This window comes from Oryx dammah, unplaced genomic scaffold (assembly GCF_014754425.2).
Source record: "Oryx dammah isolate SB20612 unplaced genomic scaffold, SCBI_Odam_1.1 HiC_scaffold_3, whole genome shotgun sequence".
Classification (NCBI taxonomy): Eukaryota; Metazoa; Chordata; class Mammalia; order Artiodactyla; family Bovidae; genus Oryx; species Oryx dammah.
Window position 1 is genome coordinate 8517129 of NW_024070187.1, and position 72089 is coordinate 8589217.

The window sequence follows — 72089 nt, forward strand, 5'->3', positions numbered from 1 at the left end:
CCTTGGGGACAGGCAGCACAGAATGACACCTACACAGGTCGTTCATGCCACAGCCCCATGTGCCCTAGCCTGAACCAAGAGTCCATCAGTGCAGATCAGGGCTGGATGCTGGACCGTGGGGGTGGGAACACAGACCCAGGGAGGTGACCACTGTTGGCTGTGAGGAGACAGCCTGAGGGGATGGAGATGATGAGCTCCACAAGTGGAAATGCTTGTGGAAGAAGCCTGGACCACCACAGAAGCAAAGTGCCATTACTGAGTGATGTGCAAAGGTTGGGGCTGCCACTGAAGCTTCTTTCCTCAGGCACAGGCTCCTGCCTTCATGGACACTAGGGAGGGCTCCTCCTGGAGCTGTCTCATGTGCCCCTGCCATCACCAACCCCACCCCAGTCTGGGTGACACTTGTCCTGCTCACCACCTGATGGGTTTGTGCTTTCCAACCATACCCAAGAACCATCCCACCTGGGCACCCCAATCACAGCCTTGGGCTCTTCCTGCCTGATGGGCTGGTGTGCTCTGGCAACCTCTAGAGCAGACTCATTGGGAGGAATACACACAGAGGTGGGGCTACAACAACAGCTGAGCACCAAGGGCCCTGTGACTGATGAAGAAGAGCTGAAAAATCTCATAGCTGCACAAACCATGGAGTTATAGCTCTGCTGAGCACTTCCCAAATTCAGTGCCTGGGAAACATCTGAAAGGGTAACAAGTGATCCTGCAGCTGGGATGGGTCTGGCTTTAGTAGCTGTAGGCTTTGTGGACATGTGCACATGAGGGCTGGGCCAGGTCAGAGTCTGAACTGTCTCTATAGCTCCCACAGAGGGTCCAGGTGAATAAAACTACAGTTCCGGGGCCTGAGCTCAGTGGACGAGTGTTGGTGGCCCAGTGAAAATGACACCTGAAAAGTCAGCATGGCCAACTGCCAGCATACCCAGGGTTGAGGTGGGATTGAGAGCAGTGCCAACAACTGTACTTTGTGAGTCCACACAAACAGCAGAAGGGGACAAACAGAGTATATCCACAGGTGACAGCTCCAGAGAAGGGACACTCAGTTGTTTCTCCCCCAGTGGAAGTGCTTCAATCCTGCCTACCTCAAACCACAGATCAGAAACACAACTAAGAAATAGATCTGGAGGCCTCTACTCCAACTAGCGAGTAGACCCTGCCCCTGACAAGGTGACGACAATCACAGAGCAAAGGGGAGGCCCCGCCCAATATCTAGGGGAGGCCCCGCCCAATATCTAGGGCAGGCTCTTTAAACCCTCGATTAAGGCGATAATGGTACAGCCTCTGGAACAACGTCAGCTACCAGAGGGCAGACACCAGAAGCAAGAAACAATTATCCTGCAGCCTGCAGAAAGATCAACAAGAGAAAATCAACAAATAACATACAAAGTAATCTTTATGAAGTGGCCAGCTGATTTTTCAGCAGAAACTACAGGCCAGAAAGGAATGGCATGATATATTTATGTATTTAAAATGATGAAACTGAAAAACCTACAACCAAGAACAAGACTCATCAAGGCTCTCATTCAAATTTAATAGAAAAATCAAAACTTTACAAATAAGTAAACCTAAGAGAATTCAGCACCACTAAACTAGCTTTACAAAAAATGATAAAGAAGTTCTTAGGCAGCAAACACAAGAGAAGATAGCAGAAGAGAAACAAATCCACAATAACTAAGAAAATGGCAATAAGAACATACGTATGGATAATATAAATATTTAAATGTAAATAGATTAAATGCTCCAACCAAAAGATATGGACTGGGTGAATGGAGACAAAAACAAGACCTGTATATTATATGCTGTCACAAGAGCCCTACTTCAGATCCAGGTACACATACAGATTGAAAGTGAAAGGATGGGAAAAGATACCCCATGCAAACAGAAACTAAAATAAAGTTGGAGTAGCAATATTCATAACAGACAATATAGACTTTAAAATGAGGACTCTTATAAGAGAAAAGGAAGGACACTACATAATGATCAAGGGGTCAGTCCAAGAAAAAGATAAAACAGCAGTAAATACATATTCATGCAACATAGGAACACCCCAATATGTAGGGCAAATGCTAACAGCCATAAAAGAAGAAATTGATAGTAACAGAATAAAAGTAGGGAGTTAACACCCCTCTTACACAAATGGACAGATCATCCAGACAGAGAATAAAGAAACACAAGCCTTAAATGACACTTTAGACCTGATAGATTGATATTTATTGGAAATTCCATCCAAAGCATCAGAATACACTTTTTTCTCAAGTGCACATGGGACATTCTCCAGAATAGAGCACATCTTGGGTCACAAATCAAGCCAAAGTAAATTTAAGAAAATTGAAATCATATGCAGCATCTTTTTCAACCACAACACTATGAAATTAGAAATCAGTTATTACGGGAAAAATTGTAAGAAATAAATACATGGATGCTAAACAATATGTTACTAAATAAATAGTGAATCACTGAAGAAATCAAGGAAGAAAGCAAAAAAATACCTAGAGACAAAGGACAACAAAAACACAATGTTCCAAGACCTATTGTGTTCTTAGTTACTCAATCATTTCCAACTCTTGTGACCCCATAGACTAGCCTACTGGTCTACCAAGCCTGTCCATGGGATTCTCCAGACAAGAATACTAGAGTGGATTTGCCATTTCCTTCTCCAGGGGATCTTCCTGAGCCAGGAATTGAACCCAGGTCTCCTGCATTGCAGGTAGATTCTTTACCAACTGAGCTATAAGGGAAGCCCAAAAACCATGGGATGTAGCAAAAGCATTCAAAGAAGGAAGTTTATGGCAATACAATCTTATCTTAAGAAACAAGAAAAATTCCAAATAAATAACCTAATGTTACACCTAAAGCAACTAGAGAAAGAAGAAACAAAACCCAAAAGTTATTAGAGGGAAAGAAATCATAAAGATCAGAGCAGAAACAAATAGAGACAAAGAAAATAATAGCAAAGATCAATGAAACTAAAAGCTGGTTCTTTGTGAGGATAATGATAAACTTTTAGCCAGACTCATCAGGAAAAAAGGGAGAGGGCTCAAAGCAATAAAATGAGAAATGAAAAAGGAGAAGTCAGAAGAAACACTTCTGAAATACAAAGGATCATAAAAGACTACTACAAACAACTATACACCAACAAAATGGACAGCATCAAGGAAATAAGAAAATAGAGTAAGTTAGAAAAATATGATCTTCCAACTCTGAATCAGAAAGAAATATAAAATATGAACACACAAATTACAAATTCTAAAATTAAAACTGTGATTAAAAATCTTGAAAAGCAGAGACATTACTTTGCCAACAAAGGTCCGTCTAGTCAAGGCTATGGTTTTTCCAGTGGTCATGTATGGATGTGAGAGTTGGACTGTGAAGAAAGCTGAGTGCCGAAGAATTGATGCTTTTGAACTGTGATGTTGGAGAAGACTCTTGAGAGTCCCTTGGACTGCAAGGAGATCCAACCAGTCCACCCTAAAGGAGATAAGTCCTGAATATTCATTGGAAGGACTGATGTTAAAGCTGAAGTTCCAATACTTTGGCCACCTGATGCGAAGAACTGACTCATTGGAAAAGACCCTGATAATGGGAAAGATTGAAGGCAGGAGGAGAATGTGACGACAGATGATGAGATGATTGGATGCCATCACCAACTCGATGGACATGAGTGTGAGCAAGCTCCAGGAGTTGGTGATGAACAAGGAAGCCTGGCATGCTGCAGTCCAAGGGGTCACACAGAGTTGGACACAACTGAGTGACTTATCATTGTTCAAAAATTATTTTCAAAGCATTTTAATCATGGGTATATAATTTTCTATAAAATTATGCATGTAAGAAAATAGAGTTAGGCATCACTCAAACCTATGCAAATGTGTAATCAGCAGCACAAAAATGACTATCTAAATACATATACAAATTTAGTAAAATTCATAATAGTGTAATCAAACTCTGTATTCAGCTGCACACCAGAATTGAACTTTCTTTTGTCCCCCATACATAAAACTTCTGAAAGGCAAAAGAAACGTCTCTACTAACTCAAGATACAGGTTGCACAATATAAATTTGTGGCCCTCAAATATTCTACTCTTTTAAAAGGTTTGATCACAATCTTTTAATTTCCTCTGCTCATAATATTCAAGCCTGGTCTTCTTCCACACAGTTCACTGGGATGGCCCAAGTATCTACAAAAACTTCATACCCTGAGTAAGATCAGTATTTACTTCTGATGCTTCTCCAGTATAGACTTCATATAAAGTATTTCCACTGCCCTCTGTGAATCTCAATGAGGGTGCAATTAATGCAGCACCAAGACCGAACTTACATCTTGAGGAAAAAAGTTAAGCCCTCTTGTATTACTTAGCAAGAAGCAGGTCTCACTCAGCAATGAAATACTCCCTTCATGGTGACACTGCATGGTGAGATGCTTGTCTACCTCTGAGGAACTTTCTCATTGTTCCACTGGGCAATGTAGCTCTTTTTACATTTTTAATTACAATGTTATGCTGGTTTCTGCTGCACAACAACATAAATCAGCTGTATATATACATACATCCCCTCCTTCTTGAACCTCCCTCTCACTCCACCCCCATCCCACTCCTCTAGATTGTCACAGAGCAGTGGGTTGAGCTCCCTGTGCTATACAGTAGCTAATCTATTTTCCATATGGTAATGTATATGTTTCGATGCTTCTTGACAGCTCAATTATCAACCGTGTCAGGCTTACAATGCCTAAGAAAAGGGAAAATTTTTCGTAACTTCCCCCACCATGGAATACAGAACAGCCTGTTTTAAAGTTTCTTCAAATAACACCAAGTTACAATATTTGGGGGAGAAAATTCTTGCTACTTTGAAATGGCAGTTTTGGGCTAAGCCACAATTTTATCAGCTATTTCTTGAGGGCATAATCTATATGGTATACCTATTTGATTCCACAAAAAGTTAAGCTGGTTTGAAATACCATGAGTAGGCATTTTCAAAATTGTTTATTCTATTAAGACTATTTTTAGACTAGCTTTTCTTCAAAGGGAAATTGAGAGGGAGGTCCACAGATTTCCCATATAGACCCTAACCCCCACATACAGAGGCGCCTTTGTTATCAGCATCCCACAGCACAGTGATATGTCTGTCTGTCTCTGTCTTTGGACTAGTTTTTAGTTAGGTTACTTGTTTTCTGATTGTTAAGAGTGCTTTATGTATTTTGGATAATAAACATCAAGTCCTGACTTTCTGCCTTCCAGGTTCATTTTGGATAGAAAGTATTGAAACACCTGACGAGGATAGTGGATTAATCTATTTCTCCCTGAAGCTCTACTAGTTTTTCCATCACATATACTGTTGTTAGGTGTACCCATGTTAAGGATTGTGATGTCTTGTTGGAAAACTGGCCTGCTTATCATTATGCAGCTGAAAACTTTCTTTATTGGAAGTTGGGACTGTCTGAAATTAATATAGCTACTTCTCTGTTGTAAAATTACACTTAGCATGGTGTATCTCAAACCCATTTAATTATAGTCTGTGTGGGTGTCTGTGGGTATCTGGGTCTCTATGGCTCTGGATAGGTGTGGTTGTCTCAGGCAATATCTCTGGGGGTTTGTTGGGGATGTGTCTGAGTGTCTCTGGGGGTGTGTCATTTCTGTATCTGTACATGTCTTTGTGTGTATCTCTATTTCTCTGCTTGGTTATTCTGGGTGTCTCTCAGTTTGTACATTTCTGAGTCTCTGGGGGTATGTGCATCTCAGCATCCCTGGGAGTATGTTCCTATGTGTGTCTGTGCGTGTGTGAATGTATAAAATGAGTTTCTTGTAAGCAGCATGTACTTGGGACTCATTCTGACAATCCCTGTCTCTTAATTGGTGCATTTAGACCATTGATGTTCAAAGTCTTTATTGGTACCCCTAGAATATTATTTCACATATCCATTACTGCTTTCTGTTTTATTCCTTTTTTTTCCACTCTTTTTTACCTTTAGTGATTATAAAGGAATATTATATATGATCTCATTTTCCCCTTAAGTATATTGGATATACATTCCCAGTTCAGTCACTCAGTCATGTCTGAATCTTTGTGACCACATGGACTGTCCCACACCAGGCTTCCTTGTCTATCACCAACTCCTGAAACTTGCTCAAACTCATGCCCATCAAGTTGGTGATTCCATCCAACCATCTCATCTTCTGTCATCCCCTTATCCTCCTGCCTTCAATCTTTCCCAGCACCAGGGTCATTTCCAATGAGTCAGTTCTTTGCATCAGGTGGTCAAAGTATTGGAGCTTCAGTATCAGTCCTTCCAATGAATAGTCAGGACTGATTTCCTTTAGGATTGACTGATTTGGCATCCTTGCTGTCCAAGGGACTCTTACAAGTCTTCTCCTACACCACAGTTCAAAAGCATCAATACACACACACACACACATATGTGCACACGTGTGCCTATATGTGTTTGTTTATATACTGTGTGTATAGAGATATTATTTACTTTTCAATAGTTGCCCTCGAATCTGGAAATACACATTTATAGCTAATCCTAGTCTACCTTCAAATAGCACTATACTACTACAGGAGTAGAGAAGAATACTTTAAAATACCACCACCAAAAAACACCCTAATTCCTCCCTGCTACCCCTTTTGGCACTGCTGTCATTCAGTTCACTTTTATTCATGCCCAAGCACATATATACACACGTAAGTTGTATAATAAGCACACAATCAAATACATTGCTATTATTTTGAACTTATCTGCTTGATCAACAAGAAAGATAAATGTATATTACTTTCATTATCCCTTCTTTGAAGCTACTTTCTTATAATAGAGTTCCAAGTTTCTGACGTGTATTATTCCTCTTATCTTTAAAGATAAGAGGAATAAAGATTTCTTTAAAGAGCTACTTTAAACATTTAAACAAAGCCAATCTACTGACAACAAATTACCTAAATTTTTGTTTGTCTGAAAGAGTCTTCTTCCCCTCATTTTTGAAAGATAATTTCCAGGAATTTTCCTGGAATTTTCCCAATTCCAGGCTGTTGGGTCTTTCTCTGAGCATTTAAAATAGTTAATTCCACTCTCTTGCTTGCCTTGTTTCCAAACATAAGTCAGATTGTAATTCTCATCTTTGTTTCTATACAAAGTACCCTCCCCCCACCAAACACTGGCTTTTTAGCACCCAGTATTTCGTCTTTATTTTTGATTTTCGATGGTTAAAAAGTGATATGCCTAAGTGTAGATTTGTTGCCATTTATATTGCTTGGTTTTCTCTGATCCCCTTGTTCAGTTCAGTTCAGTCACTCAGTCGTGTCCGACTCTTTGTGACCCCTGAACCTGTAGTTAAGTTATCGTTGTTGTTTAGTCACTAAGTCCTGTCCAACTCTATCATGACCCTATGAACTGTAGCCCATCTGTCTCCTCTGTCCACAGAATTTTCCAGGAAACAATACTGGAGTATGTTGCCATTTCCTTCTCCAGGGGATCTCTCCAACCCAGGGGTTGAACCAGAGTCTCCTGCATTAACAGGCTGATTCTTTACCACTGAGCCACTTGAGAAGCCTGCTTTTCAGTAGAAGAGGTCTCTATTGATGCATCTTCAAATTCAGAGATTCTTTCATCAGTTACATCCAGTGAATTATAAAAAATGAAGCAATTCCTTTTGCTGTTACAGTGTTTTGCTTCTAATTATTATTATTATTATTTAGGATTTCCATGTCTGTTTACAATCCCCTTTTGCTCTTGCATGCTATCTACTTATCCATTAGAGCCCTTCTCTCATAGAGCTAATTAATCATAGTACTTTAAATGCCCAATATTATAATTTCAGCATCTTTGCCATGTCTGGTTCTAGTGCTCTGTCTCTGCAGATTTTTTTTTTTTTGGGGGGGGGAGGCAGTGTTTTATTTTTTTCTTTGCCTTTCATTATGCCTTATAATTATTTCTTGATATCCATACATGATCTACCAGGTAAAAGGAACTGTGCAAACACCCCTTTAGTAATGGGGTGCTGAGGAGTTGGGAGAGGGGAAGCATATTATAGTTCTTTGATTAGGTCTCAGTCTGTTGGGGAGACTATGTCTCTGGTCTGAAAGCTCCACAAAGGTTAATTTTTTCCTCCTCCTATAGGTGGGACATACTGGGTAGGGCAGGCTGGAGTTAGAAATATCCCTTCCCCCAATTCAATTAGACTCTGAGAAAACTGAAAAGGTTAGGCTCTGGTTAGTTTCTCCTGAGGTCAGGCCTCCTTAAGGAGAATGGTGTGTTTTGATGTACTTCAAAAAGTTTGCCCTTTCTCATCCCTGCTGGAAGCATGAGAGGTTATTTTCTGTTATTTTCCTGAGAGTATGGACGAGCTCATGGAGGTAACCTGTGCCAGGGTAGGAACTCCTGAACTATAACTGACACACTGCTGGTGGCTCAATGTAGGCAAACCAATGTAAAACCTTAAGGGAACCCAGGCACGGGGACCTAAACAAGTTTCTGCTGTTCATTCCCAAGAGTGCCACCATGTTCTCACGGTAACTGTTACATTAAAATCACGTCACACTTCCAGCAGGAAGAGGCAGAAAGGAGCCCTTCTGAAATCCAAGAGAACAACACTCTGTTTTCTTCAACAAGTCTACATTCAGGAGAATCAAAATATCTAGAAGAAAGCTAACGTATTTAAGCTATGTTTGAACTGCATTCATCTCACATGCTAGCAAAGCAATGCTCAAAATTCTCCAAGCCAGGCTTCAGCAATACGTGAGCCGTGAAATTCCAGATGTTCAAGCTGGTTTTAGAAAAGGCAGAGGAACCAGAGATCAAATTGCCAACATCTGTTGGATCATGTAAAAAGCAAGAGAGTTCCAGAAAAACATCTATTTCTGCTTTATTGACTATGCCAAAGCCTTTGACTGTGTGGATCACAATAGACTGTGGAAAATTCTGAAAGAGATAGGAATACCAGACCACCTGACCTGCCTCTTGAGAAACCTGTATGCAGGTCAGGAAGCAACAGTTAGAACTGGACATGGAACAACAGACTGGTTCCAAATAGGAAAAGGAGTATGTCAAGGCTGTATATTGTCACCCAGCTTATTTAACTTATATGCAGAGTACATCATGAGTAACGCTGGGCTGGAGGAAGCACCAGCTGGAATCAAGATTGCCAGGAGAAATATCAATAACCTCAGATATGCAGATGACACCACCCTTATGGCAGAAAGTGAAGAACTAAACAGCCTCTTGATGAAAGTGAAAGAGGAGAGTGAAAAAGTTGGCTTAAAGCTCACCATGCAGGAAACTAAGATCATGGCATCCAGTTCCATCACTTCATGGGAAATAGATGGGGAAACAGTGGCAACAGTGGCAGACTTTATTTCTGGGCTCCAAAATCACTGCAGATGGTGATTGCAGCCATGAAATTAAAAGACGCTTACTCCTTGGAAGGAAAGTTATGATCAGCGTAGATAGCATATTGAAAAGCAAAGATGTTACTTTGTCAACAAAGGTCCATCTAGTCAAGGCTATGTTTTTTCCTGTGGTCATGTATAGATGTGACAGTTGGACTATAAAGAAAGCTGAAAGCCAAAGATTGATGCTTTTGAACTGTGGTGATGGAGAAGACTCTTGAGAGTCCCTTGGACTTCAAGGAGATCCAACCAGCCCATCCTAAATGAGATCAGTCCTGGGTGTTCATTGGAAGGACTGATGCTGAAGCTAAAACTCCAATACTTTGGCCACCTGATGTGAAGAGCTGACTCATTGGGAAAGACCCTGATGCTGGGAAAGGTTGAGGGCAGGAAGAGAAGGGGACAGAGAATGAGATTGCTGGATGGCATCACCGACTCGATGGACATGAATTTGAGTAAACTCCAGGAGTTGGTGATGGATAGGGAGGCCTGGCATGCTGCGGTTCATGGGGTTGCACAGAGTCGAACACGACTGAGCAACTGAACTAAACTGTATTGTGATATTTTTTCCTAAATGTATTGCCAGTTGATTTTAGTTATAATGTTATACAATGGTTTCTGAAGCTGTTGCTTTTTAAAATCCAAATCGGATAGGATACATGTGCCAATGCTCCTGGGACAGCAACTGATACACTAACTCTGTTCATTTATTCTGAATTAACAGGCACATGGTCTTGATAATTGAACAAGTACCTTTAATCTCATATACCAAAGTGAGTAATGGCTTAGATATAGAGCCTTGTAGTGTCACAGAGATTACACAATTGCAGGTGAAAACAGTGAAGGACTGTGTTTGATTAGGTCAAACTTCAATATTCTCAACAATTGGCTAAATTTATATACAAAATTTGTAAAAATTTGATCCTAAATATTCAGATTAAATAGAGGTGGTAGGTTTATAATGGGCTTCCCTGATGACTCCACAGTAAAGAATGTGCCTGCTATGTAGGAGACACAGGTTCAATCCCTGAGTTTGGAAGATCCCCTGGAGAAGGAATTGGCAACCCGCTCTAGTATTCTTGTCTGAAAATCCCATGGATGGAGGTTGAAAAGGGTTGGATATGACTGAGCATGAACGTACAGTGAGTTCATAAAAATTAAGAAAGTGAGTTGAAAAGGAGGAAGAAAGAATAGGGAATCTATTTCTGAACTTCAAGACAAATAAGATGTAGAGAAATATGAATGTTACTATTATAAGTAAAGGAGAAGTGAGTCATTTAATTATAAAAGAATTTTAATAAATCTAAATGTTTCATGATAATAGGAATTAGGTTTAAAGTTTCACATTTTTTTCCCTCAGAGTAAATGAATTTTACATTTTCATGTTCTTTACAAATGTTCATTAACAAGTAACAAAATTAAAAGTTAACTTAAATGGCTGTCTGTAGTTCCCTGGTTGATTGAAAGGACCTCATTGCCCAAAGAAATATAATTATCTATCCATCTGAATAACTTAATTAGAGCACAGAATTCTGGGTTACTCAAATCAAGTATAATAATGTCTAAAAGATGGTGTGCTCTGGTATCAAGTAGCTGAAATAATGGTAACAAATCAGTGACCAAAATAATTACAGAAGAATAAAACCAGCTGAACAGAGGTTCACACAACAAGGAAGAAGGCTCTCTGTTCTAAACGTATTTAGTCTTATACGAAAGCAATGTCTGGAAAGAAAGCTTTACCTGAATGTTTTAAAAGTCTGTATATCTTCTACCTTTTAATATGGTTTGGTGAAATAAGGAGTCCAGTAGGCATGAATCAGGAAACAGTCTCCAGTGACTTTTGTCTTATTTTATGTCAACAATGGATATGTCTTTACATGAATTTGTGAGAAAACTAGCTGTGAATAAGTTCATCTATTCAGACATTTTAAGTGAAAAAGTACTTATAATCACCATGTTAGGTAGTTAGAATAGGAAAAAGGAGTCCAGAATGGCAGTGGCTAAAAGGAAAGGAAGGAAAAAGCCCATGAAAATAGAACAAAGGAAGATCCGAGGACCGGAGTGAGGACCTCAGGTAGAACAAACAACACTCCTGGCTAGCCCAATTTACATAAGGCAGGCCCAGGGGGAGGAGAAAAAAAAAAAAAGAAAGAAAGAAAAAGAGGAGCCAAAATTGGGCAGGGGGCCTCTCTTCTCTTCACGTCTTTTAGGTCAGCATGCTTTCATGTCTCAAAGATGTATTTTCCTTTACTTTCTAAATAAAACTGAGCTGAAAGACTGGTCTGTTCAAGGACTGTAACACTGGTCCATCTGAGAGCTATAACACTGGTCCGTCCAAGGGCTGCAATGCTGGTCCATCACTTCAAATTTTTGTTGAAATGAGACAGAACTGAGGAAATTACAAACTCCCCCAACATCTCTGGTGCCGTGACTTTTAACATGGCTGAAACAACCTCAGGTTGGCCCCCCACAAGAAGGAGGCCAAGCAGAGCAGGAGCCCAACTCAGTGAAAGCTCCCACAGTGAAAGCAGAATGAGAAGAAGCCAGTGGAGCGGAAGTGACAAGAAGCCCAGTGTACTGGAAAATGCAATTCAGTGAGAGACACAGCCATAGGTAAGAGGTGGATTTGTTAGGATTCAGAGAGCAGCACACTCCACATGGTGTGGGCCATCACAGAGGGCAAGTACTTTGGCTGTGGAATGTGGTGTGGCTAGTTTTTTCCAGCTAGGTGAACTCATATGCTAATAAGTGGGAGGATCACCCCAACCATCCAGGAACCACACACTCCTCCTTCCTTTGACAGTGTCTTGGAATTGTCCTGCCACCTCTGGGTGTGTCATTTAGCTTGCAGATTGGGGATCACGGTTTAGTTGAATTTGACTTGTCATCTTGGACACATTTTATTTTAATCAGTTTATGTTATGCCCTTGGGGTATGTCATTCTTTCAAAAGTTGTGCCCTGCCCGCTTCCCTACTGTTTATGCTTTCCTGAACCCCATACGGACCCACAATTTTGCCTCTATAATCTTCTGCAGGGACAACCAGAAAATAACTGGCCCTTAGAAAGGAAATACTGTATAATATCCAATCCCTCTAGATATTAAGGCCTTCATCTTCCATGTTTCCTACAACATGTGCAACAACAGTATATCTCAGTGGACCCACTGGAGCAGGTGACAGGCATAAAATGCCTGCTAGAAGTCCATATGTTGGCATCCCTTCAAACGCAGTTGGGCTTCCAGGGATAATGTTTGCCACTTTGGGATTTAGTCCTGCAGGCCGTTTGGGCCCAAACGCTTACCACCCTTCTCCTAAAGTTACAAACATACCCTAGGATCAAATCTCCACCTCACTTTTATGGAACATCTGTTGCCTCTTATCAATTTGTTCTTAAGCCACTCACTAACTCCTACAACCAGGACCCTGCCCCCTTGCAGGGAACATCGATCCACCCCAATTATTATTAAAATAATCTTAATGCCCCTAGCATTATTCCTTTGTCACTACTTCTGATATTACCTAAAGTGGGTCTATGACAATGAAATGTCTACCATTGGAGACAAACTAACCAGCTCTTATAGAGGACTAGGGGAGGAAATCATTGATTTACAGTCCCTTAGAGCAGTAAGAGGATAAGGCTTATGGCTGCTTCTCCAGGTTCCCAGTCTCAGGGCACAGGCTTGGATTGCTTTACATCATAATATCTATTCCCATCTGCAGTGAACAACCTGGCAATGAGTTAAAATTACAAGCCCTTAATCCTACCCAGCACTGGTCACACTAGAGAACTTGGAGATACCCAACTCCAGTCCAGGGGTCCCAGAAGGTCGACATGCCTTGACCTGCCTGGGGATTCAATCTCCAGGAGGCTTTCACACCTCAGCCTGCCTGGGAATCTGCACCCTGACCCGGGGATACCTGGCTTTCAGGCTGCAACAGTACTGGGTAGGATAAGCTTCAAAAAAACTCATCCCTAAGGAAGTCCACCCATGGAAATTGAAGGAGGCCTATTAGTTTTTTCTTTTTTCTTTTCCTCCCTGTCATCACTGTCTTTCAGATGGGAAATAACCAATCCACTTGCCGACAGAAACCCTTGAGATGCATCCTTGATAACGTGAAGCTCTTCGATCCTCTAACTCTAAGGAAACATTGCTTAAAATTATTTTGTGCCACTGCCTTGCCATGGTATCCTCTTGGGGCAAGGAACACTGGCCTAAGGATAGGAGTTTAAAATTACAGCTAGAATTATTCTGCAAAAGACAAAGGAAATGGACAGAGATCCCCTACGTCCAAATTTTCTTCCAACTAAGAGATATGAAGGAACTCTGTCTTAAGTATGGGATTATTGTATGCCCTAAAAGTGGGAGTACTAGGCAAATGGTGTTAGGTACAGACAACAAGAGAAGGAACCTCCCCATGGAGGCTCACCTCCCATGGCTCCTGAGTTGCCTGATGCTCCTTCTTTGTATCCAAACATGCCCCCATATCTGGGAGCACCTCCTCCACAAAAGTCCCTTAGTTGAAACTGGAGGAGAATTCAGACCAACCTGCGTCCATAAGCCCCTCTCCCTCTTAGAATTAAGACAGATCAAACAAGACCTGTGAAGCTATACAGATGACCCAGGCAAATATATACACACACTCCAACACATTACCTTGACCTTTGACTTGATGTTGAAGGACATCATGGTCATATTTAGTCAAACTTGATCTGACCCTGAGCATGCTAGAACCTTTAAGGAAGCCCAAAAGTATGCTACAGGGCTTCACATGTCAAGTGATAAGTGGGGAAACTGCAGTCCCCTCCTACAATCCTAATTGGAATTATGACCCTGAGCACATCTAGGAAAGGGATTGTTTTCTGATCTGTGTGAAGGCAGGACTGAAAGCAGCCCAGCAAAAAGTAATCAGCTATGCCCAGGTCTCAGCAATAACTCAGGAGCCCAACGAGAACACCATTGCCTTTCTGGAGAGGCTAAAAGAGGCCCTCTAAAAGTTTGCCACTTTGGACTTAGACTCTTAGGAGGGACAGGTGATTTTAAGGGACAAATTCTTCTTCCAATGTTCATTAGACATCAGAATAAAGTTACAACAGCTACAGCAGCAGGACACTGCTGCCTCTTTAGATGAGATGGTCCAGACAGCCACCAATACCTTTTATAACAGAAAAGAGGAGAAGGAGGCCAAGGCCCAGAAGAGGGAGGAAAAGAAACAGATAAGGCATCCCAGATGCTGGCCCCCCTCCAGGGAAGCCCTATGGCAAACCTCAAGTCCTTGAAGGATTAGGCAGGAGGCAAATGCCTTTTCTCTAGACAGCAGGTGCATTGGGCCAGAGTGTCCAAACTGTGACAAGTCTCCTCAAATGGCTTGCTACAAATGCCATCAATTGGCACATTGGGTGGCACTTAGCCTTTGGGACCCAATAGCTTCAAGGTCAAGAGCCATGACTTTCCTCATCATGGTTCAACAGGACTGAAGCTGCCCACTCCAGCCAGCCCACCTGTCACAGATAACCATCATGGAGCTGGAGCCAAGGGTGCAACTGGATGTGGCATGTAAGTCCAAGAATTTCTTGGTTGACACAGGGGCTACCTACTCTGTCCTGACCTACTCAAGAGCCTTCTAATCCCAAATCTGTACCATTTTGAGTGCTACAGGATAAATAATTACTTAAAGATTTACCCGAGCATTGCTTTGTTTCTGGGATGGACCAATATTTTCCCATCAGTTTCTGGTGGTCCCTGAGTGTCCTATTACCTTATTGGGATGAGATATATTTACTAAACTAGGGACCACCCTTGTGATGGGGAGCTTTTCAGCCCCTAGAACCCTACAGCTTCTGGTTACTACTGAAGAATCCAATACACTTTCTCCAATAGAGAGAGACCGAAAACTAGGGGAGGACAAAATTAACCCCTAGGTGTGTGAGCAGGGGACTCCTAGATGAGCCCACCAAGCTGAACCAGTCATCACTGTCCTCCGAGATCCCACTCGATTTCCTAACCAGAGACAATATCCCCTCAGAAGAGAAGCTAAGGAAGGACTATAGCCTCTAATAAATAAATTCCTTGCCTGTGGGCTATTGGTCTCCACCAATTAGTCATGTAACACCCCGATCCTCCCTGTAAAGAAAAAGAACGGAACCTGGTGAATGGTTCACGATCTCCAGATCATAAATGAAGCTGTAGTTCTCCTCCATCCCACAGTACCCAATCCCTATGTAATCTTGGGAGAAATTCTGCCCAGTGCCAAGTGGTTTACAATCTTTGATCTCAAAGATGCATTCTTTTGCATACCACTGGATAAAGAATCCCAATACCTTTTTGCTTCAAGTGGGAGGCTCCAGGAGAAAGACACCAACTGATGACTTAGACAATATTACCTCAGGGGTTCAGAGATAGCCCTGACCAGTTTGGGCAGGCTCTTAGCCAGGATCTCCTAGGTCTGGACCTGGGACCTAATGGGAAAATATTACAATATGTAGATGACCTACTAATCTGCTCTCCAGATGAGAAAAATGTCCAACAGTATGCAATTCAGGTTTTCAACCTTTTGGCAGAGAGGGGATATAAAGTCTCCTGTGCTAAAGCACAGATGGTCAAGACAAAGGTCACCTACCAGGGGGTTCAGATTACACATGGGTCCAGGAGGCTGTCCTCTGAATGGGTACAGAAATCCTCCAGTTGCCCTCCCCCACGACTCAAAAACAGTTGTGAACTTTCCTGGGGCTGAGTATTGTAGAATCTGGATACCCAAATATATCTAATTGCCCAGCCCTTATATGAAAGCTTGAAGGGACAGGATGATTCAATTCCATTGATGTGGGGAATTCCTCAAAAGAAAGCAGTTCAGTTCAGTTCAGTCACTCAGTCCTGTCAGACTTTTTGTGATCCCATGACTTGTAGCATGCCAGGCCTCCCTGTCCATCACCAACTCTCGGAGTTCACTCAAACTCATGTCCATCGAGTTGGTGATGCCATCCAGCCATCTCATCCTCTGTCTTCCCCTTCTCCTCCTGCCCTCAATCCCTCCCAGCATCAGAGTCTTTTCCAATTAGTCAACTCTTTGCATGAGGTGGCCAAAGTACTGGAGTTTCAGCTTTAGCACCATTCCTTCCAAAGAACACCCAGGACTGATTTCCTTTAGACTGGACTGGTTGGATCTCCTGGCAGTCTAAGGGACTCTCAAGAAAGCAAAGGCTACACTAAAACAAGCCTTCACTAAATCATCTGCCTTGAGGTTGCCAGACCCAGTAAAAGCATTCCAACTTTATGTCCATGTAAAAGAAGGAATAGCCTTGGGAGTGTTAACACAAAGGTTGGGACCTGAGCCCCAGCATGTAGATTACTTATCCAAGAGGCTCGATCCAACCACTCGAGGCTGGACTCCCTGCCTTCAAAATCTTGCAGCTATTGCAGTCTTGTTAGAAGATGCTTTTAAACTCTCTTTTGGGGGCAAACTTAACTATTTTTACCAGCCACCAAGTGAAACAGCTCTTAAATGGAAGAGGCCATTTATGGATGTCTGATCAAAGAATCCTCAGATATCAAGCAGTACTGATGGCAAAACCACTACATCCCCTTGTGAGGTTCTTATCCCAGCCACCCTCCTGCCTACCCCCGAGGGGTCTCTCCTCTTTCACTCTTGCCTAGAAACCTTGGACCACTGGACAAAACCCTGAGAGGGATTGTTAGAATATCCTCTGACCAATCCTGAAGAATCTGGTACACTGATGGAAGCAGCTTTGTCTTGGATGGAAAAAGAAGAGCCGGATATGTAGTACTCTTCAATATTTAGACCATAGTGGCTAAACCTTTGCCACCAGGTACTTCAGCCCAATTAGATGAAGTCTTGACTCAAGCTTTAGAGTTGGGAAAAGGAGAAAGAGTAGCCATTTACCCTGCCTCTGAGTATGCCTTTCTGGTGCTACATGTACATGCTGCTATTTGGAAAGAAAGAGGCCACTTGTCCACCCTAGGATGCCCAATCAGATATTGTGATCAAATTCTTAGACTCTTGGATGCAATCCATCTGCCCACTGAGGTTTCAGTCTCCCACTGTAAAGGACACCAAAAAGGGAGCACAGAAGTGGCATGAGGGAACCAAGAGGATGATCAGGCAGCTAAGAGAGCAGCATCACAGAACAATAACCTAATAGGGGTTGTCACCTTAGTTCCACAGACTAATTTGCCAGAAACTCCTTCATATACTGAAGGTGAGACTCTTAAAGCTAAGCGTGAGGGCTTTCAAGAAGATCATATAGGGCGGTTCCCAAAGGAGGGACTCCTTTTTCTGCCTGGAAAGCTCCAATGGAAGTTGGTTAACTCCTTACATTCCACCACTCATTTAGGGGAAAAGTCCCTCCAAAGATTACCAGAAAGGTCCTTCAGAGGAACAAGCCTCCAAATGACTATAAGGCAAGTGGTCTTCTCTTGTTCAACTTGCCAATTAAACAACCCCCAAGAAGTTCAAAGGCCCCAGGTGGCTCAGCCCGTCCAACAACATGGGACCTACCCAGGAGAGGACTGGCCAATGGACTTCACCCAGATGCCAGTTTTTAAAGGGTATAACTACATATTAGTCATGATAGGTACATTCACAGGATCGATTGAAGGCTTTCCCACCTGCACTGAGAAGGGTGAGGAGGTGCTTAAAAACAAACAAACAAACAAACAGTGGTCCATGAAATCATTCCGAGATTTGGTCTGTCCAGGTCACTACAAAGTGATAATGGAACATCATTTACTTCTAAGGTCACCCAAGGGGTCTCTAAAGCATTGGGCATTACTTATTATCTCCACTGTGCCTGGAGGCCTCAGTCTTTAGGAAAAGGAGAAAGAGTCAACCAATTCTTAAAATCAGTGATAAAAAAGATGACCCAGGAGAGACCTTCTGGGATGGAAGGAGGCTTTACCAATAGCTCTCTTTCACATCTGTATTGCTCCTAAGCAACAGGCTTGTCTTAGTCTTTATGAGAGGCTATATGGGAGACCATTTGTTTATGTCAATGATCTCTCTGTCTTATACCATGGTCACTGGGCAATTCCAATAGGATACATGCTTGTGGGGTGTAAGTTCAGTTCAGTTGCTCAGTCGTGTCTGACTCTTTGCAACCCCATGAATTGCAGCATGCCAGGCCTCCCTGTCCGTCACCAACTCCCGGAGTTCACTCAGACTCGCGTCCATCGAGTCCGTGATGCCATCCAGCCATCTCATCCACGGTCGTCCCTTTCTTCTCCTGCCCCCAATCCCTCCCAGCATCAGAGTCTTTTCCAATGAGTCAACTCTTAGCATGAGGTGGCCAAAGTACTGGAGTTTCAGCTTTAGCATCATTCCTTCCAAAGAAATCCCAGAGCTGATCTCCTTCAGAATGGACTGGTTGGATCTCCTTGCAGTCCAAGGGACTCTCAAGAGTCTTCTCCAACACCACAGTTCAAAAGCATCAATTCTTTGGCGCTCAGCCTTCTTCACAGTCCAACTCTCACATCCATACATGACCAAAGGAAAAACCATAGCCTTGACTAGATGGACTTTAGTCGGCAAAGTAATGTCTCTGCTTTTAAATATACTATCTAGGTTGGTCATAACTTTTCTTCCAAGGAGTAAGCGTCTTTTAATTTCATGGCTGCAGTCACCATCTGCAGTGATTTTGGAGCCCAGAAAAATAAAGTCTGACACTGTTTCCCCATCTATTTCCCATGAAGTGATGGGACCGGATGCCATGATCTTCGTTTTCTGAATGTTGAGCTTTAAGCCAACTTTTCACTTTCCTCTTTCACTTTCATCAAGAGGCTTTTTAGTTCCTCTCCACTTTCTGCCATAAGGGTGGTGTCATCTGCATATCTGAGGTTATTGATATTTCTCCCAGCAATCTTGATTCCAGCTTGTGTTTCTTCCAGTCCAGCGTTTCTCATGATGTACTCTGCATAGAAGTTAAATAAGCAGGGTAACGATATACAGCCTTGACGCACTTCTTTTCCTATTTGGAACCAGCCTGTTGTTTCATGTCCAGTTCTAACTGTTGCTTCCTGACCTACATACAGATTTCTCAAGAAGCAGGTCAGGTGGTCTGGTATTCCCATCTCTCTCAGAATTTTCCACAGTTGATTGTGCTCCACACAGTCAAAGGCTTTGGCATAGTCAATAAAGCTGAAATAGATGTTTTTCTGGAACTCTCTTGCTTTTTCCATGATCCAGTGGATGTTGGCAATTTGATCTCTGGCTCCTCTGCCTTTTCTAAAACCAGCTTGAACATCAGGAAGTTCATGGTTCACATATTGCTGAAGCCTGGCTTGGAGAATTTTGAGCATTACTTTACTAGCGTGTGAGATGAATGCAGTTGTTTGGTAATTTTAGCATTCTTTGGCATTGCCTTTCTTTGGGATTGGAATGAAAACTGACCTTTTCCAGTCCTGTGGCCACTGTTGAATTTTCCAAATGTGCTAGCATATTTAGTGCAGCACTTTCACAGCATCATCTTTCAGGATTTGAAATAGCTCAACTGGAATTCCATCACCTCCACTGTCTTTGTTCACAGTGATGCTTTCGAAGGCCCAGTTGACTTCACATTCCAGGATGTCTGGCTCTAGATGAGTGATCACACCATTGTGATTATCCGGGTTGTGAAGATCTTTTTTGTACAGTTCTTCTGTGTATTCTTGCCACCTCTTCTTAATATTTTATGCTCCTGTTAGGTCCATACCATTTCTGTCCTTTATCGAGCCCATCTTTGCATGAAATATTCCCTTGGTATCTCTAATTTTCTTGAAGAGAAAATTAGTCTTTCCCATTCTGTTCTTTTCCTCTATTTCTTTGCATTGATCACTGAGGAAGTTTTCTTATCTCTTCTTGCTATTCTTTAGAACTCCGCATTCAGATGCTTATATCTTTCCTTTTCTCCTTTGCTTTTCGCTTCTCTTCTTTTCACAGCTATTTGTAGGCCTCCCCAGACAGCCATTTTGCTTTTTTGCATTTGTGATGACTCCTTAGAATCTTTTGGGTCCAGGTTTTGGGTCCTGTGGGGTGTCAACCAGGACCCAAAAGATTCTAAGGAGTCATCACTATATGCACCAGGGAATCAGATCCTAATTAAAGTCTGGAAAGATGGGTCCCCAAAGGCTCAACTCCAGCCTACATGGAAGGGCCCCTACACTGTAATAAGGTACCAGGACATGACTCCTGGATTCACTACTCAGGAGTCAAGTCATGGAAGAAAACAGAAGAGGACACTCAATACACCTGTGAGCCCCTGGGACATCTCAGATACCGATTCAGAACTAAAAATGAGTGTCATTCTAATGAACACCTCCAAAATTAAGTTTCTGGGAATAAGATTTCTCAGGACAGCTCTAAAGTGTCAACACAGCTTGGCACGGGTTCTACTCCAAAACAGGAGATAGATCTCCTGATCCCTGAACAAGGAGGGACAGAATCCCCTTGAATGAGATGTGTTGCTTCTGGGTAAATACCTCCAGCTGTTAAAGTGTCACAGTCCTCGAGAAAAACATTCAGACCCTACAGGATCTCAAAGAACAAACTGGAGAGTTCTCAGGATGGTTACAATCTCTCTTTAGGGGATTCTCCTGGTGAGGGGGGATTTGGAGTTGGATAATGCCCCTACTAGTCCTTGTTATACCACATTGATGCTGCCTATGATTGATTCATGTATTATCAATTGTCTAACCCATTTTGTCTCTGCCCAGGTCAACAAGCTACAATATGCAATTACAGTTCAACAGGGATATATAAAATTTCAGCTGACCATGTAAAATATCACTTACCCTTGGATGGACACAGCTATAAGGACTCTGAGGCTTGAGACTAGTAAAAGAGGGAGGCCCAATGCCCCTCACCCTCCCAGTTCAGCAAGAAGTAGCCAGAGAGAACTCAACAGCCCTATTCTCAAAGAATGGGGCCTCCCATCTCTTGAGGCAGGGATGTTAGGTAGTTAGAATAGCAAAAACGAGTCCAGAATGGTGGGGCTAAAAGACAAGATAAAGAAAAGCCCGCAAAAATAGAACAAAGGAAGGTCCGAGGACTGGAGTGAGGATCTCAGGTAAAACAAACAGCACTCCTGGCTAGCCCAGTTTACATATGGCAAGCCCAGCGGGAGGAGAAAAAACATATAAAAAGAGAAGCCAACATTGGGCTGAGGGCCTCTCTTCTCTTCATGTCTTTTGGGTCGGCATGCCGTCACACCTCTTGTATGTATTTTCCTTTACTTTCTAAGTAAAACTGAGCCATAGCACAGAGCTGTAACACTGGTCCATCCAAGGGCTGCAACATTGTTCCATCACTTCAAATTTTTGTTGCAATGACACAGAACCAAGGAAAATGCAAACTCCCCAAACAAGCACACACGTGGTAGAAGTCTGCTTCCGAAACTACTAGAAGCTGCTGGTTTAGTTCTGAAGTCTTTTTAAAACTTAAAAGGCATTAAAAGTGCTATATTTATAAGAAAATTTATCTGTTGCTGCAATTTCTTTTAAGCTACTGATGAACATCATTTTCAACTGTTTATTTCACATGCTTTCAACTGTTCCTTATATTAGAATGACTGATTTCTATATTCTCTTAATTTCCCAAGCCAAAAATGGACTAAACAACTCAACATCAACAGCAACCTTAAATTCAATAAACATAAAAGTGAAAAATCATGACCCCTAATGAAGTTCATGATGACCTATCCCCTCTGATTTTTTCTTTCTTTCTTTCTTTTTTTTTTTTTGATAATGAAAAAAAGAATCAATGCCTAGTAACCTACAGTAAAAATCTGCATGTTCTACTCTATTAAATTCTGTTCAACATTGTTGTACCCAGGCCATTTTATCAAAACAGAAAGAACCTCCACCCAAAACTTGGTTTGAATGTGGTGACAGATGATGACAAGCATGAACCAAGAAGGTAGGAAAAGAGCTATGACTTACATAATTGAGAGCTCCAGGATGAGCAGTGGTGTCTCAAGCAGGTCCAAAATGGCATGAGAAATCAAAGAGAGCAGTCTGGGTTCAGGCTTTTATTGTGATTGGGGGGGGGGGGCTGAATGAGGATTCCCATAGGAACTGAGGTGTTTGGGTGGTTTGAATCTCCTACACGTGTTAAAGGGGCAACACCTGGGCTTCTTTCTCATTGTGCCCAGGTGAGAAGCATAGGAAGAGCCAGATGTCAGGCTTAAAAGTTATTTGCAACCAAATGTCGTAACAGAGTTTAACTCTTTATTACAAACCTCATCCACACAATCACTGACATGTTCTTCCAATATATTACACAAATCCTTCTTCAAGTTGTTCTTTCTTCTCTTCCTACTATATTTTAGTTTTAACTTATCCTTTTTGTCTGATATATGCAATGGGTTTTTGACTCATCAGATTACCATAGTTTTGTATTCAAATTCTATCCTTCATACAGTTTCTAGAACACAGCAAGAATTGTACATTTTTCCCGAAAGCATTACCTCCTCCAAAACCCTGTCCTTAAATAAAACTAAAGGACATCTTCACTGCAGCACATGCAATCTGATCGATCTATTTACTTTCCTGCTATCCATCTGTCCATCCATTCATCTACCATCCATCAATATGCCACCCTCTTATGTGACTAATATGAAGGAATGTAGAGAGAGAGAGAAAAAAAAAAGTCATTTTCTCCTCCTCAAGAGCTCCAGACACCTTTCTGCTTCTCCTTGGACTCCCTGGACTTCTAATCAACCTAAGAACTAACTCTCTCAGTACAATCTGAGATTTAGAGTTAGATCAAATAATTAGAATTATTTCAATTAAGAATGCGATCAAAGCTCAAATAATTTAAAACATCGTTTCAGTCTTTATGTAATTTAAAAGGTGTATTTCCAGCTAATGATGAGCAGGTGATAAAGTAAGTGCTGCTGCTGCTAAGTCGCTTCAGTCATGTCCAACTCTGTGTGACCCCGTAGACGGCAGCCTACCAGGCTCCTCCGTCCTTGGGATTCTCCAGGCAAGAACGCTGGAGTGGGTTGCCATTTCCTTCTCCAATGCATGAAAGCAAACAGTGAAAATAAAGTCGCTCAGTCGTGTCTGACTCTTCGAGACCCCATGGACTGCAGCCTACCAGGCTCCTCCATCCATGGGAGTTTCCAGGCAAGAGTACTGGAGTGGGGTGACAAGTAAGTGACACTAGGTCAATTCCTCCACAGTGTGCTTAATGGCTTTTCCCACTGTACACTCTTAGGAAAGGGCTTCCCATCAAGATCACAAAGGACTGTCCACTTTGAATACACCTGCATGTGCACAACACTTATTAATGACCAAAATACTATATTCTAATATTTTGACAAATAAAAGCATGTGAATAAAATTTTTTAAAGTTTTCAAAATAACATTTTGAAATGGAAATATTGGACAGAATAATTATGTATACCAGTTTTTTTCCCTACACATGATGAATCTGAACCTTTAATTTGGCTGCATAGACAATAATGGATTTCAAAAGTAACTAAACAGAAACTTGAAGATAACTATTATGAATTACTTTCTATTATGTTGAAAGGAAGACAGTAAAATACTGCATGGTATATGAAATTTTTTTCATTCTGTACATTCGATTGGTAGAATTTAGTATATTCTTAACTTATTTAACAAAGGAATTCATATCACTAGTATTCGGGAGATATTCAATACTTGAGAGTAAAAAATACATCTTTAGCAAAATATCATATTGTTCTCCAGTTTGATCCTAGATATTCTCTAAAACTGAAAAAGCTGTACATAATTAAGACTAGGAACTGAGTATCTGTTTTCATTTGGGAGTAACCAGCATATAATGTAAAAGACATAAGACCATCCAGGAATTTGATTTAGAAGTAAAATAACTGTAGGTCACTTTTGTTTATATTTTAATAATAAACTATGATTCAATATGCAACACAAACAATTAAAAATATTAAACATCTCCAAATATTTGTCTTTCTGTATTTGCATGGAGCAATTTTACACAATGAGAAACATAATGTAATTTAAATACAGCACAATGCTTTCCATATGTGTACCCACAGAGTGTTTCATAAATTTGGAACGTCAAATTAAATCAAGTTTATAGTGTTTCTGTGTAGCCTCTCTTTCCCTGCTTAAGCTAATGTTCAGAGTTCTAAAATAATATGACAAAAATAAATAGCATAATTGGCTATCCAAAAAAATCTGATTGCCACATATAAGAATTTTAATTTATAAAAAATAATTTTAAAATATATTGATTTCATAGTTAAGCTGATTAGACAAGTAACATGGTTTAATGTTACCTTTTAACAGTTTCTTAAAAGATATTTTTAAAAAATGTTGTCAATTTGTAACTGTGAATACATATACAGTAAAATGTTAATGATAACAACTATATGCTTTGATACTGCCGTCATTTTTCATAATTCAGACAGAAGTACAATATATGACATACTTGTTTTATATGCAGCTGCTGCTGCTATGTCACTTCAGTCGTGTCCAACTGTGTGTGACCCCATAGATGGAAGCCCACCAGGCTCCCCTGTCCCTGGGATTCTCCAGGCAAGAACACTGGAGTGGGTTGCCATTTCCTTCTCCAATGCATGAAAGTGAAAAGTGAAAGTGAAATCGCTCAGTCGTATCCGACTCTTCGTGACCCCGTGGACTGCAGCCTACCAGGCTCCTCTGTCCATGGGATTTTCCAGGCAAGAGTACTGGAGTGGGGTGCCATCGCCTTCTCCGTGTTTTATATGAGACAGAGAAATTAAAAAAAAAAAAAAATTGAAACTTTGAGGTGATATATACCTACCTTAAAATCCTTGGTGATCATCATTGCTTTTTTCTTCCCTTCAATCATCAATATCCATAGCAATTTATCTTCTTCCTGAGAGTAAGAAGATGGTATGTATGAAGATATACTTTTTCCATCAAAAAACCAAGTTGCTGCTGAAAAAGTTTATCAAACACAGGCTTTGTGACTTATCCCTCCAAGTTAACGGTGACTGTGGAAATGCTGGTAACATACAGGCCCACTGTGGGTCAGTTACAGACCTTCAGCCATACTGTGTTTGGATACAGTCTAATAGTCAACATATAGTTTAATAATTTAGGGTTAGAATTTTTGAGTTTTTTCCTAGTAAGATTCAGCTTCTACATTTGTATTTCATTCAAACCCAGGCAGATTGTTTATATTCCAGCAAGAAATATTTATTCTTTACCATTGCTATTTCAGTTCAGTGGCTCAGTCATGTTAAACTCTTTGTGACCCTATGGACTGCAAGACACCAGGCCTCCCTGAACATAAAGAACTCTCGGAGTTTACTCAAACTCATGATGATTGAGTCAGTGAAGGCATCCAGCCACCTCATCTTTTGTCTTCCCCTTCCCCTCCCGCCTTCAATCTTTCCCAGCATCAGGGTCTTTTCAAATGATTCAGTTCTTCACATCAGGTGGCCAAAGTATGAAGTTTCAGCTTCAACATCGTCCTTCCAATGAGTATTCAGGACTGATTTCCTTTAGGATGGACTGGCTGGATCTCCTTGTAGTCCAAGGGACTCTCAAGAGTCTTCTTCAACACAACAGTTCAAAAGCATCAATTCTTTGGTGCTCAGTTTTCTATATAATCCAATGTTCACATTAATACATGACTACTTGAAAAACTACAGATTTGACTAGCTGACATTTGTTGACAAAGTTATGTCTTTGCTTTTTAATATGCTGTCTAGGTTGGTCATACCTTTTCTTCCAAGGAGCAAGCGTCTTTTAATTTCATGGCTTAGGTCACTATCTGCAATGACTTTGGAGCCCCAAAATATAAAGTCTGTCACTGTTACCATTGTTTCCCCATCTATTTGCCATAAAGTGATGCGACCAGATGCCATGATCTGTTTTCTGAATGTTGAGTTTTAAGTAAACTTTTTCACTTTCCTCTTTCACTTTCATCAAGAGGCTCCTTAGTTGTTCTTCACTTTCTGCCATAAGGATGGTGTCATTTGCATATCTGAGGTTATTGGTATCTCTCCTGGAATTCTTGATTCCAGCTTCTGCTTCATCTAGCCCAGCGTTTCTCATGATGTACTCTGCAAATAAGTTAAATAAGCAGGGAGACAATATACAGTCTTGAATTACTTCTTTCCCTATTTAGAATCAGTGTGGTTTTCCATGTCCAGGTCTAATTGTTGCTTCCTGACCTGCATACAGATTTCTCAAGAGGCAGGTCAGGTAGGCTGTTACTTCCATCTTTTTAATTTATCATACTTTGTTGTGATACTCACAGTCAAAGGCTTTGGCATAGTCAATAAAGCAGAAGTAGATGATCTGGAATTTTCTTGCTTTTTCCATGATCCAAGGGATGTTGACAATTTGACCTCTAGTCCCTCTGCCTTGTCAAAATCCAGCTTGAACATCTAGAATTTCACAGTTCATGTACTGTTGAAGCCTGGCTTGGAGAATTTTGAACATTACTTTTCTAGGTTGTAAGATGAGTGCAATTGTGCGGTAGTTTGAGCATTCTCTGGCATTGCCTTTCTTTAGGATTGGAATGAAAACTGACCTTTTCCAGTCCTGTGGCCACTGCAGAGTTTTCCAAATTTGCTGGCATATTAAGTGCAGCACTTTCACAGCATCATTTTTCAGGATTTGAAATAGCTCAACTGGAATTCCATCATCTCCACTAGCTTTGTTCATAGTCATGCTTTCTAAGGCCCATTTGACTTCATATTCCAGGATGTCTGGCTCTAGGTGACTGATCACACCATTGTGATTATTTGAGTCAAGAAGATCTTTTCTGTATAGCTCTTCTGTGTATTCTTACCACCTCTTCTTAATATCTTCTGATTCTGTTAGGTCCATACCATTTCTGTCCTTTAATGAGCCCATCTTTACATGAAATTTTCCCTTGGTATATATAATTTTATTGAAAAGCTCTCTAGTCTTTCCCATTCTATTGTTTTCCTCTATTTTTTTACATTGATCACTGAGGAAGGCTTTTTTATCTCTCCTTGCAATTCTTTGGAACTCTGCATTTAAATGGGTATATCTTTCCTTTTCTCCTTTGCTTTTTGCTTCTCTTCTTTTCACAGCTATTTGTAAGGCCTCATCAGACAACCATTTTTCCTTTTTACATTTCTTTTTCTTGGGGATGATTTTGATCCCAGCCTCTTGTTCAGTGTCAAGAACCTCCATCCATAGATTTTCAGGCAATCTGACTATCAGATCTAATCCCCTGAATCTATTTCCCCCTTCCACTCTATGATTGTAAGGGATTTGATTTAGATCATACCTGAATGGTCTAGTGGTTTTCCCTACTTCCTTCAAGTTAAGTCTGAATTTGGCAATAAGGAGTTCACGATCTGAGCCACAGTCATCTCTCAGTCTTGTTTTTGCTGACTGTATAGAGCTTCTCCATCTTTGGCTACAAAGAATATAATCAATCTGATTTCAGTGTTGACCATCTGGTGACATCCATGTGTAGAGTCTTGTCTTGTGTTGGTGGAAGAGGTTGTTTGCTATGACCAGTGCATTTTCTTTGTCATTGCCCTGCTTCATTCTGCATTCCAAGGCCAAATTTGCCTGTTACTCCAGGTATTTCTTGCCTTCCTACTTTTGCATTCCAGTCCCCTATATTGAAAAGGACATCTTTTTTGGGTGTTACTTCTAAAAGGTCTTGTAGGTCTTCATAGAACCATTCAACTTCATCTTTTTCAGCATTATTGGTTGGGGCATAGACTTGGATTACCATGATATTGAATGGTTTGCCTTGGAAATGAATAAAGATCATTCTATCGTTTTTGAGACTGCATCCAAGTGCTACATTTTTGGATTCGTTTGTTGACTATGATGGGTACTCCATTTCTTCTAAGGGATTATTGCCAACGGTAGTAGATATGATTGTCATCTGAGTTAAATTCACCCATTCCAGTCCATTTTAGTTTGCTGATTCCTAAAATGTCAATGTTCACTCTTGCCATCTACTGTTTGACCACTTCCAAGTTACCTTGATTCATGGACCTAATATTTCCAGTTCCTATGCAATATTGCTCTTTACAGCATTGGAGTTTATTTCCATTACCAGTCACATCCACAACTGGGTATTGTTTTTGCTTTGGCTCTGTCTCCTCATTCTTTCTGGAGTTATTTCTCCACTGATCTCCAGTAGCATATTGGGTACCTACTGACCTGGGGAGTTCATCATTCAATGTCCTAACTTTTTGCCTTTTCATATTGTTAACAGGTTTCTCAAGGCGAGAAAACTGAAGTGGTTTGCCATTTCCTTCTCCAGTGGACCACATTTTGCCAGAACTCTCCACCAACCCATCTGTCTTGGGTGGCCCTACACAGCATGGCTCCTAGTTTCACTGAGTTAGAGAAGACTGTGGTCCATGTGATTAGATTGGTTAGTTTTCTGTGATTGTGGTTTTCAGTCTGTCTGCCCTCTGATGGAGAAGGATAAGAGGCTTATGGAAGCTTCCTGATGGGAGAGACTGACTGAGGGGGAAACTGGGTCTTGTTCTGATGGGTGGGGCCATGCTCAGTAAATCTTTATCCAATTATCTGTTGACAGGTCAGGCTGTGTTCCCTCCCTGTTATTTACCTGGTGCCAAACTATGGTGGAGGTAATGAAGATGGACCTTCAAAAGGTCCCATGCAGGCACTGCTACACTCAGTGGCCCCGACCCTGCAGCAGCCCACTGCTGAACCTTTCCTCCACCAGGGACTCCTGGACACTCACAGGCAAGTCTGGGTCAGTCTCTTGTGGGATCACTACTCCTTTCTCCTGGGTCCTGGTGCACTCAAGGTTTTTTTTTTTTTGTGTGTGTGCCCTCCAAGAGTCTGTTTCCCCAGTCCTGTGTAAGTTCTGGTGGTTCTATGGTGGGGTTAATGGTGACCTCCTCCAAGAGGGCTTATGCCACACCCAGGTCTGCTGCACCCAGAGCCCCTGCCCCAGCAACAGTCCACTGCTGACCTTTACCTCCACAGGAGACACTCAAACAGTTCTGTCTCAGTCTCTGTGGTGTCTCTAGATTCTGATGCACACAAGGTTTGTTTGAGCCCTCTGAGCATCTCTGGCTGATATGAGGTTTGATTTTAAACGCAATTTTGCCCCTCCTACCATCTTGTTGGGGCTTCTCCTTTACCATTGGATGTTGGGTATCTTCTCAAAGTCACTCCAGTGCCACACAGCTGCCACTCCAGTGCCTACAGTCTTGCTGGGGCTTCTCTGTCCTTGGATGTGGGGTATCTCCTCACAGTCTCTCCAGCGCTGCACAGCCACCACTACTTAAGTCCATTACAGCTTTCACAAATGCCTCAAGAAATCATATCATCTGGAAAGTCTAGGTCTGAGATAAACACAGGTGTTAACTTCTGATAATATATGTTTACGGTTAGTGGTCTGCTTTGGCCTAAAGAAAAGTGCTCTGTCACTGAATTTTCTTCCATTTCCACATGTGTTGACGTGCATCCCTGCAGGTCTAGCATTTCTAAAGAGTTGACACAGATTCCTCAGACCTTCATAATAGGGGCTTTTTTTCAGTTGAAATATATTTGACTTATCGTTTAGTTTCACTGTCCAACATAGTGATTTCATATAGTTAACTATACACTGTTCACCATAAGTCTAGAAATGATCTGTCACTATACAATATTATTAAGTATTAACTATATTCTGTACACTATATATTACATCAACCCTGACTTCCTTATAACTAGTAGTTTGTACCTCTTAATCCCCTTTATCTATTTTACCTAAGCCCCACAAGCTCCCCTCTGCTGTCCATCTTTTTTCTTGTCTGATTGCTGTGACCAGGACTTCCAATACCATGTTGAATAATAGAGACAACAGTGGATATACTTGTCTTCTGATCTTAGTAGAAAAGATTTTAGCTTTTCAGCACTGTGACTATGTTAGCTGTGGGCTTGTTATATACAGTCTTTATTATGTTGAGGTATGTTCCCTCTATACTCACTTCTGTTGAGAGTTTTATCATAAATGGATATTAAACTTTGCCAAATGCTTTTGCCACATCTATTGAAATGATCATGTGATTTTTGTGTATTTTCTAAATTAGTGTATCATACAGTTTAATTTTTGGATACTTCACCATCCATGTATCCCTGGAATAAATCCCTCTTGATTATGATCATTTTAGTGCATTGTTGAACTCAGTTTTCTAGTTGGGTTCAGAATTTTTGCATTTATCTTTATTGTGGTTATTGGCCTGTAATTTTATTATTTCACAGTTTGCATCTGGTTTTGCTATCAGGGTAATGATGGCTTCCTGGAATGGAGTGTGGACATGTTTTTTTCTTCTTCAATTTTTAAATTTTTAGAACAGTTTAAAATGAATAGGTTTTAATTCTTCTTTAAATATTTGCTAGAACTTCCCTGTGAAAATTCTGCCATGTCCTGGACTTGTGTTTGTTGGAAAAATTTTATTACTGATTCAATTTCATTACTAATGATCAGTCTTGTCCAATTTTCTCTTCCTGAATCCATGTTAGAAAATTATGCTTCCAGGAATTTATCACTTTTCTTTTAGGCTATGTGATTTGTTTGCATATAATAATTTCTAGTAATCTTATATGATCCTTTGTATTTCTGCAGTGTCAGTTGTAAATTTTCCTCTTTCATTTTTGATTTAGTTGGATTTTCTCTCTCTTTTTCTTGATGAGTATGACTAAAGGTTTTTCCATTTTGTCTATCTTTTCAAAGAAACAGCTCCTAGTTTCATCAATCTTTTCTATTGCTTTTTTAGTCTGTATGTCATTTACTTTCACTATGATCATGGGACTGTTTTAGTAGTATTTCACAATATTTATCATTTCAATTTTTTAAATTATATTTGGTTTGAATATAGAATGTCAAGGTCTAGGAAGACAAAACAGCTCACTATTGAGAATATCTGGTGATATCATTAAATTTATTTCATTTGCCATTTAATTTACCACTAGATGAATAGAGATAAATGTCATATCATAGGTATTAACACTCTAAAATTCTAGGAGAAATAGAGGTTATATCACTGGCATTCATATCAAAGTCATGCTGACAGCATTTAAAAAAATATTATCATCATCAGTGAATGTATCACCCTAAAGGAACATTTTGACAATCGTGAACAGAAAACAAAGTAAGTGGAAGGATACACCATATTTCTGGTGGGAACTTTTCACATTTTAAAGATGTCAATACTGTTAATGCATTCCCTGCCAAAATACCAATAGTGAATGTTCTTTCTCTGATTTAAAAAAAATGGTAAAATTTTATATAAAAATGAAAAAGTTCAAAAATGTCAAAGTCAGTCTTTAAATAGCATAATGATGCATGATTTCTTCTATCAGTTATGAAGAGCTACTAAAAGAGAAACCCTCAAAAAACCTATAGAAACTGAAAGAAGGTGGTAAAGATGCCAAGGTAGCAGATTAGAATAGAACAGAAAAATCTCAAAACCGAACTCCATGCACAGTTAGCTGAACACATTTCAGTGCAGTGAGAAGATGGTCTTTGCAATTATTTTGCTTGGGTCAGCTAATTGTACATATGGATAAATTAAATATTAATTTAACACAAAAACATTAATTCTTAACAAATTGTATATTAAACTAGGAAAGTAAATTATTTAAACTTAAATAAATTATTTCTCTTGTTGTAAGCAAAGATTTTTTTAAAATAGGACACAAAAGTGCTAATCATAAAGGAAATATATTGATAAATTTGGTAAGATTATAAGCTTGTTATTCAAAAAGAAACCATAAAACAATGAAAAGGTAAATCACACAGTGAGAGACAATATTGTAAATATGTATATATCAAAAAGAAGATTGTATACAGGATATATATATATATATATTTATACACACACAAAAAAAGAAAAAAATGAGTAAGAATTGGGTAGGTGCTTCCTAATGAAGTATCACCAAATGGCAGGTAAATATGTCAAGATATTTCTAAATTCCCTAATATCATGGAAATAGAAATTTAAACCTCTGGATCACTACAGCATATTAGAGTGGTTAAAATGAAAATACAGACAACACTACATTTTGATGAGAAGATGAAAGGATAAACTGACACACATCCTTTAGAAAACCATTTATCAATAATTAACTCAGACCAAACATTTGCAATAGGACCATATGAAGTAGGAAAAACCACTAGACATTCAGGTATGACCTCAATAAAATCCCTTATGATTATACAGTGGAAGTGACAAATAGATTCAAGGGATTAGATATGATAGACAGAGAGCCTGAAGAACTATGGACAGAGATTCATAACACTGTACAGGAGGCAATGACCAAAACCATCCCCAATAAAAAGAGATGCAACAGGTTGTCTTATGAGGTCTTACAAATAGCTGAGAAAAGAAGAGAAGTCCAGGCAAAGGAGAAAAGGAAAGATATACCTATCTGAATGCAGAGTTCCAAAGAATAGCAAGGAGAGATTAAAAAAAAAAAAAAAAAAGGCCTTCTTAAGAGAACAATGCAAAGAAAGTGAAGAAAATAATAGAATGGGAAAAAGTAGAGATCTCTTCAAGAAAATTATAGATACCAGGGGAACATTTCATGCAAAGATGGACATATAAAAGGATAGTAAGAGCAAGGACCTAACAGAAACAGAAGAGATTAAGAAGAGGTGGCAAGAATACACAGAAGAACTGTACAAAAAAGTTCTTAATGATCAGATAACAACAGTGGTGTGGTCACTCACCTAGAGTCAGACACAATGGAGTGCAAAGTCAAGTAGGCCTTAGCAGCATTATGATGAACAAAGCTAGTGGAGGTGATGGAATTCCAGCTGAGTTATTTCAAACCCTAAAAGATGACGCTGTTAACATGCTACACTCAATATGCTAGCAAATTTGGAAAACTCAGCAGTGGCCACAGGACTAGAAAAAGTCTGTTTTTATTCCAATCCCAAAGAAAGGCAATGCCAAAGAATGCTCAAACTACCACACAATTGCACTCATTTCACATGCTAGCAAAGTAATGATCAAAATCCTTCAATTGCTTCACTGACTCCACTAAAGCCTTTAACTGTGTGGTTCACAACAAACTGTCGAAATTTTTTAAAGAGATGATAATACCAGATCATCTTTCCTGCCTCCCGGGAAACCTGTATGCAGGTCAAGAAGCAACAGTTAGAACTGGACATGGAACAATGGACTGGTTCCAAATTGGGAAAGGAGTACATCAAGGCTTTATATTGTCACTCTGCTTGTTTAACTTATATGCGAGTGAAAGAGAAAAGTGAAAAAGCTGGCTTAAAACTCAACATTCAGAAATCTAAGATCATGCCATCTGGTCCCATCACTTCATGGCAAAGAGATGGGGAAAAAATAGAAACAGTGACAGATTTTATTTTCTTGAGCTGCAAAATCACTGTGGACCGTGTCTGCAGCCATGAGGTTAAAATACACTTGTTTCTTGGAAGAAAAGCTATGACAAACCTAGACAACATATTAAAAAGCAGAGACATCACCTTGTCGATGAAGCTCCTTATATTCAAAGCTGTGGTTTTTCAGTAGTCATGTACGGATGTGAGAGTTGGACCATAAAGAAGGGTGAGCACTGAAGAATTGATGCTTTTAAACTGGTTTTGGAGAAAAGTCTTGACAGTCCCTCAGACAGCAAGGAGGTCAAACCAGTCAATCCTAAAGGAAATCAACCCTGAATACTCATTGATTGATGCTGAAGCTTCAATACTTTGGCAATCTGACACAAAGATCTGACTCACTGGAAAAGACCCTGATGCTGGGAAAGAATGAGGACAGGAGGAGAAGGGGATGACACAGGATGAGATGGCTGGATGGCATCATCAACTCAATGGACATGAGTTTGAGCAAACTATGGGAGATATTGAAGGACAGGAAAGCCAGAGTGCTGCAGTCCATAGAGTTGCAAAGAGTTGGACATCACTGAGCAATTGAACAACTACAACAAAACATATACAAACAAAACTGTATAGTATTTTCGCTTCAAGGTGGAAATACATTCACATGTGCATCAATACACGTTGAAGGTATTCTTGTAGCACTAATCCTGAAAGACACTCATCTTTCTAGTGTGTATAGAAGCATACTTCTACTTTATGTAGAAGTAAAATTATGTGTCCACTGACAATTATTTAGATATGTATAACTGAAGTATATTCATACAACTTAATACACAGCAACTGAGTAAAATCTATCCAACACAACAAAGTGGATAGGTATCAAATACACAGCATTACAAGCAGGAAGCCAGTCATAAAGTGATACAGATTATATAATTCCTTTTTATCAAAAATTAAGTAATGAGGAAAATTATTAGGAATTAGGATAATAGTTATACCAGAGGGAACAATGGCTGGAAGGAGAAACACAAGGGACCTTCAAGGTTGTGCTAATATTCTCTTTATCTGTGTGCTGATTTTATGGGTTTACTCAACATGTAGAAATAGAGATGCAGAATTTTCGTTTCTTAAACTTTTCTCCTGGTATTCTATATACAATAAAATTATGGCTGAAAGATAATACAAATGTCTACTGGCTGTTATAAATATATGACTATCATCGTAGTCTGTAAAGGGCTTTAAGTGAAACATGCAAAGTATTAATAATCATGAAAAAGCTGTGTCAAGTCTTACGAGTGCTGATATGAAATCATGAAGTTTTAATAAAGACATTTTAAAATATTGCAAAACAATCTGTTTTCAAATCAAGAAATGAAGAAAAAGTTATAAAATAAGTCTGAAGAAAATAGCAAAGAGCAAGGAAAGAGTAAAGAGGCACAGAGTGCTTTCACTTTCTCTGTGTATTTTTTTTAACTTTGTTTTTCCTCCTGTTTTATTGAGATATGATTCACAGACAACTGTATAAGTTTGAGGTGTACATGATTATGCTTTGATTCGCATGAATCATGGAATGATTACCACGATAGTGAACATTCATAGACTGAAAAACTTAAAAAATAAAATCTCCCTTGTGATGAGACCTCTTAGGATTTACTCTTAACAATATTCACATATTAACATCAGTTCAGTTCAGTCATTCAGTTGTGTCTGACTCTTTGAGACCACATGGACTGCAGCATGCCAGGCCTCCCTGTTCATCACCAGCTCCCCGAGTTTACCCAAACTTGTCTCCATTGAGTCGGTGATGCAATCCAACCATCTCATCCTCTCTTGTCCCCTTATCTTCCTGCCTTCAACCTTTCCCAGCATCAGGGTCCTTTCAAATGAGTCAGCTCTTCATATCAGGTGGCCAAAGTATTGGAGTTTCACCTTCAACATCAGTCCTTCTGATGAACGCTCAGGACTGATTTCCTTTGGAATGGACTGGTTGGATCTCCTTGAAGTCCAAGGGATTCTCAAGAGTCTTCTACAATACCACAGTTCAAAAGAATTAATTCTTCAGCATTCAGCTTCCTTTAGTCCAGCTCTCATATCTATACATGACTACTGGAAAAATCATATAATTGACTAGATGGACCTTTGCTGGCAAAGGAATGTCTCTGCTTTTTAATAGGCTGTCTAGGTTGGTCATAACATTTCTTCCAAGGAGTTAGCATCTTTCAATTTCATGGCTGCAATCACCACCTATATATATATATATATATATATATATATATAGGTGTGTGTGTGTGTGTTTGCCTGTGTGTGTGTGTGTATAACACATATATATGCAGATGACACGTGTGTGTGTGTGTATATAACACATATATATGCAGATGACACCACCCTTATGGTAGAAAGTGAAGAAGAACTAAAGAGCCTCTTGATGACCATGAAAGAGGAAAATAAAAAAGATGGCTTAAAACTCAACATTCAGAAAACTAACATCGTGGCATCCGTTCTCATCACTTCATGGGAAATAGATGGGGAAACAATGGAAACTGCGGCTCACTTTATATTTTGGGGCTCCAAAATCATTGCAGATGGTGACTGCAGCCATGAAATTAAAAGATGCTTACTCCTTGGAAGGAAAGTTATGATCAACCTAGACAGCATATTAAAAAGCAGAGACATTCCTTTGCCAACAAAGGTCCATCTAGTCAAGGCTATGGTTTTTCCAGTAGTCATGTATGGATGTGAGAGTTGGACTATAAAGAAAGCTGAGCACCAAAGAATTGATGCTTTGGAACTGTGGCTTTGGAGAAGACTCTTGAGAGTCCCTCGGACTGCAAGGAGATCCAACTAGTCCATCCTAAACAAGATCAGTTCTGAGTGTTCTTTGGAAGGAATGATGTTGAAGCTGAAATTCCAATACTTTGGCCACCTCATGCATAGAGCTGACTCACTGGAAAAGACCCTGATGCTGGGAAAGATTGAAGGCAAGAGGAGAAGGGGAAGACAGAGGATGAAATGTTTGGATGGCATCACCGACTCAATGGAGACAAGTTTGGGTAAACTCGGGGAGTTGGTAATGGACAGGGAGGCCTGGCGTGCTGTGGTCCATGGGGTCACAAAGAGTTGGACGCGACTGAACTGAACTGACATATGTAACACCATTTATGTCTATATATAACATGCTGCTGCTAAGTCGCTTCAGTCATGTCCGACTCTGTGTGACCCCATAGACGGCAGCCCACCAGGCTCCTCCGTCCCTGGGTTTCTCCAGGCAAGAATACTGGAGTGGGTTGCCAGTTCCTTCTCCAATATATAACATAGAGCATTGTTAATTATCTTTATCAGGTTGTTTATTACACCCCTAGTACTAATTTCTTATAACTGTAAGTTTGTACCTTTTCACTGCATTCGATCCTCTCTTCCCTCTTCCTCTGGTAATCACAAATCTGATCACTATGAATAGTTTATTTGTTTCTGATATATAATTGACCTAAAATGTTTTGTTATTTCTTGGTATACAACAAAATGATATATTTCTGTATATCATCAAATGATCAACAAGGTAAGTCTAGTTACCATCTTTTATTATACAAAGTTATTACAGTATTGTTGATTATATTCCACATTGTACATTTGTATTACACATTGTACACTTAATATCCAGGACACATGTATTTTGTAATTGGAAGTTTTTACCTTTTAATCTCCTTCATCTAGCTCCCTATTTTTGCCTCTAATAATTAAAACATATAAAACAAATATGACATAGTTTGAAACTGGCTATATCTAAGGAATGAGTTTATGGATACCTTTTTTAATATTTTTTTTCTTTTTTAATGTTCTTTATTCACTCTTATTTTTAAATTTTTTATTACTTTTTTCTTTTTGGCCCCACAGAAAGGCATGTGGGATCTTAGTTTCCCAACCAGAGATCAAACTGTGTCCCCTGCAGTGGAAGCACTGAGTCATAACTACTAGACCTCCATGGTATTCTCTTAGCATTTTTTCTTGTATGTCTTTGAAATGTTTTAATAAATTTTTAGATGAATAAAAATGTAAATCTGGTCTAGTACTCTACCATAAATCACAAACATCTCTGCTGCATTTTTCTGCCATTTAATCAAACAACAAAGACTTTTCTCCACTAAAATATTTTAATACAGAAACTTTTTACCCCTTAGAATCACAAAGCTTTAAATATATACAGATATCACAGAATGACAAATATTTTTAAATGATCATAGGAGTCAGGGAAACATGGTTACTTTGGGGACAGTGATGGCTCATAAACTGTACTTATTTCTTTAAATATCTCTGAAGGTACAGTTAACTGGATGTGTTTTCTACCTAGAGCTAAACCTTTGCTCCCTACACCAAGATCAAAACCTTAATGTGCTTTCTGTCTTATGTAACTAAGTTCTATTTTCTCCTGAAAGCAGCTTATGCAACTTGGAATTAAAAGTGCCTTGGAACTTTTCAAAACGTAAAATTTGAAGCTATATTTATCCTCCAACAATAACTTTGAATAAAATGTGTCTTTGACCTGAAATGACTGAATAACTCTGATGTAAATTTCCCTATTTCCACTATTTTTCTGTTCTGCAGGCTCAACTGTGAAAGTGAGCTTGTGTTCTAGCATGCATGTTCAGTCTACTCCAGATTGAAATTTATACAGACATATGCAAATGAATACTGCACATGTGCATGTGCATCCAGATCCATCTAGCTATCGATCTGTACACTATACTTCTAAAATTGAGATTCCTTCAGTTTATTTGGTCATATCTACTTTGAAATGTCTAACAAATTTTTTTTAAATGTGAGATTTTAAAATATATTAAAATATGCATTGTATAATATTTTAAGAATGTATTGACTGTGTAGATCACAACAAACTATGGAGAATTCTTCAAGAGATGGGAATACCAGACCACCTGACCTGCCTTCTGAGAAATCTGTATGCAGGTCAAGAAGCAATAGTTAGAACCAGACATGGAACAACAGACTGGTTCCAAATCGGGAAAGGAGTACATCAAGGTTGTATTTTGTCACCCTGCTTATTTAACTTATATGCAAAGTACATCAGGCAAAATGCTAGGCTGGATGAAGCACAAGCTGGAATCAAAATAGCCGCAAGAAATATCAATAACCTCAGATGCACAGATGATGCCAGCCTTATGGCAGAAAGCAACGAAGAACTAAAGAACCTGTTAATGAAAGTGAAAGAGGAGAGTTTATAAGTTGGCTTAAAACTCGACATTCAGAAAACTAAGATCATACCATCTGGTCTCATCGCATCATGGCAGATGGGGAAACAATGGAAATAGTGGCAGATATTATTTTCTTGGGCTTCAAAATCACTGCAGATGGTGACTGCAGCCATGAAATTAAAATATGCTTGCTCCTTGGAAGAAAAGCTATGACAAACATAAACAGCATATTAAAAAGCAGAGACATTACTTTGACAACAAATGTCCAGCTAGTCCAAGCTATGGTTTTTTTTCAATAGTCACATGTGGATGTGAGAGTTGGACTATAAAGAAAGCTGAGTGCCAAAGAATTGATGCTTTTGAACTATGGTGTTGGAGAAGACTCTTGAGAGTCCCTTGGACTGCAAGTAAATCCAAACAGTTCATCCTAAAGGAAATCAGTCCTGAATATTCATTGGAAGGACTGATGTTAAAGTTGAAACTCCAATACTTTGGCCACCTGATGCAAACAACTGACTCATTAGAAAAGACCCTGATGCTGGGAAAGACTGAAAGCAGAAGGAGAAGGGGTTGACAGAGAATGAGATGGATGGCATCGCCAACTCAACGGACATGAGTTTGAGCAAGCTCTGGGTGTTGGTGATGGACAGGGAAGTCTGGTATTCTACAGTCCATGGGGTCGCAAAGAGTCAGACATGACTGAGTGACTGAACTGGCTTACTGATGCTATTTTTTTTTTCTATCTATATTTTATACTTTGTTCAGAATTCCACTGTGTCCACGGTAAAAAAAAAAAAAAAAAAAAAGCCAATAATCACCTAACTCATCTTTCTATTTCAAACTTAACCCAACCAACCCATTATCCACCAGTCTGTCAGATGGATCTTTTAAGGAATTATATAATTATAAGATTAATATATTGTGTCACCAAATAAAGTCCAAAGTTTCTTCCACAATACACAAAATCTGCCACTCGTTTACACTCTCATCTTACCTATTCCCTTCTTGCTTAAGCATCATCAACAATTAAAAAGTGTTTTCTAATTAAACAACTTTATTTTATTCTTCTCTTCTGTGTCTCTCTTTATGCTTCCTACATGAATGACCATGTTCCTTTTTTCCTTAAATTTTATTTTTCATTTTATTTTTAATTTCTCACTTGTTTCTAGAAAGCCTAACCATATTCAATCCTGTTTTTTTTTTTTTTTTTTTCCCAAATATATCCTTCACTCAGCTCAGGCTGCCTCTACTCTGAGCTCCATGGTACCCTACATTTCTATATACTTACTTTTCTCTATCTCCATCATCAGATTATAAACTATTTGAAGGGTAGATAATTTATATATCTCAGCTACTGAATATACAAATAAGAATACACAAATATATGTCTATAGTCACATACAATATTAAAAATGTTTTTTTTGTGTGTGTGTGTATAATCGCACATAAATACCTATGTATACCTACATGAATATATAATTTAATATGTTTCAACATTAGTGTGTGATAGTTTTATTACCTGTATAAATGCCACTGAGGAACCAAGCTCATTAATTTGTCTCTGTTTAGCTATATAATAGAGAGCAGATTTGAATCTAAGAATACTTGAGCTAAATAAGCTAATGCTTATTTCACAATGTTACATGTTTCTAACTGATGTATTAGAATTAAATGAGATGAAGTCATAACAAAAATGGACCAGTATCATATTTTAAATAAGAAGTTGTTTTTTAACTTTTATACTCTGAAAGCATTTTCATATCTAAATATATGATTATTACACATTCTAAAAAGTTTTAAATGTCATTATGCTTAAATTATTTAAACTGATATATAATTGTAGAGTTGGCAGATAAAATCCAAAATGTTAGTGAAAAATAATACATAGTTACTAAAGAGTTCAAATATATTATTCAAACAATACAATTAGAAATAAAGATACAGATTATTTCTAAACATTATAGTCATTTTTTAACTTTAAAAACCTTCTATGTAAAATATATACATCCATGAATGAAGCAATTAATTCACATACCAAAAATTACATCAGAGTGACTTTAAAACATTTAATATTTGTGAAGTGAAGTTGCTCAGTTGTGTCCAACTGTTTCCGATCCCATGGACTGTAGCCTACCAGGCTCCTCCATCCATAGGATTTTCCAGGCAAGAGTACTGGAGTGGGTTGCCATTGCCTTCTCCAGGGGATCTTCCTGATGCAGGGATGGAACCCAGGTCTCCTGCATTGCAGGCATACGCTTTACCATCTGAGTCACCAGAGAAGCCCCTACTATTTGTAAGAGGAACTAAATTAACTTCTTTCCACTGACATCCATTACCTCATCAGATTTTCTTCCGTATGTATAGAACATAATTTGGTGTCATAAATCTAGAGGCAGCCAAAAAACAAGCCCACATATAACATCTTAGTTATGCAAATAGTGCATCTGTTGCTGTATAAGGAGGCCAAACACTATTTCCAACTAGACTCAGACATCCATAATACAGCAAAGATAAAATCAATCTAAACCAAATTCTATCAGAAATATCTAAAATGTTAATATAGTCATACAATATCATTATGTACAACCTGCTCATGGAGTCACTTCAAATTTCTCAGGATACTTGGATCTTAAATCATATTTTCACAATCCAATATCCATTGTTCCCAACAAGGAAAAGTTTTCTTTGTATTTTAATCAGTATAATTATTCTTTCTCAAAATACTTTAAATTATCATATTAACAATTTCTTCCCAGTAGTCAACTACAACAGGGGGTTAGAGCAAGGGTAGAGTAACGTGACATTTGTCTTAAATTTAAATGTTCTATAGAATTATTTTTTCTATATAAGGAAATACTGCTTGTACACTCATACTTTTAACTGCATTAATATTAAAAGTGAAAGTGAAATCACTCAGTCGTGTTTGGCTCTTTGCAACCCCATGGACTGTAGCCTACCAGGCTCCTCTGTCTATGGGATTTTCCAGGCAATAGTACTGGAGTGGATTGCCATTTCCTTCTCCAGGAGATCTTCCTGACCCAGGGATCGAACCTAGTCTCCCACATTTTAGACAGACGCTTTACCATCTGAGCCACCAGGGAAGTCTAATAAAAAACATTAATAATATGTATGTCTTAAATATAAATAATACTTTATAGCTTTAGAAACACATTCACATAGCTTAATAAAAAGTCTGGCTCCAGGCCCAAGTTCTGCGTGTGATCTTTTGATCCTGACCACAGGTGAGCACATGGCTTTACCTGTCAAGTCTCACAGGAGACAGTGGCACTCTGTGCACCACATTGAGTGCACAGCCAGTGTGTTACAGTTTTCTGGAGAGAGATGTAAACACAGGCCCACTGGTCCCTCCAGAGTTCCTTCCTCCCCACCAGCAATGCTCCAGGCCTGCCTCTATTCCCGGCCCAAGTGCCTTCAGTCAGAGGCCTCCCAGTGAAGGGGATGCAAGTTTAGGCTGAAGCACTTTTCAGGAGTTCCTGCTGACAACTCCTTTCAGGGGTGCAAAGCTTGACTAAGATAATTCTCCACTCAGTACTTTTCTACTCCTACCCCTTCCCTCGCTCTAACCACCAAGCTCCCTGGGTACCTAAAACGTCAGGAGACTTTCACTCAAGGCTCCTTGGCTGTGAGAGGATTACGCCACTCGTGCTGTGTCATCAGACTGACACTTCCTGATACTAATCCAGGAGAAAATGCAACATTCCTGCCTCCTGTTTTGCCTTCCTGCCTATAAGGTTGTAGTAAACGCATAAAGTCTTGGTTCTTATTTTCACTTTGGCTCCTGCTCCTAATTGACTACCTCTACACCTAGCAGCTCAAAACCAAAACTTATGTTTTCTCCCAACCACTCTGTGAAGAGTTGACCAACTGTTAATTCCCATATATCACAGTGAACAATACAAAGAAATAGAGGAAAACAATAGAATAAGAAAGACTAGAGACCTCCTAGAAAATGACAGGCACCAAGGGAATATTTCATGCAAAGAAGGGCACAAAAAGGACAGAAACACTATCAACCTAATATAAACAGAAGACATTAAGAAGAGCTGACAAGAATACACAGGGAAACTGTACAAAAAAAGTCTTAATGACCCTGATAACCATGATGGTATGATCACTCACCTAGAGCCAGATATCCTGGAGTGTGAAATCAAGTAGACCTTATGAAGCATTATTATAAACAAGGCTAGTGGAGGTGATGGAATTCCAGTTGAGCTATTTCATATCCTAAAGGATGATGCTGTCAAAGCGCTTCACTCAATATACCGGCAAACTTGGAAAACTCAGCAGTGGCCACAGGACTGGAAAAGGTCAGTTTTCATTCTAATCCCAAAGGAGGGCAATGCCAAAGAAGGTACTATTGTGCTCACTTCACTCACTTCACATGCTAGCTCAAAATCCTTCAATCTTGACTTCAACAGCATGTGAACCAAGAACTTCCCAATGTACAAGCTATATTTAGAAAAGGCAGAAGAACCAGAGATCAAATTGCCAACATCCATTGGCTCCTAGAAAAAGCAAGAGAGTTCCAGAGAAACATTTACTTCTGAATCATCGACTACACTAAAGCCTCTGACTGTGTGGATAACAAAAAACTATGGAAAATTCTTCCAGAGATGGGGCTAACAGACCAACTTACCTGCCTTCTGAGAAATCTGTATGCAGGTCAAGAAGCAACATGGAACAACAGATGGAACCAGACATGAAACAACACAACAGACTGGTTCTAAACTGGGAAAGGAGTGTGTCAAGGCTATATACTGTCACCCTCTTATTTAACTGAAATGCAGAATACATCATTCAAAATGCCAGGTTGGAATAAAGATTTCTTGGAATCAAGATTTTCTCTGATATGCAGATGACAACACCCTAATGGTAGAAAGTAAAGAGGAACTAAAAGAGCCTCTTGATGAAGGTTAAAGAACAGAGTGAAAAAGCTTGCTTAAAACTCATTATTAAAAAAAAATAATAAACTAAGACTACAGCACCCAATCCCAACACTTCATGGCAAATAAATGGGGAAAAAATTGAAACTAGTAACAGACTATTTTCTTGGGCTCCAAATTCACTACAGATGATGACTGTAGCCATGAGATTAAAAGATGCTTGCTCCTAGGAAGAAAAGCTATGACAAACCTAGACAGTGTATTAAAAAGCAGAGACATTACTCGGCCAACAAAGGTCTGCATATTCAAAGCTATGGTTTTTCCAGCAGTCATGCATGGATGTGAGTGTTGGGCCATGAAGATGGCTGATGCAGAAGAATTGACGCTTTTGAACTACGGTGTAAGAGAAGGCTCTTGAGAGTCCCTTGGGCTATAAGGAGATCAAACCAGTAAATCCTGAAGGAAATCAATCCTAAGTATTCATTTAAAGGACTGATGCTGAAGCTCAGCTCCAATATTTTGGCCACCTGATGTGAAGTGCCAACTCACTGAATGTTAGGTCCATGAATCAGAGTAATGTGGAAGTGGTCAACAGGAGATGGAAAGAGTGAACACTGACATTTTAAGAATTAGCGAACTAAAATGGACTAGAATGGGTGAATTTAACTCAGAGGACCCTTATATTTACTACTATGGGCAAGAATCCCTTAAAAGAAGTGGAGTAGCCATCAGAGTCAAAAAAAGAATCTGAAATGCAGTACTTTGATGCTTTCTCAAAAACAATAGAATGATCTCTGTTTGTTTCCAAGGCAAACCATTCAAAATCATGGTAATCCAAGCCTATGCCCTGACCAGTAATGCTCAAGAAGCTGAAGTTAAACAGTTCTATGGAGACCTGCAAGACCGTCTAGAACTAACACTCAAAAAAGATGTCCTTTTCATTATAGGGACTGGTATGAAAAAGTATGAAGTCAAGAAACAAATGGAGTAACAGGCAAATTTGGCCTTGGAATACAGAATGAAGCAGGGCAAAGGCTAATACAGTTTTGCCAAGAGAACGCACTGGTCATAGCAAACAACTTCTTCCAACAACACAAGAGAAGACTCCACACATGGACATCACCAGATGGTCAACACCAAAATCAGATTGATTATATTATTGTCAGTAAAAGATGGAGAAGCTCTATACAGTCAGCAAAAACAAGACCAGGAGCTGACTGTGACTCTGATCATGAACTCCTTATTACCAAATTCAGAGTTAAATTGAAGAAAGTAGGGAAAACCACTAAACCATTCAGGTATGACCTAAATCAAATCCTTTATGATTATACAGTGGAAGTGAGAAATAGATTTAAGGGCCTAGATCTGATAGACAGAGTGACTGATGAACTATGGACATAGGTTCGTGACACTGATAGGAGACAGGGATCAAGACCATCCCCAAGAAAAAGAAATGCAAAAATGAAAAGTGACTGTCTAAGAAGGCCTTACAAATAGCTGTGAATAGAAGAGAAGCAAAAAGTAAAGGAGGAAAGGAAAGGTATACTCATTTGAATGCAGAGTTCCAAAGAATAGCAAGGAGAGTTAAGAAAGCCTTCCTCATTGATTGGTGCAAAGAAATAAAGGAAAACAATATAATGGGAAAGACTAGAGATCTTTTCAAGAAAATTAGAAATACCAAGGGAATATTTCATGCAAAGATGGGCTCAATAAAGAACAGAAATGGTAAGGACCTAACAGAATCAGAAGATATTAAAAAGAGGTGGCAAGAATACACAGAAGAACTGTATAAAACAGATATTCATGACCCAGATAATCATGATGGTGTGATCACTCACCTAGAGCCAAGACATCCTAGAATGTGAAATCAAGTGGGCCTTAGAAAGCATCTCTATGAACAAAACTAACGGAGGTGATGGAATTCCAATTGAGCTATTTCAAAACCTAAAAGATGATGCTATGAAAGTGCTGCACTCAATATGCCAGCAAATTTGGAAAACTCAGCAGTGGCCACAGAACTGGAAAAGGTCAGTTTTCATTCCAATCCCTAAGAAAGGCAATGCCAAAGAATGCTCAAACTACCACACATTTGCACTCATCTCGCATGCTAGTAAAGTAATGCTCAAAATTCTCCAAGCCAGGTTCAACAATATGTGAACCTGAACTTCCAGATGTTCGAGCTGGTTTTGAAAAGCCAAAGGAAACAGAGATCAAATTGCCAACATCCACTGGATCATGGAAAAAAAGTTCCAAAAAACATATATTTCTGCTTTATTGATTATGCGAAAGCCTTTGACTGTGTGGATCACAATAAAGTGTGGAAAATTCTGAAAGACATGGGTATACTAGACCACCTGACCTGCCTCTTGAGAAATCTGTATGCAGGTCAGGAAGCAACAGTTAGAACTGGACATGGAACAACAGACTGGTTCCAAATCGGAAAAGGAGTACATCAAGGCTGTATATTGTTACCCTGCTTATTTATCTTATATGTAGAGTACACCATGAGAAACACTGGGCTGAAGGAAGCACAAGCTGGAACCAAGATTGCCAGGGAAAATATCAATAACCTCAGACAAGCAGATTACACAATCCTTATGACAGAAAGGGAAGAAGAACTAAAGAGCCTCTTGATGAAAGTGAAAGAGAAGAGTCAAAAAGTTGACTTAAAGCTCAACATTCAGAAAACTAAGATCATGGCATCTGATCCCATCATTTCATGCCAAAAGATTGGGAAACAATGGAAACAGCGGCAGGCTTTATTTTTTGGTGCTCCAAAATCACTGCAGATTGAGACTGCTGCCATGAAATTAAGACACTTACTCCTTGGACGGAAAGTTATGACCAAACTAGACAGCTTATTAAAAAGCAGAGACATTCCTTTGCCAACAAAGGTCTGTCTAGTCAAGGCTATGGTTTTTCCAGTAGTCATGTATGGATGTGAGTGTTGGACTATGAAACTAGGTGATCACCGAAGAATTGATGTTTTTGAACTGTGGTGTTTGAGAAGACTCTTGAGAGTCCCTTGAAGTGCAAGGAGATCTAAGCAGATTATCCTAAAGATCAGTCCTGAATATTCATTGGAAGGACTGATGCTGAAGCTGAAACTCCTATAGTTTGGCCACCTAATGCGAAGAGCTGACTCATTTGAAAAGACCCTGGTGCTGGGGAAAATGAAGGCGGGAGGAGAAGGGAACAACAGAAGATGACATGGTTGGATGGCACCACCGACTCAACTGACATGAGTTTGGGTAAACTCCTGGAGTTGGTGATGGACAGGGAGGCCTGTTGTGCTGTGGTCCATGTGGTCGCAAAGAGTCAGGCATGACTGAGAGACTTAAACGAACTGATGTAACAATTACTGACGCTGACTTCTCTTTAGGAAATGATTTGTATTTCATTTCAAAGATGTTTCTGAGCCTAACTATTGCAACTGTTTTTTCTCCTGCATCAATGTCACTGACCAGAGATTAACTATAAATCATCTGGAACTATGAGGCAGCAGAATAGGATGTAATTAGAAAGGTTCATGACAAAGTGTCCTCTTCCATTTCCCACTGGGGTGTCCTTCTATGTATATGTTTTAGATCACTGATAAAACAAATAAAAATAAAATCAACAATGAAAAGAAATTAACACTAATCACTTTTTTAAAAGGTGCAAACCCCTTTTCAGAAGTCTTCTTTTTAAATGTTTACTTTATATAGCAAAACATTTGTTTCTAAACCTAAAATTCACAAAACAGTACACTATACAAGTCTAGTTCCCATCCCTGTATCTCAAATAAGTAGTTCTGTATCTAAATGAGGGTTAAACAACAGCATCTTGAAGAAAATTCTGAAAATACTGCATGCATATTCAAGATAACAAGTGTATTAGTTTTTTTTCTGATTTTTACACTAATAGCATTATAGTATTAACAATATTCAGCAATTACTTATGTTTATATACATCATATATTTACGACTGTATCTCTCAGTGGTCAATTCATATCAGTGCATAAACCCATTCTTCATTCACAGTTCAGCTACACAGAAGCCTTACTGCTATATCATTTCTTATTTATCTATCAATAAGTGAATGAGTACCTTATTTCAACATTATTTTGCCATGAGAAATAGTGGTACAATCAGCAATAGTGCAATAAATAACCCTGCATATATTACTTTTTGTATGTACAGATAAATCTGTAGAATCAACTCCATGAATGAAAATTACTAGGGAAAATGATTATATAATAGCACGTTTAAAAATAAAATTATAAAGTGATTTATTTGCTATCAATTACTTAATGCTAGTGTAAACCACTAGAATATTAACACTGTAATTCTGTCTTCTTTGATAAAATTTAGTGCCATTCTAAAAACACTGTTCTGCTACATGTAGTTGTTGCTGTTGAATGAATGAATTCTATGAACCTTATGGAATTTCACAGTGCTTATCTAATAGCCTATATTAGATAATATTCAGTTCAGTTCAGTTCAGTTCAGTCACTCAGTCGTGTCTGACTCTTTGCGACCCTATGAATTGCAGAACGCCAGGCCTCCCTGTCCATCACCATCTCCCGGAGTTCACTCAGACTCACGTCCATTGAGTCCATGATGCCATCCAGCCATCTCATCCTCAGTCGTCCCCGTCTCCTCCTGCCCCCCACCCCTCTCAGCATCAGAGTCTTTTCCAATGAGTCAACTCTTCGCATGAGGTGGCCAAAGTACTGGAGCTTCAGCTTTAGCATCATTCCTTCCAATGAAATCCCAGGACTGATCTCCTTTAAAATGGACTGGTTGGATCTCCTTGCAGTCCAAGGGACTCTCAAGAGTCTTCTCCAACACCACAGTTCAAAAGCATCAATTCTTCGGTGCTCAGCTTTCTTCACAGTCCAACTCTCACATCCATACATGACCACAGGAAAAACCATAGCCTTGTCTAGACGGACCTTAGTCAGCAAAGTAATGTCTCTGCTTTTGAATATTAGGCCTATATATTTTCATCCTACATACTCTCTGTCTGGAACACTTGGCACCATTAACTATCATTTTCCTTTTGAAACATTTTATACTACTATTGGCTTCTTTAGGCTCACCACTCTCTCCTAGTTTATACATTATACTATGGGCTTAACCTCATGATATTGGCTTCTCTTTTTCATTCTTTGTTGTTGTTCTCTGGGCCCTGTTCAAATACCTAAATGTATTTGTTGGACTACATTGTGCATGCATCTATTTTTATCTAAATAATCTCATCTAGCCCCTCTTTTCATCTACTGTGGTGTGGCCTCCCACTTACATACTGTCAGCACCCATCTTTAGGTGCCCATGTTAAACGGCCTTCTGGATGCTTGAAACATCCCGTTTACAGTGGTCACTTCACCACCACCCACTCTGTGGCTAATCCTGGAATACCCTACTGTACATGCCTAGGCCACAATGCTCTCTCAGACTGTTCACGAGGCACCTAACTTCCTGAATTCTGTTTCCCTAAAATCCATTCTTGCCACAGCAGACACAGTGATCACTCACCATTCCAATGCTGCTGCTGCTAAGTCGCTTCAGTCATGTCCGACTCTGTGCGACCCCATAGATGGTAGCTAGCTCACCAGGCTCCCCCGTTCCTGGGATTCTCCAGGCAAGAACACTGGAGTGGGTTGCCATTTCCTTCTCCAATGCATGAATATGAAAGGTGAAAGTGAAGTCTCTCAGTCGTCCCCAACTGTTTGCGACCCCGTGGACTGCAGCCTACCAAGCTCCTCTGTCCATGGGATTTTCCAGGCAAGAGGACTGGAGTGGGGTGCCATTGCCTTCTCTGCCATTGCAATGCAGTACTATCAATTTTCTTCTTCAAGCCACAGAGTGGCTCCTCGGTGTCCTTGCTTTTCTTTCATAGGTTATCCAGTCTTCCTCCTGATCATCACTCTCTGTCAGGCACAATGGTCACCTTTACATTCCACTAGTCATCTGTCCAATATTTACTGAGCAGCTACTATGTGCCAGTTTTTATTTTCATTGACAGAAACACTGCTTTAATTTCTTTTTCTACTTTCTCATTATTAGTGTATAGGAATGCAGGGAATTTCTGTGTGTTGATTTTATATCCTGCAACTTTACTATATTCATTGATTAGCTCTAGTAATTTTCTGGTGGAGTCTTTAGGGTTTTCTATGTAGAGGATCATGTCATCTGCAAACAGTGAGAGTTTTACTTCTTATTTTCCAATTTGGATTCCTTTTATTTCTTTTTCTACTCTGATTGCTGTGGCCAAAACTTCCAGAACAATGTTGAATAGTAGCGGTGAAAGTGGGCACCTTTGTCTTGTTCCTGCTGGAGGAATCAACTTGCCTGACTTCAGGCTCTATTACAAAGCCACAGTCAAAACAGTATGGTACTGGCACAAAGACAGAAATATAGATCAATAGAACAAAATAGAAAGCCCAGAGATAAATCCACACACATATGGACACCTTATCTTTGACAAAGGATGCAAGAATATACAATCGAGTAAAGATAATCTCTTTAACAAGTGGTGCTGGGAAAACTGGTCAACCACTTGTAAAAGAATGAAACTAGATCACTTTCTAATACCACACACAAAAATAAACTCAAAATGGATTAAAGATCTAAATGTAAGGCCAGAAACTATAAAACACCTAGAGGAGAACATAGGCAAAACACTCTCCGACATAAATCACAGCAGGATCCTCTATGATCCACCTCCCAGAATACTGGAAATAAAAGCAAAAATAAACAAATGGGATCTAATTAAAATTAAAAGCTTCTGCACAACAAAGGAAAATATAAGCAAGGTGAAAAAACAGCCTTCTGAATGGGAGAAAATAATAGCAAATGAAGCAACTGACAGACAACTAATCTCAAAAATATAGAAGCAACTTATGCAGCTCAAGTCCAGAAAATTAAACGACCCAATCAAAAAATGGGCCAAAGAACTAAATAGACATTTCTCCAAAGAAGACATATGGATGGCTAACAAACACATGAAAAGATGCTCAACATCACTCATTATTAGAGAAATGCAAATCAAAACCACAATGAGGTACCACCTCACACTAGTCAGAATGGCTGCGATCCAAAAGTCTACAAGCAATAAATGCTGGAGAGGGTGTGGAGAAAAGGGAACCCTCTTACACTGTTGGTGGGAATGCAAACTAGTACAGCCACTATGGAGAACAGTGTGGAGATCCCTTTAAAAATTGCAAATAGAACTGCCTTATGACCCAGCAATCCCACTGCTGGGCATACACACTGAGGAAACCAGAATTGAAAGAGACACATGTACTCCAATGTTCATTGCAGCACTGTTTATAATAGCCAGGACATGGAAACAACCTAGATGTCCATCAGCAGATGAATGGATAAGAAAGCTGGGGTACATATACACAATGGAGTATTACTCCACCGTTAAAAATAATACATTTGAATCAGTTCTAATGAGATGGATGAAACTGGAGCCGATTATACAGAGTGAAGTAAGCCAGAAAGAAAAACACCAATACAGTATACTAATACATATATATGGAATTTAGAAAGATGGTAATGATGACCCTGTATGCGAGACAGCAAAAGAGACACAGATGTATAGAACGGACTTTTGGACTCTGAGAGAGAGGGAGAGGGTGGGATGATTTGGGAGAATGGCACTGAAACATGTATACTATCATGTAAGAAATGAATCGCCAGTCTATGTTTGATGCAGGATGCAGGATGCTTGGGGCTGGTGCATGGGGATGATCTGGAGAGATGATGTGGGGTGGGAGGTGGGAAGTGGGTTCATGTTTGGGAGCTCATGTACACCTGTGGTGGATTCATGTCAATGTATGCCAAAACCAATATAGTAAAGTAAAATAAAGTAAAAATAAAAATTAAAAAAAAAAAAGAAACTGCCAATAAAAAATGTGAGGTGATCAAAAGGTACACACTGCTAGTTATAACATAAATAAGTCATAGGATGTAAAGTACAGCATGAGGATTATAGCTAACAATAGTGTGTTGTGTATTTGAACCTTGCTTCCAGAGCAGATCTTAAAGGTTCTTATTAAGACAAAAATAAATAAATAAATAAATAGGTATAGTAAAGAATGTAGCTAGACACTGTAGTGATTATTTCATAATATGTACAAATAATAAATCATGTTATACCTGAAATTAATATATCAATTATAGGTCAATTAAAATTTTTTAAAGAGAAAAGGCCTATTTTTGTATCACTCACTTTTAAGTGGAAAACAGGAAATAAAACAGATACAAATAAATACACATTATGGCAAGTGGTAGAAAGAACTAAGAATGAGGGGAAAAAAACAGGTTAAGGGTCATAAAGTGATAAGAGATACAGTATTTATAATAGAATTGCTAGTAAAAGCCATAGATATAACTGAGGAACAGCTCAGTAAGATTGTAGAAGAGCAGTTACAGATGACCTACAGAACATTTTCTGTGCACTGAAAAAAGAATGAGATCAAAGTGGCTGGATATTTTGAGTGAGCTAGGAGAAGGAATTAAGGATGGCTTATCAGGAGGGGAAGACTATGTAGAGCCCTGTTGGACATAAAAATTATTTGGCTTTTCTTGAGACAGTGGAACCACAGAGATATGACATGATCTAACTTCACGCTGGACTGGAAGAAACACAAGCTGGAATCAAGTTTGCTGGGAGAAATATCAATAACCTCAGATATGCAGATGACACCACCCTTAAGGCAGAAAGTGAAGAGGAGCTAAAAAGCCTGTTGATGAAAGTGAAAGAGGAGAGTGAAAAAGTTGGCTTAAAGCTCAACATTCAGAAAATGAAGACCCAGGCATCTGGTCCCATCACTTCATGGGAAATAGATGGGGAAACAGTGGAAACAGTGTCAGACTTTATTTTGGGGGGCTCAAAAATCATTGCAGATGGTGACTGCAGCCATGAAATTAAAAGACACTTACTCCTTGGAAGAAAAGTTATGACCAAACTAGATAGTATATTTAAAAGCAGAGACATTACTTTGCCGACTAAGGTCCGTCTAGTCAAGGCTATGGTTTTTCCTGTGGTCATGTATGGATGTGAGAGTTGGACTGTGAAGAAGTCTGAGCGCCCAAAGAATTGATGCTTTTGAACTGTGGTGTTGGAGAAGACTCCTGAGAGTCCCTTGGACTGCAAGGAGATCAAACCAGTCCATTCTGAAGGAGATCAACCCTGGGATTTCTTTGGAAAGAATGATGCTAAAGTTGAAGCTCCAGTACTTTGGCCACCTCATGCGAAGAGTTGACTCATTGGAAAAGACTCTGATGCTGGGAGCGATTGGGGGCAGGAGGAGAAGGGTAAGACCGAGGATGAGATGGCTGGATGGCATCACAGACTCAATGGACGTGAGTCTGAGTGAACTCTGGGAGATGGTGATGGACAGGGAGGCCTGGTGTGCTGCAATTCATGGGGTCGCAAAGAGTCGGACATGACTGAGTGACTGAACTGAACTGAACTGAACTGAACTTCACATTCAGAAAGATCAATCTCACATTAGTGTGGAAAATACAGTGGGTGCATATGGAAACAAAGATAAAAAGAGGGAGACTTCTTGGAGGTCAACACAAAAATCTAAGTGAAGATGACAGTGCTATGAACACAGGCTAAACAGTGGAGTTACTCAAAAGTTATAAGATTCAGAAAGTATTTCAAACTAGATCTAATAAATTTCATGTGAAAGATGAACAGACATTCAGAATAAAATTGTGCTTTTCTGTTTGTTCGTTTTGGCTTGAGCAACTAGAAGATACAGCAAATTGACCAATTTTAGAAAAAGCTGCTACTAGGGAGGTGGGTAGAGTCTTTCATTGTTCACAGGTCAGTTATCTGAAGTGGATGTAAAACAGGGGAGAAAAACAGCAAGTGAGGTCAAAGGATGGAGTTCGAAAACACTCCACAGAGGGAATGATCAGCACTGTCAAATGCTGCCAAAAGTTCAGGAAGGTGAGAAAGGAAGAATGACTATTGGATTAGGCAATGTCGAGGCATTCATGACCTTGAGAACTGCAAATTTTATGGAATTATGGGCATATAAGGTGTGCTCAACATACAGTCAGAGGAGTGCAGGTGAAGACAGGGGAACACAGACAACTTCCAAGTTTTTACTGTAAAAGGAAAAAAAAATATAGTTTCTACAGCGATGGGAGGTCAAGAAAATATTGTTTTAATTGAGGTGGGGCTAAGACAGCATATGTGGATAACAATGGGAAAACACAAGTGAAATTTAAAAAAAAAAAGTGACTACAAGAGACAGAGGTGGCAGATGCAATTAAGGATGGATGAGCTTCCAGGGTACTTTCATTTCTTTGAGTTTCTGCTTTGTGTACTTTAAGGTTCTATTTTTAAGTATACAAACACTTAAGATTGTTATTTCTCCTTGGTGAACTGACCCTTTTATCGATATATAATATCTTCTTTCATCCCTGGTAATTTGCTTTGAGATCTACTTCAGAGAGTAACATAGTCACTCAAACCTTCTTTGATTAGCTTTTGCAGAGCATAGCTTTTTCCATCCTTTTGATTTTAACCAATCTATATCATTAATTTTGAAGTGAGTTTCTTATGGATAACATGTAGTTGTGTTGTTTTCTTAATACCTTTTGACAAGCTATATTTTTAAATAGATGCTTTAAAATAGACTTCCAGAAATATAGTTATTGACTGATTTGGATTATTCTTTTTTGTTGTCTTCTTTCCTGTTTTTTATTTCCCTTTTTCTCTTTTATGTTGGGTTATTTGAATATTATGTTCCAGCTTAATGTATCAATTGTAATTTTAACTGTATCTCTTTGCAAAATTTATTTTGCAAAGAAAAAAAACTAGGATTTAAAATGCATACTTTTCACAGGCTACTTAAAATCAACATCTTTCTACTTCAAGTGAAATTATATACATACACACACACACACATACATAAACTATACATATATAGTATAAACTATCCTCCAAAGTTCTTAAAGCATGTTTAGCAAGTATGTGCATGTATGTATATAATGTGTGTGTGTATATATATATATATATATATATATATATATATAATGCAATTACCAAACAATTGCAAATATTGACTTAAATATATATCATTTCTGTTGTTCATCCTTCCTGATATTTCAGTGTTCTAGGTTTCCTTCTAGTATCATTTCCTTTATACCTGAAGAAATTTTAGCAACAATTTTAGAGCTTATTTGTTGGTTATGAATTTTCTTAGTTTTTCTTCATCTGAAAATGTCTTTATTTCATCTTCATTTCAGAAAGATATTTTCACTGGCTATAAAATTTAGCACTTGACAGTTCTTTTTTCTCAGTACTTTAAATATGTCATGCAAGTTCATTCTTCCATGGTTTCTGGTGAGGAATTTCTAATTATTAATTAAAGATTATTTATTAATCTCTAACATCTGAATCATTGTTACCCTAAAAGGTAATGCATTGTTTCTCTCTCTGCTGCCACTGCAGTTGCCAATGCCAGTGAACTATCTATGGTCCAGGGCATAGAAAGAACAGAAAAAGACAAAAGAGAAAACAAATTATAGTGTTTTTTTAAACTTACTGTTAGCTTTAGAAGTTGAGGTTCCTACTCTTTAAGTCAGAAGCAGAAAGCTTCTCCTGGAGCCCTCTGTCTGCACCATCATGTTCTCTCCATGTTTACCACTAAGCTAAGTTCATGTGTGGGGGCTAGATGGAACAGGGAGGAAAATAAAAAATTCAGATCACATAGGTTACTTAGAATCTGGTCAAGCAGTTCCTATTTATTTTCAATCATCAAATATATTCCCCATGCATTCTGACCAGATCTTATCATTGTATCCCATGGAAAGTCAGGGGGGCATATGTGGACACCATATATCCTGAACAGAATCCTAAGGAAATGTCTTATGTTTTCCTCTAGGATTAAGAAAATAAAGGGCTTAAAGAAATAATTTAAATGGAAAGTAGAAGCAAAGATTGTTTTCCTGTTTCTACCTCATTGTTTTAATCTACATTTAAGTTAATGAGTATTTCAGTATATCAAAATGTACCTATTTTACACATGCTATCATATGTGATACTCTTCCTATCTTGTATATAGGCATGTTACTTTTAATACAAGTATTTATGCTAAGCAAGAGACACTGATCTGAAACTTGACTCTGTTATCCAACCTACCCAACATACTCTGGGGATAATTTGATCAGTATGTCTGTGGTTTGTATGCCAAAGCCATTGCAAAAAAGTTTGAACTTATAAAAACATTATGGATCAATGTGTTGGAATATGTTCATGTCTGAGGCAACTCATAAGAATATTAGGTTTGTCTAAAATGCTTATGAGTCAAATTATTAAAAGAGGATGCTGCTAAGTCGCTTTGGTCATGTCCAACTCTGTGTGACCCCATAGACAGCAGCCCACCAGGCTCCCCCGTCCCTGAGATTCTCCAGGCAAGAACACTGGAGTGGGTTGCCATTTCCTTCTCCAATGCATGAAAGTGAAATCGCTCAGTCGTGTCCGACTCTTCGTGACCCCATGGACTGCAATGCACCAGCCTCCTCCATCCATGGGGTTTTCCAGGCGAGAGTACTGGAGTGGGGTACCATTGCCTTCTCCAATTGAAAGAAGATATGTCACCAAAACCCTGTAACAGGGTCTCCCTGTACTGGCTACTACTCAAATTCCAGTTCCTCTATAAGAATCACAGTGATTCTCATGAAAGAGTTTCATTTTCTGTAAAATTCACCTACACAATCACTCAAAAATATTTGCAAGCACCACACTACGAGGTTGTAGGCAATTTGGAGTAACAATCTTATAATACTTATGAGTATTAAAATTTCCTTTTTATAAGTTGTAAGACTAATAAGTTTGCTGCTAAGTCGCTTCAGTCGTGTCCAACTCTGTGCGACTCCATAGATGGCAGCCCACCAGGCTCCCCCATCTCTGGGATTCTCTAGGCAAGAATACTGGAGTGGGTTGCCATTTCCTTCTCCAATGCATGAAAGTGAAAAGTCAAAGTGAAGTCACTCAGTTGTGTCCGACTCTTCACAACCCCATGGACTGCAGCCTATCAGGCTCCTCCATCCATGGGATTTTCCAGGCAAGAGTACTGGAGTGGGGTGCCATAACTAATAACTAATAACTTTGGGTTTCCCTCATAGCTCAGTTGGTAAAGAATCCGCCTGCAATGCAGAAGACCCCAGTTCAATCCCTGGGTCGGGAATATCCTCTGGAGAAGGGATAGGCTACCCACTAAAGTATTCTTGGGCTTCCTTTGTGGCTCAGCTAGTAAAGAATCTTCCTGCAATGTGGGAGACCTGGGTTCGATTCCTGGGTCAGGAAGATCCCCTGGAGAAGGGAAGGGTTACCCACTCCAGTATTCTGGCCTGGAGAATTCCATGGACTAGACAGTCCATGGGGTCACCAAGAGTTGGGCACAACTTAGCAAGCTTCACTTTCACACTTTCAAAACTAATAAAGTTATATGCTTACAAGCAAGATTATAAGTATTTGAATAGCTGACAGTTTGAAGAAATAAAACCACGCATTTCACAATATTTTTACAACTATAAATTAAAGAACATAATTTTATTATTTGAGGTACAATAAAAAGCATGTTATCATTGGTCCACTCTCTGTACATTTTTCTATATAAAATAGAAACCTGGAACTTTAAACCTAATAGTGAGGAAGTGAGAATACTTTGCATTTGTGATGAGATTTCAGAGTCAGTAAGTGAAAGGATAATCAAGAAGATGTGCTACTTTACAAAACTGTCAGTTTACTTAACTACCTTCAGGGAAAACCACTACTAATGTTTGAGAATTCTTAATGCCTTAGGGTTCTCTTCCAGTGCTATGACATGATAATTAGATATGCCTGGCTTTAAGGGCTCTGTCTCTGCCAACTCATGAATACATTTCTCAAAAAGTTCCATAAACAGATGGGAATCTAAGCTGCCTCTGTCTTCAGAGACTTCTGTCAAGAATTTAGGAGCTCTCTTGTTGTAAAGACAAAATTAAATAAAAGCCAAGTTGAAAATGTCAATCCTTACTAAGAAAATGACATTTAAGTATATTCAACTCCAAATGGTCTTAACATCATAAAAAACTGGAATTTCTAATCCAAAATATTTGAATATCTAAACCATATGTTAGTGAGGCATATTCTTCTGAGCTCTGTAAAGCCTGTGAGAAAGTTCATATTGTTCATATTGTTCATATCATATTGTTCTCTTGTTTCACCAAAGCAACTTGTTACAAGTAACAGCTGACACTTCCAGGAAGCAAAATCTAGGCCTAATGAAGATAACTCTTTGTTACCAAAGAAGCAGACCTTGTAACACATGCCTAGCCAGATTTCAAAATTCCCTAGACAGTGTTAACTTTCCCAGTTGACAGGTAGTTGACAGCAAATCCATACACAGGTGAATCAACAGAGGCAGATAGAAGTACCCACCTATGTCAACCCATATTACAGTCACAAAATTTGAAGCCAAATGCATTGTTTAAAACCATTGGGTAGTTTATTACACAGCAAGAGCTAACTGAAACAACCAAATGTAAAGGGTACTCTAAATGAATAATTGACATTAAGCCACAAAATAACATAAGATGGACTTTTAAATTCTTCAGTGTGACACAATCCTCAAGCTGCTATGTCATTAGATACAATAATACTTCAAATTTAATTTCTTTTAACTACTTCATTACAATTCAGCTTCCACTTGAGAAGATCAGTGTGAGAAATTTATAACACTCATATAAATGAATCATAAAAACATAAGGAATATTTACTTCAGTTAATTTTACCATGATTGCTTTTTAGTTCCTGCACATATAAATCAATCATTTTTGATAACTTGATACTTTAAATATATGTTATTACAATAAGAAGTCTGAAATAACCTTGAATTTCTTATTTTGGAGTAGTATACTCTATTTTACCGCCTTCCCTGGTGGCTCAGGTGGTAAAGCGTCTGCCTGCAATGCAGGAGACCTGGGTTTGATCCCTGGGTTGGGAAGATTCCTCTAGAGAAGGAAATGGCAACCAACTCCAGCACTCTTGCCTGGAAAATTCCATGGACCAAAGAGCCTGGTAAGTTATAGTTCATGGGGTCGCAAAGAGTCGGACACGACTGAGCAACTTCACTTTCACTTTTGTACTCTATTTTATTATTTTAATTAGCAGTGCCTAATTTTGAATATTTAACTTATATGCAGAGTACATCATGAGTAACGCTGGGCTGGCACAAGCTGGAATCTAGATTGCCAGGAGAAATATCAATAACCTCAGATATGCAGATGACACCACCCTTATGGCAGAAAGTGAAGAAGAACTAAAAAGCCTCTTGATGAAAGTGAAAGTGGAGAGTGAAAAAGTTGGCTTAAAGCTCAACATTCAGACAACAAAGATCCAGGCATCTGGTCCCATCACTTCATGGGAAATAGATGGGGAAACAGTGGAAACAGTGTCAGACTTTATTTTGGGGGGCTCCAAAATCACTGCAGATGGTGACTGAAGCTATCAAATTAAAAGACACTTACTCCTTAGGAGGAGGGTTATGACCAACCTAGATAGCATATTGAAAAGCAGAGACATTACTTTGCCAACAAAGGTCTTTCTAGTCAAAGCTATGGTTTTTCCAGTAGTCATGTATGGATGTGAGTGTTGGACTGTGAAGAAAGCTGAGCGCTGAAGAATTGATGCTTTTGAACTTTGGTGATGGAGAAGACTCTTGAGAGTACCTTGGACTGCAAGGAGATCCAACCAGTCCATTCTGAAGGAGATCAGCCCTGGGATTTCTTTGGAAGGAATGATGCTAAAGCTGAAACTCCAGTACTTTGGCCACCTCATGAGAAGAGTTGACTCATTGGAAAAGACTTTGATGCTGGGAGGGATTAGGGGCAGGAGAAGGGGACGACAGAGGATGAGATGGTTGAATGGCATCACTGACTCGATGGATGTGAGTTTGAGTGAACTCTGGGAGTTGGTGATGGACAGGGAGGCCTGGAGTGCTGCAATTCATGGGGTTGCAAAGAGTCGGACACGACTGAGTGACTGAACTGAATTTTCAATATAAATGCATTATTAAACATATATTTATGAATTTACTCATAGACTGTTGAAAAAAGTTGAAAAAAAAATGTCATCAAGCTATCATACTTGTTTAGAATAGAGAACCTGAGATGAAGGTTGAAAATACTTTTCTGTTATACAGTCCCTTAAAGCGTCAGTAACAGCTGGGCAATCTACTTTCAGTTGTAACTATCTAGAGTAAGCAGCTTGTCCATGGCCAAGTCAGTAATTATAGAATCAAATGGTACATCAACTTCCTTCCAAGGTTTAACTTGGCGCACAGTGCTTTGAAAATAAAACCATCGTAAAACATTACAACTCTTGGATCTAACATCCTACCAGTGTTTCTGACCTCAGGGGAAATAAATTGAAATCCTTTCATTAATAAGTTAACAAAAACATTTCAAAATTGAATTTTGATAGTAATCCCCTTGAAATTGCTTATAAAGAACATCAGTATATGGATGAGTTTCTTATGCTAATTATAAACAGATAATGCCATTTTTACCTCAGGACCTTAAAATATCAATGCTGAGTTCTTTGTTAGTCAATTTCTTGGCAATAAAATAACTTTTAATCTGATTATTCTTGATTTAAACATTTGTTAATTCTTTTGTTTAATTTCTGAAGAATAAGTTTGGTAGAGTGCTTAGATTGTATTAAAATACAGATATCTACTCAAGTCCCTGTGAACTAGTTGTTGGTTGACTTTGAGCACCACGAAGAGGGCTGCTTTAAAAGGGTCTTTTACCCCCTTTCAATTCTCTCTCTGGACTCAATTTCATTGGATGCTCAGTTCTCAGTCTATATAAATAAGAGTTGATGCTTCCAGACTCACTCCCTGGGCTTTTCTCTCTTTCATCCCCATTTGTGTTCTTAAAAGATCTAATCAGAATCCATGTGGCACCTTCAGGGAGCTGTTGTCTCAAGGCCCCTCCCCTTGTTTAGATTTCGCAGCCATTTCTTCTGTTCTGATTTTTGCCACACACTTCAGGGATGTGTGAAACAGGGAGGTAGATTGGGTCTCGCTTAATTTTTACATGGAAAAACTACAAAGACAGTGGACAAAGAGATCCTCTTCTTTTACTTCCTAGTTCCTCATGAGGGAAATATGTGTATCTTTCAAGCTATTGGTTTGGTATCTTGGGTTGAGTGCATGGTTTCATCTCTTCATCAAATTTTGTATTTTTTCCACTCTTTTATGGCTCTTCTATGGCTGTACATAATCAGTATACTCTCCTGATTCCATATTCTTCTACCTTTGTATGAATTTTACTTTTGAAACTTGAGGGATTTTGTGTGTATGTGTGATTAAATAATAAATAATTATTTCATTGGCTTTCATTAGGCTCTGGGAGAAATATAAAAACTAGCACATTCTTGCCTTCAAGTAGAAAAGTTTATAATCTTGAGTGTGAAACTTGCTTTTGAGATAGATATTCCTAGAGTCTATAATTTTATCCAGTTTCATTACTGTGATAATCCACTTGTCGTAGACAGCTCCAGATGGACTCTCTGTGGGGTGAATTTACTAACAGAAAGTTTTTGATGGAGAATGCTTTTCCTTAAGTGTTTTAATATTTTCCTGCTATATACTAAGTCACCACTTGAAGCTACTTAGTAGCTTGGTCAGCATGTTGTAGGATACAAGAGAGAAAGTATCATGAGAGCCTCACTGATGAGTCTTTCCCTTTTTTTTTTTTTTTTTCTTTTCTTGGCTTTGAGGACTGTCATGAAAGCCCATCTCAAGGACATGGTGTCAATCTTGTTTCCAGATACTAATGACCATCCTCTATAAACCAGAGGAAATGATGTACGAGTTTATTTCAGGAAAACTTTATTCACATTCTTCTCTTCCTGATGTTGGACCCCTGGTTTGGAGGATCTGATGTGGGGCTTCAGTGGGAGAAACTGTGTATGTAATTATTCTCGTTTGTCTGTCACCCACACAAAGTACGAGATTTGATTGTATCATGGGTCTGCCCCATCCCTCCTGTGTTGTTGTGGTTCTTTCTTTATGGCTTTAGTTGTAGCAGATACTTTCTGGTAGATTTTAGTCTTTGTCAGTGATGGTCATAATGCAGATTATTGTGATTTTGGTGCTCGGGAAAGAAAGTGAGATGATTGTGTTCATGAGAGGAAGTGAGCATAGGATACGTCTGCTCCGCCATCTTACCTGCTCTCTGGTAAAGTTATATTCATCTAGATATACAATCACTAGCTGTGCTCCCACATATGCATATACCTTGTGCTCCACTCATGCCATTTCTCATTCTGGACCTTTCTTCACATGGTGCTTTTATGTGGATGGGAAGACTGTCATTTGCTCGCATATTTAAATCATTATTTTCATCCCAGTTTCCCCAGCATTCCTTCACTCATCATTCCACCTTGCACATCACTCAGTGTAAAAATGGTCCCTCTTTTTCTGTTGTTCGACTTTCTCATGACATGACCAAAATCACTGTGTGTAGCTGTGAAGACTTAGAAAAACCATTTTCAGGAAGGGTGGCTAAATAACATTATTAGTTACATGGCTGACTTCTTTTGTGTCTCCCTTGGAATACTCTTTTTAAACTCCTGGTATTTGTTTTAATATTTTGTAATCTGTACTGCTGGGATGAGCAGTCATCCTTTAGAATATGTTATTATTTGAAAGTTCTGGTTCAAATCCTGTGTCTCTCAGTACTTTCTGTATCAGTTGTGGTCATGCATAGAAATCTGTGAGTCAAACCTGTGATTTGAAAACTTGTGTTGATTTACCTCATGGCTTTTAAAACTTTAAAAACAAGCCTTTTGAAACAAATTAGTGTTCTTTGATAGCTTAGACTCTTGCATGTTTTATAATCATGATTGAAAAGTTGCTTTAAAAAAATTGTGTATTTATTTTTGGCTGTGCTGACTGTTCATTGCTTCCTGTGCTTGTTCTCTAGTTGTGGAGGGCAGGGCCCACTCTCTAGCTGCTGTGTGTGGCCTTCTCATGCTGTGGCTTCTCTTGTTGTGGAGCAGGGCTCTAGGGTGTGCAAGCTTTGGTAGCTGCAGCTTCCAGGCTCTAGAGCACAGGTTCAACAGTTGTGGCACACGGACTAGTTGCTCTGAGGAATGTGGAATCTTGCTGGATCAGGGGTGAAACCCACATCGCCTGCATTGGCAGGCGGATTGTTCACCACTGAGCCACCATGGAAACCTGAAAAGGTACTTTTTATAAATATATTAATATTCTGTCATGTTTATTGTAATACTATTTTGCATCACATCTTGTATGCTCTTCATCTCCAGTTTATGCTAATCAACATTGTGTCTGACCCTAGTTGATAAATTTACAAATTGCTCTTTATTACATATCTTTTTAGAACCAATGAACTGGAGAATTTTAAGTGTTCTGTGAAGGCTGGGAATGACTTTATTTATTTGCTGTTAGGTTACATAACTCTAGAATATTTTATTGGTTAACTCTTAATTGTGATTAATATATGATGATTTTTCAGCTTTTATTATAGAGTACAACTGACATGTACCATTTGTTAATGTTGTAAAATGCATATTATTTATGGATATATAGCTTTATAGCAGATATTCATAAAAATTTTTGTGAAAAATCGTGTTAACAAATTCTTCCCTTTTTATATGCCATAATTTTGTAATTCCATACTACCCGTTAGTTGTTCACTAGATAAATTTGTTTTGGATTATGTACATGGCACCCCACTCCAGTACTCATGCCTGGAAAATCCCATGGACGGAGGAGCCTGGAAGGCTACAGTCCATGGGGTTGCTGAGGGTCGGACACGACACGACTGAGCAACTTAACTTTCACTTTTCACTTTCATGCATTGAAGGAAATGGAAACCCACTACAGTGTTCTTGCCTGGAGAATCCCAGGGATGGCAGAGCCTGATGGGCTGCTGTCTATGGGATCACACAGAGTCGGACACAACTGAAGTGACTTAGCAGCATAGATATTCTATAGTGTGAAAGCGTGTGTTTTAGTCACTCAGTCATGTCCAACTCATTGTGACCCCATGGACTTTAGCTTGCCAAGCTCCTCTGTCCATGGGATTCTCCAGGCAAGAATACTGGAGTGGGTAGCCATTCCCTTCACCAGGGGATCTTCCCAATCCAGAGAATAAACCTGGGTCTCCTGCATTGAAGGCAGATTCTTTACTGTCTGAAACATCAGGGAAGCTCATTCTATAATAGTAGGAGGTAAATGCTTATATCTTTCCTTTACTCCTTTGCTTTGTGCTTCTTTTCTTTTCACAGCTATTTGTAAGTCCTGTCCAGACAGCCATTTTGCTTTTTTGCATTTCTTTTTCATGAGGATGGTCTTGATCTCTTTCTCCTGTACAATGTCATGAACCTCATTCCATAGTTCATCAGGCACTCTATCTATCAGATCTAGGCCCTTAAATCTATTTCTCACTTCCACTGTATAATCATAAGGGATTTGATTTAGGTCATATCTGAATGGTCTAGTGGTTTTCCCTACTTTCTTCAATTTAAGTCTGAATTTGGCAATAAGGAGCTCATGATCTGAGCCATATTCAGCTCTTGGTCTTGTTTTTGCTGACTGTATAGAGCTTCTCCATCTTTTACTGAAAATAATATAATCAATCTGATTTTGGTGTTGACCATCTGGTGATGTCCATATGTAGAATCTTCTCTTGTGTTGTTGGAAGAAGGTGTTTGCTATGACCAGTGCGTTCTCTTGGCAAAATTTTATTAGCCTTTGCCCTGCTTCATTCCATATTCCAAGGCCAAATTTGCCTGTTACTCCAGGTGTTTCGTGACTTCCTACTTTTGCATTCCAGTCCTGTATAATGGCTCAACATTCAGAAAACTAACATCATGGCATCTGGTGCCATCACTTCATGGGAAATAGATGGGGAAACAGTGGAAACACTGTCAGACTTTATTTTTTTGGGCTCCAAAATCACTGCAGATGGTGACTGCAGCCATGAAATTAAAAGACGCTTACTCCTTGGAAGAAAAGTTATGACCAACCTAGATAGCATATTCAAAAGCAGAGACATTACTTTGCCAACAAAGGTCTGTCTAGTCAAGGCTATGGTTTTTCCAGTGGTCATGTATGGATGTGAGTGTTGGACTATGAAGAAAGCTGAGCACTGAAGAATTGATGCTTTTGAACTGTGGTGTTGGAGAAGACTCTTGAGAGTCCCTTGGACTGCAAGGAGATCCAACCAGTCCATTTTGAAGGAGATCAGTCCTTGGTGTTCTTTGGAAGGAATGATGCTAAAGCTGAAACTCCAGTACCTGGGCCACCTCATGTGAAGAATTGACTCATTGGAAAAGACTCCAATGCTGGGAGGGACTGGGGGCAGGAGGAAAAGGGGACTACAAAGGATGAGATGGCTGGATGGCATCACTGAGTCTGAGTGAACTCCAGGAGTTGGTGATGGACAGGGAGGCCTGGCCTGCTGTGACTCATGGGATCGTAAAGAGTCGGAACGACTGAGCGACTAAACTGAATTGAACTGATAATGAAAAGGACAACTTTTTTGGGTGTTAGTTCTAAAAGGTCTTTTAGGTCTTCATAGAACCGTTCAACTTCAGCTTCTTCAGTGTTACTGCTTGGGGCATAGACTTGGATTACTGTGATATTGAATGGTTTACCTTGAAAACAAACAGAGATCATTTTGTCATTTTTTAGATTGCATCCAAGTATTGCATTTCAAACTCTTTTGTTAACCATGATGGCTACTCCATTTCTTCTAAGGGATTCCTGCCCGCAGTAGTTAAATTCACCCATTCCAGTCCATTTTAATTCGCTGATTCCTAGAATGTCAATGTACACTCTTGCCACCTCCTGTTTGACCACTTCCAATTTGCCTTGATTCATGGACCTATCATTCCAGGTTCCTATGCAATATTCCTCTTTACAGCATCAGACTTTGCTTCTATCACAAGTCACATCCACAACTGGGTATTGTTTTTGCTTTGGCTCCATCCCTTCATTCTTTCTGGAGTTATTTCTCCACTGATCTCCAGTAGCATATTGGGCACCTACCGAGTTGGGGAGTTCCTCTTTCAGTATCCTATCATTTTGCATTTTCATACTGTTCATGGGGTTCTCAAGGCAAGAATACTGAAATGGTTTGTCATTCCCTTCTCCAGTGGACCACATTCTGTCAGACCTCTCCACCATGCCCACCCAGTTTGGGTGGCACCACAGGCATGGCTTAGGTTTCATTGAGTTAGACAAGGCTGTGGTCCTAGTGTGATTAGATTGACTAGTTTTCTGTGTGTCTGCCCTCTGATGCCCTCTTGTAATACCTACTGTCTTACTTGGGTTTCTCTTACCTTGGACGTGGGGTATCTCTTCACAGCTGCTCCAGCAAAGCGCAGCCACTGTTCCTTACCTTGGACGAGGGGTATTTCCTCACTGCCACTGCTCCTGACCTTAAACGTGGAATAGCTCCTCTAGGCATTCCTGCGCCCACGCAGCCACCACTCCTTGGATGTGGGGTTGTTCCTCTCAGCTGAAGCCCCTGGCCTCGGGAAAGATGTAGCTCCTCTCGGGTGCCATTCCTGACCTTGGACATGGGTTAGCTCCTCCCAGCAGCCGCCCCTAAACTCGAATGAGGGTAGCTGCTCTCGGCCGTTCCTGCGCCGTCGAAGCCTGGCACTCTTGGCCGCTGCCCCTGATCTCAGACGTTGGGTAGCTCTTCTTGGCCGCCGCCCCTTGGGCATGGGGTCCTCCCGGCTTCTGCCCCGACCTCAGACGTGGGGTAGCTCCTCTAGGCCGTGCTTGTGTGCCATTGCAGCTGCCCTTGCTTGTGTGCTATCCAGCCACCCACAACTGCAAAGAAATAGAGGAAAACAACAGAATGGGAAAGAATAGATATCTCTTCAGGAAAATTAGAGGTACCAAGGGAACATGTCATGCTAAGATGTGCTTGATAAAGGACAGAAATGATATGGACCTAACAGAAGCAGAAGATATTAAGAAGAGGTGGCAAGAAGACACAGAGGATCTGTACAAAAAAATCTTCATGATCAAGATAGCCATGATAGTATGATCACTCACCTAGAGCCAGACATCCTGGAGTGTGAAGTCAAGTGGGCCTTAGAAAGCATCACTACAAACAAAGGTAGTGGAGGTGATGGAATTCCAGTTGAGCTATTTCAAATCCTGAAAGATGATGCTGTGAAAGTGCTACACTCAATATGCCAGCAAATTTGGAAAACTCAGCAGTGGCCACAGGACTGGAAAAGGTCAGTTTTCACTCCAATCCCAAAGAAAGGCAATGCCAAAGACTACTCAAACTACTGCAAAGTTGCACTCATCTCACACGCTAGTAAAGTAATGCTCAAAATTCTCCAAGCCAGGCTTCAGCAATAAGTGAACTGTGAAACTCCAGATGGTAAAGCTGGTTTTAGAAAAGGCAGAGAAACCAGAAATCAAATTGCCAACATCCTCTGGATGATCAAAAAAAGCAAGAGAGTTCCAGAAAAACATCTATTTCTGCTTTACTGACTATGCCAAAGCCTTTGACTGTGTGGATCACAAGAAACTGTGGAAAATTCTGAAAGAGATGGGAATACCAGACCACCTGACCTGCTTCTTGAAAAACCTATCTGCAGGTCAGGAAGCAACAGTTAGAACTGGACATGGAACAACAGACTGGTTCCAAATAGGAAAAGGAGTATATCAAGGCTATATATTGTCACCCTGCTTATTTAACTTATATGCAGAGTACATCATGAGAAACGCTGGGCTGGAAGAAGCACAAGCTGGAATCAAGATTGCCAGGAGAAATATCAATCACCTCAGATATGCAGATGACACCACCCTTATGGCAGAAAGTGAAGAGGAACTAAAAAGCCTCTTGATGAAAGTGAAAGAGGAGAGTGAAAAAGTTGGCTTAAAGCTCAACATTCAGAAAACGAAGATCATGGCATCTAGTCCCATCACTATACGGGGAATATATGGGGAAGCAGTGGAAACAGTGTCAGACTTTTTTGGGGGGGCTTCAAAATCACTGCAGATGGTGACTGCAGCCATGAAATTAAAAGATGCTTACTCCCTGGAAGAAAAGTCATGACCAACCTAGACAGAATATTCAAAAGCAGAGACGTTACTTTCCAACAAAGTTCCATCTAGTCAAGGTTATGGTTTTTCCAGTGGTCATCTATGCATGCTGGATTTGGACTGTGAAGAAAGCTGAATGCCAAAGAATTGATGCTTTTGAACTGTGGTGTTGGAGAAGACTCTTGAGAGTCCCCTGGACTGCAAGGAGGTCCAACCAGTCCATTCTAAAGGAGATCAGCCCTGGGTGTTCTTTGGAAGGAATGATGCTAAAGCTGAAACTCCAGTACTTTGGCCACCTCATGCAAAGAGTTGACTCATTGGAAAAGACTCTGATGCTGGGAGGGATTGAAGGCAGCAGGAAAGGGGGACGACCGAGGATGAGATGGCTGGATGGCATCACAGACTTGATGGACGTGAGTTTGAGTGAACTCTGGGAGATGGTGATGGACAGGGAGGCCTGTCATGCTGCGATTCATAGGGTTGCAAAGAGTGGGACACGACTGCGTGACTGAACTGAACTGAGGAGGTAAATGGGATTACATTTTATAAATATTTCCTAGGTGGTGTCATATCTAAGGTGTTAGTGGTTAAAGAACTACACAATGGAATATTACTCAGCTATTAGAAAGAATGCATTTGAATCAGTTCTAATAAACGAGGTGGATGAAACTGGAGCCTATTATAAAGAGCAAATAAGTCAGAAAGAAAAACACCAATACAGTATATTAATGCATATATATGGAATTTAAAAAGATGGTAATGATGACCCTATATGTGAGACAGCAAAAGAGACACAGATGTAAAGAACAGACTTTTGGACTCTGTGGGAGAAGGCAAGGATGGATGATTTGAGAGAATAGCATTGAAACATGTATATTATATGTAAAACAAATCTCCAGTCCAGGTTCGATGCATGAGACATGGTGCTCAGGGCTGGCACAGTGGGATGCCTCAGAGGGATGGGATGGGAAGGAAGGTGGGAGGGGGCTTCAGGATGGGGAACACATGTACACCAATGGCTGATTCATGTCAATGTATGGCAAAAACTACCACAATATTTTGAAGTAATTCAGTTCAGTTCAGTTCAGTCGCTCAGTCGTTTCTGACTCTTTGCGACCCCTTGAATTGTAGCATGCCAGGCCTCCCTGTCCATCACCAAGTCCTGGAGTTCATTCAAACTCATGTCCAACGAGTCAGTGATGCCATCCAGCCATCTCATCCTCTGTTGTCCCCTTTTCCTCCTGCCCCCAATCTCTCCCAGCATCAGAGTCTTTTCCAGTGAATCAACTCTTCACATGAGGTGGCCAAAGTACTGGAATTTCAGCTTTAGCATCATTCCTTCTAAAGTACACCCAGGGCTGATCTCCTTCAGAATGGACTGGTTGGATCTCCTTGCAGTCCAAGGGACTCGCAAGAGTCTTCTCCAACACCACAGTTCAAAAGCATCAATTCTTCAGTGCTCAGCTTTCTTCACAGTCCAACTCTCACATCCATACATGACCACTGGAAAAACCATAGCCTTGGCTAGACGGACCTTTGTTGGCAAAGTAATGTCTCTGCTTTCAATATGCTATCTAGGTTGGTCATAACCCTCCTTCTAAGGAGTAAGCATCTTTTAATTTCATGGCTGCAATCACCATCTGCAGTGATTTTAGTGCTCAAAAAAAAGTCTGACACTGTTTCCACTGTTTCCCCATCTATTTCCCATGAAGTGATGGGACCAGATGCCAGGATCTTCGTTTTCTGAATGTTGAGCTTTAAGCCAACTTTTCACTCTCCCCTTTCACTTTCACCAAGAGGCTTTTTAGTTCCTCTTCACTCTCTCCCATAAGGGTGGTGTCATCTGCATATCTGAGATTATTGATATTTCTCCCAGCAATCTTGATTCCAGCTTGTGCTTCTTCCAGCCCAGCGTTTCTCATGATGTATTCTGAACAACTCATGTCTATTTGCCTTCAAAGATGATAATACTTTTTCATCTAAATACTCTTAACACTTTACGTTGATTCTTCAGGTCGTAAGCTGACTACAGTAATCAAATGCAGTAAATGAAGGCTACTATAAATGCTGTTACTGCATAGAGATATTCAGAAATATGTTTTTAAATTATATGATGAACAGACACTGAACATAGAAGGAACCATTAAGAGGAAATTAGTAGTATCTGAATTTAAATATGTTATATTTCTTTAAAGCTTCTACTGTACCCAAAATTTAGTAAAGGCTGTGAAAACTGCATAAAATAAATATATAAAGCATTATCAAAGAGTTTAAAGATAGGTGAGATTCTTACAGGAACAAAACATTTACAAAGTATTTATTACCTTATTGATGGATGTGCTTTCATTCTATTCACAAACATGTATTTTTTTCTTGTAATATCTTTGATTATTTCCTTTCTTGAATAGACTTTTACAAACAATATGTTTAAAGGGGTACCACACAAGTTTTTGTACATTGTATTTCATTTTAGTTTATATCTTGAGATTAAGTATTAAGTTATCTTGAGATTTATTCTTTAATACATTGGTAATTTAGGAGTGGATATTTTTATTTCCTCCTACATATAGTTTCCCAAATTTCTTTGCTATTGGGTACTGACTTTATTCTATAAAGGTTGGAAAATATACTTTGTAAGATTTAAATGCTTTAAAATACACTGAGGCTTGTTTTATAGTCTAATGTATCATCTAGCCTGGAAATATTTCACATTAACTTGAAATGAATGTGTATGTTGTTATGGGTAGAATGTTCTATAGTTGTAAGTTAGCTGGGCTACTGGTGGAGGATTCTATAGCGGTACTCTCAATTGGTTTATTGTTTAACTCCTCTGTTTCCTCATTCATCTCCTAATTAGCTGTCTTAATCAATATGGAAAGTGAAGCATTGAATCCTTCAACTATTATTGCATTGCCTATTTTCCATTCTATTTTTGCTTTATATATATGTTAAGTGCATATATATTTCTATTTTTGTCTTCTTGATACACTAACACTTTCATCATGAAATATTCTATCGGTTTCTAGTTATTTTTGTACTAGTTTGTTTTGCCTGACATTAGTATACCCAGTCCAGCTCTCTTCTGATTAATGTTCTCATGCATATCTTTCCATCCCATTCCAACAGAATCAATTCATTTTGTCCATTCATTTTCCCCTTCCATCAACCAATTTGTTTTTGAACCTGAAGTGTCCCTACAGACAATACATAGTAGGACTGGATTTTTTAATCCATTCTATCAATCTCTCCCTTTTGAATGGAATGTCTAATCCATTTATATTGAGGGTTATTACTCACATGGCTGATTTCTATCTGCCATTTTATGATTTATTTAATATTTTTCTTATTCTTTTGGTTCCTTTACTTTCAATTATGGCCTTCCTTTGTCTTAAATAGTTATTTGCTAGTGTACCATTAGCATTTTTTTATTTTCCTTGAATAAATATTCACTATATTGCTGCAAGCTTTTGACTAATTTAGAGTTCTGAAAAGTTTGATTTTGACTTTTTGGCCATTGTTCTTATCCTTTTTATGGAATTCAGGGTGTCTGAAGGTCCTTATTCTGCCATCCATTTGGGCCATTTTTGACTGACATATTAAAACTATTGTAATGACTAATCTGGTTACAGTTTTATATTTCCAACTAACTATTCATTTTAAAAAGTATAAATGAAACTATTCCAATGATTAATTTATATTATAATTTTTAAGAACCTAGTGTCTGTTACATTTGCTATCAAATTCACAATCTAAAGAATCCTTTTAATAACAAAATGAGTTTATAAAATTCCCAAGGCAAAATCACATACTTCTATGAAATTAATTATAAATATTGATGCTCTTCTGTTATTGATGCTCTATCTGATTTTTCATATAATTCCAAATTAGATTATCTACTATCAACTATATCTAAAATTATCTATAGAGATTACTACAACTTGTGTTTCCAAAAAATGTATCAAAGAAAATTTAAAAAACATTTTTAATGACTTTAAAATGCCTAACTTTAGATAAAACAAGTTTAAATGAAACACATGCCATATATGATATTTGTGTAAATTATCACCTACTGTCATGTGTACATACAGATAAAATGAATTTATAAAGTTAGCTAAGCCAAACTTCCCTTATTTCATTAATAGAGGGTAACCCAAATTTTATTTGGAGAAGGCAAAGGCACCCCAC

The 72089-nt window shown here is 39.2% G+C and overlaps 1 long non-coding RNA gene across 1 annotated transcript; it reads right to left on the reverse strand.

Annotated features, from left to right (window-relative positions):
- Window positions 1-19261: 19261 nt before the first annotated feature.
- Window positions 19262-55473, reverse strand: LOC120861694. Its single transcript, XR_005720584.1, has 3 exons — window positions 55353-55473; window positions 25156-25230; window positions 19262-19300 (listed from the first exon to the last, which is right to left on the reverse strand). It is a non-coding gene; the product is annotated as an uncharacterized LOC120861694 (long non-coding RNA).
- Between the last annotated feature and the right edge of the window lie 16616 nt (window positions 55474-72089).